The sequence below is a fragment of the Sturnus vulgaris genome, chromosome 1 (assembly GCF_052056855.1).
Source record: "Sturnus vulgaris isolate bStuVul1 chromosome 1, bStuVul1.hap1, whole genome shotgun sequence".
Taxonomy (NCBI): Eukaryota; Metazoa; Chordata; class Aves; order Passeriformes; family Sturnidae; genus Sturnus; species Sturnus vulgaris.
The window spans coordinates 146,863,830-146,935,918 of NC_142243.1; the positions used below are offsets into that span (position 1 = coordinate 146,863,830).

General features: G+C 39.1%; 1 long non-coding RNA gene across 1 annotated transcript; it reads left to right on the forward strand.

Moving 5' to 3' along the window:
* The first annotated feature begins 28,912 nt into the window (after window positions 1-28,912).
* Window positions 28,913-46,311, forward strand: LOC148225579 (uncharacterized). The gene is made up of 2 exons (XR_015808529.1): window positions 28,913-36,724; window positions 37,540-46,311. It is a non-coding gene; the product is annotated as an uncharacterized LOC148225579 (long non-coding RNA).
* Window positions 46,312-72,089: the final 25,778 nt, after the last annotated feature.

A 72,089-nucleotide genomic window follows, 5' to 3' on the forward strand; every position in this document is an offset into this window, starting at 1 on the left:
TGAACAATTAATAGTGCCACTGGATACATTGTGATGCACAAAATAATTTTTATTATATTCCTAGAATGGCTGTAACTCCTGCTTCCCTTAGTGCTGGAATCAGGAGTTCTCTATTCTGCTTATCTCTGTAAAGTAGAATAAAAACTTGGATCAAATCTGGATGTCAGCTTTTGAGGTCATTGTGAACTGAAAGAACCAAGGGCACACCCTGTGTTTAAAGAAACATATTGATTTGGTCTCTGAATATTTCTTTTGTCCAGCATGATGCACATGCTAAACAAATCAGGAATGACTAATGGGGTTAAATGTGATCATCACCATATCAAATATCGGCTCAGAGTTGCCCTTTCTGCATTAATCAGATTTCACAGTATTAGGAGTAGAATTTGTTTTAATTTTGTCTTTATCCCTTGAGATACATACCTGAGTTAGACATGGCAGTTGGAGCCATGAGGTTGAATCCTGTGTCTCACAATCAAAATTTGGTGCTATAGCTACACAATAATATGAGGTAGCTGTAAGTACCAGCCAGTTAATGTCTATGAATCTATCATTATATCCAGAGAAATGAGAAGTTAAATACTTTCTAATTTCTTGTTGACAAGATTGATCAGTTAGAAAGTAACTACATGCACCGAGCAACATACAGCCAAGAGAGAAATGGACCTGAGCTCCTTACCACTTCACAGCTCTGGATTCTGGGCTGACCCAAGAGTAGAGCAAAAAAATTTAAGCAGACAACTATGCCATAATACTTGTCATCTTCCAGGCATGTGCTATTAGCAGCTCACAGTCAGCAACAGCCCAATGTCTCCCTGCTGGTCTGTACTTAACAGAGGTGTCCCCCACTGCCATCTCAGCCAGCACATATGAGGGGGACAGGATAAGGAAATAGGGGTCACCTTAGGAGGCAAGGGTCTGTGCAAGTATATTCCAGATCTCTAGAGAGGCAGGCCATGATGTGTACTAGCACACATTTTTATCTCTGCCTCCTACTGATTCAAACTGTGGATGCAGTTGTTCCTCAATGCCAAAAACTAGGATGCAAAAGGACAGCTCAAATTCACTGCAGTTTGATCATGCAGTTTTGGGCACACCTCAGCCCTAACAACCCTCTCCTCTCTGACAAAGAGAGGAGAATACTGTGCTGCTGCAAATTTGGGAGGGCAATAGTTAATCCTATGGTCACAATTTCTCTGAAATCAGTTGAATTCTGCTGTCTGAAATGCTATTTTAGTGCTTTAAACTTCAGGCGAACTTCCAGCACAGACACTCCTATATCCCAGAAGGCTGATTTAAGTGCATATATGTTTAAAGCCTGGAGAAATGGCATTTAGTTCACTGTGCCCTGGATCTATTGCATAAAGGATTAGGGATTTTATCCTCAAAACAGCTACTGCTCTTCACCCATAAGCAAACTTTTTGACATCGATGAGTTTATCTTGGTCTAACAAATTTATTACTTTCTGGAGAAATGACCAAACGGCACAATACTTAGCACAGACTATAGATGAATGGAGTACTACTCAGTCCATTCTCAGGATCTCATCCAATTAAAAAAATACCTAGAGTATCTTCAAAAAAGCCTAGGTGACCCTGAGACCTAAATTAAATTAACTCCCAACAGCCATTTAGGTTCATTGCTGGCTCAGACTTCCACTGTGATGTAAATTTTTAAATATTTTAATTACAACTGAGAAGCAGGATCCTAAGTTACTTAGTTTCTTCTGAAAAATTTTTCTGGGAACTGATGAACAACATCAGAGTTTAATCTTTATTTTCAGTCTGCACATACATCTTTAAGTGGGCAGTGTTTCACACTTAAACTTTTTTTCCATAAAAACGAAAATAACTGACAGATTGATTCAACAAGGGAAAAAAAACCAGCTGCATATCTTCTGGATGGTGAATAAAAAACTTGCACCAAGAATCCCTAAGGATTCCCAAATCTGCAGGCATGATACAGAAGGCTGGAGTAGCTGGTGTCACAGTCTCTGGAATCCAGCTGCCTTCTGGCAAGATTGGTTTAAAATTGCTATTGGAAATTTTTTCTCTGTGATCAATATCTCTTTGTTGCTCACTGGCAACCCTGCACTTTGAGCTTAGCTTGATAATACTCAAGGAACTTCTTGTCGTGCATGGGGGAATTTAGTGTTGTACCTTTATGAGAATGACACAGCACTTGGATGAATGAAGTTTCTCCCCACTGTCAGAATCATCAATCTCTGGGGAAAAGCAGCATGGGGCTGTCAGCTCTCCTGAAAAATATTTTTTCCCTGGCCAAATTTGATAGTAGAAACAAAAGTGCTTAATTCTTTTTAATCTTGATTAGAGTGAAACATGCATTTTATCTCTCTCTCTCTGTAGGACTTCTTTAGCATAAATCAGCATAAGACTGCTGAAGATAAAGGGATGCAGCTTCCCACTACTACATATTAACCTCACAGAATAACAAACTAACACATTGGCATCCTATGATGTTTTTAGAGATGGAATTCCTATCTCCATGAGCTTGGAAATGAGGTACCTTCTGACAGCTGGGATATAGGAGAAACTTCTGAATTTCCTGTTGTCTGAGCATGTCTGTGCTCTAGTTCTGGGTTGTAATTAACCACAAGCACTTATGTCATATTTAGAAGGGTTTATGTATCTGTTTCTCTAATGAACAACAAATATATTCACATTATATCCTGGTTTTAAATGTAAATAAATAGTGGAGCCACAAAAGGACAATATACAATTTATATTTTTAAAGAATCAGTGGTGTTTGACATATGGGTAATAAGAGATATTTTCTTATCCTGAAGAGCTATAGGGCCTAACTGGAAAGGAAAACATAATTTTCTACATGGTGAAGTGACATACAGAAAATGTGACTCTTCCAGTGTCACCAACCAAAAATCTAGGACAGAGACTGGCACAGCATCGACCTCCTTGTGTCCTTCTCCTTCTGAATTTCTTTTCTGTGTCGTTTCTCTCCAACCAGTTTTCAGGAGATGCATTTTGACTCTTTCACCTTCTCTTTCATTGTCCATTTCTGGCAAAACTCCCTCTTGCTGCCTATTTCTTTAACAAGAGCATAAGGATGGCCACCCTGGGACAAGGCTGAGGCCCATCCACAGGGAATGCTGGTAGAGGGTTGGCTCTTTAATAATATCAGATGTATTATGCTCTTTTATGAAATGTGATGGATTTCAATGAGGAATAGCTGTTCTGTGCATAGAACACTAACCCCAATCTGCAGAATTTTTTGGGGACTAGATGGAAGAAAGGTACTGCCTGGATGTTCTAATCAGAAATAAATGTCAGAATGGCTAAAAAGGGGAGGGAAGTGAGGAAAGAAAAGAAAAAAGTTTGCATTTTTGAAAGCAGCTATTTTGGGAACTGTTTTGGCATATTTCCCAGTTTCTTGTCCTGGGTCCGTGGCAGTCAGTTTAATTAGTTTTTTCTCTGTACAACTTCTGAAACAATGCAACTGTGATTTGTGCCTGGAAGGTCATTAATTTTCTTCCTGCCCATTTTAATGCACAGCCTCCTCAGAGCTGGCAAAAACAAGCTCTGGCACATGATTCATATTGATTGATGGTCGTCTTTCATGTAACAGGTGAGAAAAAAAGGACATGGACACAAGAAATGCTATAGGAGTTTCCGAGTGAAAGACAATTACAATGACAGTGAAAAGATCATCCTACAGAACTGTATTAACCATCAGCAAAGCTTCATTTTGGCAGATGTTCTACACTACCATATTTTGTCTCAAAAAGAGCTTAACTTCCATCATCATCAGAATTTGGATGCCATTTTCCACTAAAATCAATTTTCAAAAATCACATCAGTAGGTGTGATGTGTACTGATGATTCAGAATTTGGGTCATACAGTCTAAAAGATCAAGGCAGGCAAAGGGCTGGGTGGGCAGCCCTGAGAAGTGGACTGGTTTGTTCCTCATAGAGGTAACTCATGGGCTAGAGCAAACAGCTTTTAAAGTCCTGCTACAGAATTACCTTTTTTTTAAATTTTTCCTTTGGAGAGAGGGAAATAGCCTTATCTTTACTGGGCTCTCAGGCCATCCCTGGGGTGAGTAAAATTACCTCTCTACTGCTCACAGGTGATCTGCCTGGGACTTTACACCAAGACTTAAGGCTCGTGCACTGCATGTGACACAACACCAGCGTTATCAGAGGGGACCTCACAAATTCATGAGACATATTTTTTTTCTAAATATCTCGGAAATGAGACATCAGTGGTGAAGTTTAAACTCCGAGTCAAGGTATTAGCTACCATTTCCTACTCAGATGAATCCATCTCTTTTCCCAGTTCATCTTTCCTTGGATTTGTGCAGCTGGGGGTTCTATTGCAGGCTATTATTGCCAATACAATGTGTGTTGATTCTCAGCTGGCCCTTATTTTCCCTTCTTTTAGTTCAGTCCTGTGAGATCTTGCTTATCTAGAGTCATTTACTGCAGGCAGCTATGAGCCATCCAAGTCCTGCTAATGGCAGGCAAGAAGTTGCATTCCTTGGTCATATAAAACCAATGAAAAATGTAAAATAATTAAATTTATCCCTAGACACCAACATATTTATCCTTCTAGCTGAGGCCTGCTTTATCAGAACAGCATGGAAACAAATTCTCATTATGCTGATGGAAGGCAGATTCTGTTTCCCATGTAAGCCATGTGGAGCAGCCCCTTGCTTTTGATGCCATATGTTTTCATGATCACAGTGATTTGCTTTGGTTTGCTTTCATTTACCTCCTAGAAATATGAGAGTCAGGGGAAATGGTAGGTACTGTATTTGCTTCTGCTTTGTTGATAGCCCTGTATATTATTCAAATCCATGTATTTATTCCCAGAGGAGAAATATCATTAAGGTATTGTTAATGTTGATAATATATCATTCTTTAGAGTTAGCTGATTTATTTATTTATTTATTTTTATATAAGAAGCCAGTCCTTTGGAATATTATATGCTTGGGAAACTCTCAGTTACATGTTTAAAATGAAAATTTTCAGTAGATTGATATAGTTGTGTACTTTTTATCTCTGAAACACTCACAGACTCCTTTAGCTTTTCCATACAGTTGTCTGCTGAGGGTATGGATTCCACAAGGATATTCAGTCTTATTGGAGTGGTGAAGAGGAGAAAATCTGACTGTTTTCAAGGACCCAAGAATAAAACTTAGCTGGATGGACCATAATTTCTTCCAGGTGTAAACTGATATATATCACTTCCACAAACAGAGTTCTTTGTGACTTATTTTAAAGAAAATTATAATTATATACCAATGGGACATATATACTTAATAACCTAAGTCTGGGCAACAAAAATGTCTCAAGTCCATCTCAGTTCATTACTTTAGTGTCTGAGCAAAGGGCATTTTGACACCATTACAACACCCTTGGAGAAAGGAAAGGGCTCATTGCTCTTATTATAGATGAAAAAACTGAGGCAGAAAAAGCTACTGGGATCATGTTCATAGTCACCAACAGCAAAAGGTTCAGCAGAACCCAGAGTGGAAGCCAAATCCTAGTGCCATAGCAAGGGTGCTGTTTTACCCATCTGAGCAGCCAACCTCTGAGTTACCCTTCAGATTAGGAGTTGCCCGTGCTCAGCTGCTCTTTCCATGCAGGTCGATGCTCTGGGTTTCAAACCAATCTGCAGAACTAAAATTTCTTTGTATCCAGGTTTTTATTTGAGTTTGCCCATTCCCTGTCCAAACCCTGTCAGTTTCAAGAGAAACCTCTCTGCCTAAACTATTCTCTCCTTGACTTTAAATGAACACTTTGCCTGCCAGACATTGATCTTTGATCAGTATTTCCTTGCCAGCCCTTCAAAACCGTTGCTGTCACTGTGGCATCTTATTTCCATATTGTGTCTGAGAGCGACAGCAATTATTTCCCACTGGAACTGACTTCAATGTCACTACACTGATTAATCAGCAAAGGTTACTATAAGGGAAAGTATTGGCCTTCCTTTTCCATTGGAGCAGGGAAATGCCAGATCTTAGCAGCACAGCGCCTTGGGGATGGCTGCATTAGTTTTCCAATGAAAGGCTCTGCGCAAGTCAAACCTCCCATCCCCCATGGCTCCATGGCTCTTTCCCACTCCTCTCTTCCTAAAACACACACTGAGGTTTAGTATAAAGTTAATTCTATAACCCAGGGTGCTTTTTTTTTTTTTTTTTCTGCTACTGACCTTCCATTTCCTTGTCAGTCGACACCAAGCAATTCCCCAGATGGAGAGAAAGATTTCCACTTTGAATATCCCTGAAACACATTTAGAGCCAAAGGCTTTATCATAGGAATAAAAGCACTGAGGTTCTCACAGCTGGGAAGATTTATACAGCTGAGCCTTACCAGCTTAAATGCCTACAGACAGAAACAGCTGAGCTATGTATTATTTCTTTTCCTCCAACTTGCAAGGGAGATGAAAAGCGCAGAGGCAGCCGGCAGATAGCTGTGACTGACAAGGGAGGGGCAGAGCTGTCTGCCCATAGCTGCTGCAGTGGCATTTTTATCAAATAATTTCAGCTCCAGAGGTGAGGGGGCTGGGGCTGACATGACTGCCCCAGCCAAGGGGAGCTGCCCTTTCAGTTAGAGCACTCCAGACCGTGCCAGGGAGTCTTAAGCATCAGGGAGGCAGGGAGCTGACACCTGCCAATGAGCCCCAGGGGAAAGGTGTTCAGAGGAAGATGCACTGAGCTGATGTTCTGCACAACAGAATTGCTGTTTGCAGTCTGTGTAAAAACAGAAGCCAAGCTGTCTCTGCTCTTCTTGCCATAACAGCAGCAGTATATTGTTCTTCAAAAAGTGAGGGCAGACCTTAAAGAGTTTAGTCTGACTCCTACGAAACTGTCATTCAATGGTCATGCTTCCCCTGGAGAAAAACAGGAAGGGAGATTCCCAGAGGCTCAGCTTGCTGTCCATCCACACATGGTTACCTGACTGAAGTGACCTGCAGGCTCCTCTGGCCAAAGGTGAGCAGAGCAGCCCTGAGCTCAGCAGCCATGACAACATGAGCAGGTCTGTGCCCTTGAGCATCCCTCCCCTGCCTCTAACATGATCCTGTTGCCCTGCATCTGCACTGCCTCTGCTGTCAGTTGTCCTTCATGTCACCTAAACCCTGGAGATGTGTGCTCCACTCTGTGGCGTGCATGGCTCCCTCACATCTCTCACAGCCCTCAGCCATGACTCTAATTCAACCACACTCAGGTGCCTTCCTGCCAGAGAGGGGGAAGAGGTGTAAGAACAGGTAGAGCTCAATCTGTATGAGATCCTGTGTATACTCCACAGGGAAGATAAAAGACCTTCCACGTCCATGTACCCATGCTGTGCTCCTTGTCCCTCCTGACTTCCCACCTGGACAGCCTGGGGTCCAGCAGTGCATGATGTCTCTCCGAGTTCCCAGGCAGGCTTGACATCCAGCTTCCCTTCAAGAAAATGTTAACTCTGAGCCTGGGGCCATTCCTTATTATAAAATGGAAACTAAGTTACTTAGATTTTAGGAATGCCAGCAAGCTGCTTTCAGAATGGTGAGAATGGTTCCTATATTCTACATCATTGGGAGAGCTGCATTTTCTAAATGCTGCCAGTAAATCAGCATGGGAGGGAGAAGAGAATTCAACAAACCTGGATATTGATTAGAAATGTCTTTTAGCAATAGGGAAGAAAACGGAATGTCCTAAAATTAAGGGGTCTGTAAAACAATTTAAAAGATTGTATTGCCAGTAATAATGTATCTAGAGAGTGAAGTGCTCAGAAATAATCTGTGTTTGTGCTTGTCCAGCCTGAGGGACCTGATAGGAGGTCTAATTTACAATACCAGTGAAAAATCTATCCTTTGAACACCAGGTTACTGTGAATACGCAAAAATCACTCATTCTGCAAAACTTATGTCATCATGCCTGCCTGTCAATATCCAATTGTTGTCTTATTCTTAAGTGTAATTTTTCTTGGGATATGGACTTCGAACAAATGTCTAACAGCTGTTAGTCATGTTACTTAACACAAGAGCCACCCCTCAGGGTCAAAACAAAAGTCCATTTACCTTAATAACCCATTGCTCACAATGACTGTAAATAAGAAAAGAATGGGGTCATCGAGACTAGACACTAGATTTAAAGGCTTTTCATCAAATCATATCTTGTGAATTTATATAGAGCATAGAGATGCTTTATGTTTGCCTGTACCCTTCTGCTAGCTCTCTGCTTAAATTTTGACTGCCCTTGAGCACTGGAGGGATGTTTTATTGGGCATTGCACTCAGCATTTCCCAGATCTTTACCATGTCTGAGTAAAGCTAAAGTACAATCCTTAGCCATGCAGATATGATTTCTATCTATAATGTTTGGCATATGTACTGGATCTGCCATTTTCCCCCTCTCATTCAGTCTTATGAGACTTTCTTATAACTTCCCAGTTGTTTCTAGATTTCATTACAGTATTTCATTTGCAGTCTTTGCCACACAGCTCTTCACCCTCATTTTCAACTGCTTTTTATATGCTTTAAGAGCATGGATCTCTGTGGATTTCCACTGTGAGATCCCTTCAGTTGTATAAATTTAACATTTATCCTTAAGTTTTCCTTTCCATCTTTTTAGTCGATTCAAGATTCAAGTTATGATGGTGATTTATTCCTTTGTCCTGTGAAAATGTACTTTCTTTCTAAGACTGAACTGAAGGGCCTCATGAAAAGCTCTTCTAAAATAAACTTCACTTTTAGCTGAAGCATCTTTTCCCCTATGAGCTTGGTGGCTCTGTCCTACCCACATCTACCAATTCAACTCTTCTTGTTGTTTCTACTGATTTGACCATGAATCATGACAAAATTTATCCCTGAATCCTTTTTAAAGGTGACTGTAACATTTCCCATCTTTCCTTACTTTGACAACAAAGCTTATTTATGCAAAATGAAACATACTGCAGCTCAGCAATTTCACAATTGAATTCCTGAAAACTCATGAATGAATGAATGAGTGAATGAATGCTGTCAAGACCCAGGGTCTCATCTCTTCTATTTTATTCAATTGTCCTAAAAATTCTTCCAGCAAAGCTTCAATATCAGACTGTCCCTCAGCTTTACATTCAGCAAAATGTCTCATATACGAGAGAACATTTTCTACACAGGACAGCAGCACAATGGACATAGCTTCAAGTGCTCACTCTGTGAGTTATGGGTAGCATACAGATGGTTTGGAGGACAACTTGGATTAATCCAGATTAATTTTTTGTTATATGTGTGTCATGGCTTAGAGAAGAGTCTAGTTCCTTTCTTTTTCCCTCAGTCATGACATCTGACTAAAGTTTTCATCCATAAACTCTTCCCAGGGTCCTCAGGTTCCAGGGACCTCCATCTTCACTGCAAGGACAAGCCCTGTCCTTGACCTTTCCTGTAGTCACCAGGAGGCAGATTTTACACCACGGAGGCACAGCCAGAGTGCAGATAACAGCTGATTATCCAGCAATCCCAATTTTGGAAATTGGCACATTCCAAATTGTGATAGCCATGAAAATGAGAGCAGCTGTCCTCTTCCTCTAATGATTTATATGTTCCAATAGATTCAAGGTATGTCTGAAGGTGACCATAAGAGAGACTGTTTAGGGATGGGGAAGAAGCACAGCCCTCTTTCAGTGCAGCAACCTGGGCAGGGCAAAGTGATGACTCACTTTAGGGCTTGGGAGTGGAAAAAGCCAACAGTGCAGTGAAAGGAGGGAGGGGAGGGAAGGGAAAAGGAAAGCTACAGACTTACAATCCCTTCTTTAGGCTAAAAATTGGAAAACTCAACTCTGCTGTATGTTATTCTGCATGTTTTTATGTCTTGTGAATGACTGAACCTCCCCGTGTAACACAGCCTCACTCCTGAAAGCATTTCCCTCTGTCTTCAGAAATTCCAGCCCCAGACAGACAAGATCTATTGCCCTGAAGAATACCATCATGTAGGTGCCAGGTGTATTTTCGTAGTTTCTTTGGAGAGTTTTGCTTCCTTGCAAACTCCAGCTGCATATCCTTGGTTAGTCAAGCTTTGCTGACTTGCATCAGCCCAGAGTCTAGCCTGAGACTCAAAATGCTCAAAATGCTCTGGTGCTAATCCTCTGTGACTTCCAGTGGTCTCTTTGGCTTTGTGGATACCTTTCCCTGCCTCTGCAGACATTAAATAAGGAGGCAAAAATTGGAAAGACTAAACTAAGAAGTATGACTGAAAAGCCTAAGCTTGTAAAAAAATAAAAATCAGAAACTTGCTGTCTCAGCTGTAGACTTCAAAGGGTACTCACAATTTTAGTGATCATAAAACATGTGATTTCTATTAAGTATTCGGAAAGTTGTAAAGACTATTGAATTAAGTTCTGAAAGCATTGAAAATTATAAGGCATCTTAGTTAATATTCACAGGATTTGGGAAATATAGTTTTGTTTATGAATCATGAAAAATATCTATCATTATATAGTGTTCCTAAACGATGCAGATGCAAGGAAAAACTTTGAGGTTCTGAGTCGTTGGCCCCTGAATAAAATTAACTTAACTTAAAAGATCATTAACTGCTTATAGTTGAGAATTTGCTCAGGAAAAATACTCAACTCTGGAACACTCTGGCACTCTGTGTCTATGGATGCAGCAGTAACTATATATATATATATATATATATATATATATATATATATATATATATATATATATATATAGACACTCTGTTGTTGTGTCTGTGTGATACCTCATCTATGGGTTTCCTTTAATTGTAGCTATAATAGAGATCCTCACTCAGGCTTTCTGCTTGCCTCCTATTTCTCAAAGAGGAAATCCTCTCCAGAATTAAATGACATTTTATCTTACACCTCTCTTTAGGGAGTTGGGGATGGGTGGGTGGAAGAAGGAATTACTTCAGGTTACCTGCAATTCCAAGAGGGTTACTCCTTCACTTTATAGTAAGGATTCAGCAATCAAAAAGTCTTAGGGCCTTTCAATACCTTCATAAACCTTCAGCAGGGTCAGAAGCCAAACTTTGGCTCCGCTAGCAGAGTCCACGGCTGGATGGAGGACCAGCAGGGCGAGAATGGAGGTCAGCACTAGCAACTGCTAATTTGGGAGGGCACTGCAGTGTGACCACTCAGCTCCCAAGCTGGGTGCCCTGGCTCTGCTCTGTAAGGGTACATGTAATGTAAAGGTACATTATGTACCATGTTCTGCCTGTTCTGACTATGGGCAGGCCTCATGGACATCCAGAGATCAGCTGAGATTTATCAGATGTATTGCCTGTGCTGGTGATGTTAATGTGAGACCCTCAAGCATCACTCTTTAACACCATGGAGCTAATGAGGATCACCCTGTGGTAGTCGGGAGCTGAAAATTTCAGCAGTAGTAAGATTTCAGATAGAAAAAGGAGTGGGAAAACAAGCAGAAATGTTTTTTCAGACTGGGAATATAGGAAATAAGTGCTTGTGAATTTTTTTTATATGGAATTGTTGGCAGCTGCACATTTTGATTTTACTTAGTGCTGCAAAGGGATTCTGTCTGAATCCCTTATAGGTCTGAAGCTTAATGTTAAAGTATCTTGACTCCAGGACGTAAGACAAAGAATGCCATTGTTTATTCTTTGATGTTCTAAAGCATCTTATTCTTCAGGGATCTCAACATACTGTACACACATTAATTAAAGTCCATAGTACTCCTAAATCAGTTGCTATTATTCCCAGTTGATTGATGGAGAAGCTGAGATGAAGAGAGATTATACAGTGCATTTTCTAATGTGGGAGTATGTGAAATTAGACCCATGAAATTCATGGTTCAGCAACTGAAAGGAAGCAATATGATATTTTTCACATATACTGAAAAACCTCTACGTTCCACTGAAACAGCACTAAAAATTTGGTTTTTTAGATCTTGGTGTCAAAACACTTAGAAAACTGCAAGGTCTTTTGGAGGTGCAGGAAAGCTAGTCTGTGTGGTCATCTTCAGCAGGTGCACCTATGGCATCAAGTTCAGCTCTAAATCCAAATATGCCTGTGATCCATAGTTATTTGGATTTATTTTTTTCAGTTGAAGATATTTAAAAAGAAAAGCAAAATCCAAAGCAATACAGGCAAAGCTGAACCCGTGAAGCCAGCAGGTACTATCATGCAAAGAATGAACCCAAATCAGCTACTACGAGAAGAATAAAAAATTGTACTGGTGAGCACGGTAAACTGAGTCACATACCTTCTTATTTTATAGTGGAAGAAATTTATGGAATAGGTTTTGGTCTCACTCTCTCTGTAATACCTAAGAAGTATTTTTAAAAGCTTCAGTGAAGATTGATGACTAGTTTTTGTCTGTTTATTTTAACATAGCGTAAATTTTCTTAAATGAGTAAGACACAACCTTCCCAAAGGCAGATTTAACCCTGTTCTCTGAAGAACATCTTCCTCTCCATCAGATGTATGCACAGATGCAACTTCTTCCTTTTTCTCTGGTTCCCTTCTCAAGTGAGAGAGTTACCTGGCTGATGGATCACAGTGTAACTCAGACCATCTGAGATCAAAGTAAAGTTTGAAATAAACTATATTTGATCTAATTGCTATTTTTTATTTTGCTTTCTCATTGGACTCCAGCATTCCTGCCTTGCAGCATCCCAGACTTTGCCCCTTCAGAATGCTCCTGGAGCCCTTGCTCAATCTGGGGCTTTGCAAGGGAGTTGGATCAACACAGAGTGGAGTTGCTCCAGCTCTCAGCCCAAAGTTTCACAGGTTTTGCTCAATTAGTTTGGGAAGAGATGCAATGGCCCCACCTCCCCAAACAAGCTGTATGCTACAGACCATGGAGCCAGTGGATCTTTACATGCAACCAGGGTATTTTGATGGCTCAGAGGCAGCAGAATGGGACTTCTTACTGCCTGCTTTCTGATTGTAAAAACATAGTTCCCAGTATAAATGGGAATATTTAGAATAAGCTGATAATTTAGAATAAACTGGCATAGAGAAACGTTCAGGATCTGAAAAGAAACCTGACTCATATTTACAATTACTTTAGCAGTCAGCTGAATAAATAAAAAAAAAATCTGTTTAAGCTTAATAAACAGGATATAACTTGTTAAGCCTTAAAAAAATACCTAAGCAAGCCAGTCTTTTGAATTCTATTTCTGTCTTAGCTACTGTCTTGCTCTGTGACCTTGACATGCAATTTCCCTCCCTTGTCTCTCTGTTCTGCCTCCCACCACTTTTCTGTCTTGCCTATTTATGTTTTCTTTTGCTCTCAGTATTCAAGTTTATTTGTTCTGTCAATTGAATCCATTCTATTATTCAGGGAAGAGTGTACTCTAAAGCATTTTGTCATCCAAAACATTCCCTAGAATATCAAAATTGAAAGTAATGGAAAGTAAATAAACATTCACAAGCCATTATTTCCACATGGAGCTAGAACCTTATTATACCTGGCTGCCTGACAAGTCTGTCAGTCACTAACACTTATTTCTCCTCACAGTTGGCTGTGCCACAATGCTCCTCTGAGTTCATTTTTCCAAACCCTAAACGGATGTATATCCTCTGTAGTGCCTCATATTCTCATTAAAGTTTCAGTTTTAAAGTGACCAGAAGGTCCTCAGATGGTCCCAGCCTGCTTCCTGCATGCAGCAGCCTCAGATATTTGTGTTTGTGAAGGCAGGAATCCCAGCACAGGGCAGGGGGGCACCTAAATGAAATATTCCTATAGGATGTGTTTGAGAAGAGAGTCTGAAATGTTACCTCTGCAGCTCAGACTTTCCACCTCTAATATTTTGTGATTCACAGTCCAGAGCTGTTTCCTAAACATGTAGTATTAAATGATCAGGCTGAGTACCAAGGAAATGAATCACTTTCCCCGTTTGAAAAGCAGCTGCCCTGTGGGGGGAAGAAGAGGTCATGGCTGTCTTCTGCATTGTTCAGTGCTCAGACACAGACAGATCTGCATTCAGCTCACTGCAGCCTGACATATTTAGGGTCAGGTCCTGAGCACCAGGATATTCCTACTCACCATCCTTGTGAAAGTAGCGGTGTGCAGGAAAAAAGGGCAAGATTCAAAGGACCAGAATATCCCTGTGACTTAGAGCTGAGTGCTTTTTGTTGGACAAAAATGGTGTATTCTGGTCTATGTTGCTAAAACATCTCAAGTGCTGTGTTGGAAGAGATATTAGACACAATTCAAAAACAGATCTGAATTATCTCCCCTACCTTAAGAGTCTTTTTATCTGCTAAAGCCTAAAATATACTCTTTAGTATTTTTTACTGTTATTTCTAGTTTTCTAGTTTTGTTTGGTTTTTGGGGGGGGCTGTTTGTTTTGGTGGGGTTTTTTTTTGTCGGTTTTTTTTTTTTTTTTTTTTTCCTTTTTTTTTTTTTTGTTTGTTTTGTTTTTTAACAGGTAGTTCTAAAATCAAAGCTCGTATTTGGGTATTTGGTCTCAATATCAGGTTCTCAATATGTCTGAGCAGCCCTGCCTCATCAGTGACCCCTTTAGCTCTCAGTTCCTGAATACAAGCCAAGCTTACACTTGCAATAGAGCACCCAGCCAGAGCAAGACAGAAGAATCCGAGGGTATCTTAAGTGTTCTACTGACAAAAACATATGTTTCCATGATGCCTCAGGCAAAGAAGTGATCAGCCAGGGTTTTATGGTGTCAGCACCATAATTCTATTTACAATGTATTTCAGGTTCCTTATTCTTTTTTCAATGTCTGATGATCTAGCACATTCAGCTACTGCTTCTGCAAGTGGCTGTGGCAGATCAGGATCTATCAAGACATGGAATACAGTCAGTCAGGCATATGAGATGAAAAGCTGTAGATAGGCCCAAAATTTCTCATTCCTGTGTGAGATCTTTAGAATTTAAGGATTTTAGATGCCTGATGGTGTATGGTCAATATGAGAGAACCCAGAGGTTTTCAAGTTTTTGTGGACTAGACCTCTAAGATAGGAAGAATATCCACAAGTATCTATCAATGAAAATTTTGTCCATCACAAACTAATATAATTATTTAGTTACTCTAGTTTTGTCCATAGCTCCATCAGAAGATTTGGTAATCAAGCTCACTACCCTTGTCTGGTACCATAGAGGGACAGTAGAAATCCATCCATCTAGTGTAAGCTGCTACTCTACTATCTTAGCTTATTTTTTCAAATATTTTCCCACCCCAAGGGGATGAAGTCTGAAATATTTTATACAATGGAGTAGTTCTTTACAAGAATGATTTGACAGATAGGACACCTTTAGCTCTCAGCTCAGTGACATGATCTGCATTAGTCCATTATGACACAGATGTAAATCTTCAGAGTTACAATGCTAACAGTGGGGACTAAATCCTCTGCAACAAAACTGGAGAGAAGTAGAGAATCAATATCAAGAACAGAGTCTGAAAAAAAGGTTCAGGGGAGACCTTATTGTTTTCTACAACCACCTGAAGGAGATAGCCAAGAGATAGCCAGGTAGGGGTTCGTTTTTTTCCCCCCAAGGAATGAGTGATAGGACAAAAGGAAATGGAAACTTCCAGGAAACTCCCCTGGAAGTTGCACCAGTGGAGGTTTATATCAGGGAAAATTTCGTCATAAAAAGGGTTTTCAAGAATTGGAACAGGCAGCCAGGGATTTGGTAGAGACACCATCAGATGTTTAAAAGATGTGAGATGTGGCACTTGGGGACATGGTTTAGTGCTGGTTTAATGGTTTGACTTAATGACATTAAAGGTCTTTCCCAGCCTAAATTCTGTGGTTCTGTGGTTCTGTGATTTTAGCCATATCAAATTACACTAGTTTTGGATGCATCTCTGTATTACTTTCTTGTACTTTGTAACCTGCATTCCTGAAAATGCTTTGCCCATGCACTGGTTAGGCTGGTGGGAAGGATGTGGCTGATAGCTGTTAGTTCCTGCCAAATGGATCACAACTGAAGGTTCTACAACTTGCTAATGACCTGTCTTAACAACAGTCTGCCTGAAAAAATTAAGAAATGGAATCTCCCTGTATTTGCTGTGCTAAGCTTCGTGTTGGCAAACACTTGCTAACATATGTCACCAGCTTTGAAAAGGCATGGTTTATATGTTAATTACTGCAGCACTTTGGGGAAAATATTTGTTGATACAAGAGCTGTGTATATAGTCAAGTGTTGAGAGGCATTGCCATTCAAAATCTAACAATTTGTAGCCAATAAGAATCAAGAAAAGTCTACAGAATTAAGGACCTCTTCTTGTTTATGGCTCAGTCCAGTCAACAGAGATCTCCACTGATTTCACAGAGGCATAGAATTAATTGATAGGGTTGGAAGGGACCTTGGGGGATGTCCTAGTGCAACCCCTCTGCCCAGGCAGGGTCACCTAGAGCAGATAACACAGGAATGCATCCAGATGGAATTTGAATATATCCAGAGAGGGAGAATTCATGACCTCTGTGAGCAGCCTGTTCCAGGGCTCTGCAACCCTATATGCAAAGAAGCTTTTTCTCATATTGGGATTGATTTCTCGTGTTTTAGTTTATGATTATTGCTCCTCATCCTGTCTTTAGTGGGCACCACTAAAAAAAGTGCCACCACATTCTTGGCACGTGTCTTTGAGATATTTATATGCATTAATGAGATCTCCTCTGTCTTCTTAGTAAACAGTCCTAGCTCCTGCATTCTCTTCTTGTAAGAGAAAAGCTCCAGTTCCTCATCTTTGTGGCCTCCACTGGACCCTCTCCAGTAGCTCCTTGTCTTTCTTGTACTGAGGGCCCCACAGCTGGATACAGCACTCCAGATGTGCCCTATTAGGGCCGAGTAGAGGGGCAGGATCATCTCCCTTGACCTGCTGGTCACACTGTCCCTGATGCACTCCAGGACACCTGGTTTGTCACCCACCAAGGCTCCCACGTCCTTCTTTGCAGAGCTGCTCTCTAGTGAGTCAGCCCCCAGCCTGCACTGATACTTGGGGTTATTCCTCCCTGGGTGCAGGACTCAGGATGGATCTCTGGGAAATGCCACTGGCCACCAAATGGATCCTACTCTTCTGATCATGACTCTCTGAGTCTGCCCTTCAGCCAGGGCTTCATCCACCTCACTGCCCATTCATCTAACCTACATTTCCTGAGCTTATCTACAGGGATGTTATGGGAGACAGTGTCAAAAGCCTGGCCAAAAAGAGGTAGACAACACTCTTGACAACATTTCAGGACAATTTCTGTGAGTTGTGAGTCAGCTTTTAACTGTTTCTCATGCAAACTTTCATAAAATCACACACTCAGTTCCCTGAATTGTTTCCCTGCTTCAAGACACTGCACTACATTTGAACTCAGCAGACAGAGGTCACTTCTGGGTGACAGCAGGGAGCAGAGGGTGTGCAAGTGTTGCTGGAAGCAATGTCAGTAGTAAAGCAAATCTCACCCTTTCTCAGATCCAGGCCTCATCTGGACATGGAGAGGGGCTGGTTTGAAGGTGTCACGCCTTCTGTGAAACAGGAGCCTGAGGCTTTCACAGCTATGATCATTAATAGTACCTAACACTGTTTGCAAGAAAAGTCTGCCTTTTCTGCTGTCTGAAATGGTGTCTGAGCAACTTGTGAAATTTGCTGTTCTGAAGTCTCTTTATCAGCTGTCGATAGAAACTTTTCCCTTCAGACCAGCCACATCCCACACTCCTTGTAGAAACTTGGGTAATGACATATCAGACTCTCCACAGCCAAATTTCTAGGTCATAAAGTACTTCACAGGGAAAATTGTTCTGTCAATGTATTGAATTTTCATAGCATTGCCATTAGCAACACTATTTACCTTGAGGGCAAACAACAAAAGAAACAATTCTCTGAGATCCACTTGGCTATAACAAACACTAGGTTGTTTGTAAAGTAGTTTACAAACTCCTGGTTTTGTGTGTGAATAGTATTACAGGGTTGTGATGATCAAAAATGACAAATGCATTTTTTCTGCATGGCCCAGAAGCTGCTGTGCACCACACCCCTTCTGTGGGCAGAAAGTTGCTTCTTATGCAATCAATGTTGTTATCCAGTTCTTCAAAACTACAAGATATTGAGATCTGAGAGTCTCAGAGATTCCCAGCTACCAAAAATACATATTTTTCTATGTGTCCTATTCACTCTAGGGATTAGAGTAAAACGTAGGCAAAATAAGAAATAACAATACAATCTTTAGTAGCTATGTCCTATATATATCTGTGCATGTGAAGAAATGGAAATGATTAGCCAACATGAATGGGAAAAATATCACATGATACCGTTTCATAAATGTTTCAGGTATCAGTTATGTTCATTCTATCTTCTAGAGAATATATGAAAGGAGGTGGGTGGCATGAAGGGCCAAAGGATGAATTTTTCACTGCCCTTTTAGCCACTTGTATCTCTGTTCTCAATAAAAAGAGTATAAAGGTTGTTATTAAGTATTCCTTTCAGGTCAGAGACACAATGGCTCAGATGTTCTAGAAGGGATGTCGTTGCTTTGCTGAGCTCGAATTGAGGGCAGAAAAATAGACAGCTCAAGGCTGATATGTTTGGCTTCATTCCCTGCTGTAGAGTATCAAAAGCTCAGGGGCTTATGTTTTTATGGCAGTGATTGCTGCACAACAATCAAATAATTTTGAACCAAAACCACTAGTAAACTAAAATAATAAACTTTGTCATTCGGAGGCTGCTCCTTCTTAGTAACAGAATATAAAGATCATCATGGATTTTAATTTACATTACTATTACAATCTTGTTAGAGATTTTGTGGTGCCTGAATTGTGGGGAGGAGGAGGAAGATTATGTTTAATACACAATCCACAGTGAAAAAATAGGAAACTAAAGTTTTGAAATCTTAACTGAGAAAGAAAAGGAGGCTGGATTTGGAAATATATCCAACCTTCAGATCAGCACAACTGTCAAGAAAAATAAGCTACTCTGTGCTGGAAACAGCAGTCAGAGGAAGGACTGTGCCTTGAAGTGGTTTACCCCCGATCATTATCTGTGCAGTTTAAACAGGGGACAACCCTATGTTCATAAACAAAACTATCCTATGACCTGTACACTCTTCTCAGAAGGCACAGAAAAGCACAGTCTTCAGGAAACCACACAGGTTTAATAGAAAAGATGCTTAGGTGTCAATATTCTTAGCTCCACCCAAAAAACAAGCCTTTTATGATGATGTTTGCAGCTTACCCTACATCCTGTTTTAAGACAGAACACCTGTGCAAAATAGGTGGTTTTATTTTTAACCAGCTAGCTCTGATTAACCTATTACTGCTATTATTTCTGCCACCTGTTGTGCCTTGGTTGTTCCCTAAAAAAGCATCTAGAACTGAGCAAAGCCTCAAGTGTCTGTGTGTCAGGTGCTTCAAATGTGTTGGGTTTCTGGGTTTGGTACTGCCCTTGGTGTTGCACGTACAGCTGTTGCATGACGTGCTCCTGTTTTCAGGAGCAGCCCTTTCTGTATCCCCTGTTCAGCAATGGACATCCAAAGGCAGCACATCTCAGCACAGTGACTGTTTTTCCTTCTAGGAAAGTAGAGGAAAATAAAAGTTTAGTATCTCTAGGTACAACTTCATAACATGCCATCTCCTTTATAGTGGCTGTTGACAGTTGAAAGCTGAGGAGACACTGTAGAAGATGAAAGCTACAACTGCTGGATACATTTTCCATACACATTCCATTGCCACAAGAAAACAATGACTAGTGACAAAGCTGTAAAGAGTTCCACAATCAAACAGTGCCCAGAAGTTTCCCTTGGACAATTTAATTCAAATTTTCAACAGATTAAATGGCTGGGCTCTACAGGGTCCCAAATTCATTTGTCAAGAGATGGCTCATTCCACATGAGTGATTTCTCATCTTTTATTTACATTAGCAAGCAAGTAATGTCTTCCTCCTGCTCTTGAGTTGTGACTGACAGAGCAAAGCTTCACAGCAGCACTACATTATGATATTATCTCTTTCTTTTACCTGCTGATATTGTTTCCAAAAATCCTTGAGAAGAAATAGCTGGGAAAAAAAGTGGTACTTCATCCTTCCTAATATTCCAGACAGACTCTGGTGAATCATCACCATCATAGGCTCCATCAAGATTTGTGTATTTGGAACTGATCTTCTTTTGACAGATTCAAAGCAAAAGGGTTGATGTCTACAAGTTGAGAAGTATTTGAAGAAAGGTCAGCATAGCATCTGTGGGAGTGCTGTTGCCTCCTGTGCAGTGGTGCTCTGGGAACAAGGACAGAGGACTCTGCAGCCTTTTATTTTCTTATGCACTGCAATAACACCTCTTCCTGGCTTGCTTTACAAGGCCCTTTTGTCCCTCAAAATTCCCAGAGAGCATGTACTTCATGTTTGTCCATGTTTGAGGAGTAATGGAAAGGCAACCTGTGCGGGCACAGTCGGCACTTGTGCAGAAACAGCTTTTTTGCAGCAGTTGCTTCACAAGGAAGGTGACCTTGGTCATCAAATGAGCCACTTTGAACAGCACTGAAGTGATACTGCTGGTCAATTATGAAAATGCAACAGAGAGTGAGAGAAGAGCAATGGGATGTGAAAAGCTGCACTTCCCTTATGGTAAAGTTGAGGTTTTTCAGCTGATTGGGATGTTAAACCAAGTTACTTCCTTAGTAAAAATGAAGACACACCCAGGCTTCGAACAAAACAAACTTGTTTTCATTGCTCTCTTCCTTTCACTTTTCAGATACTCCAGCCTGCCTCCATTGTCCCAGTTAGGGTTGTGTCCTTGCCTGGAGAGACAGGACTTTTTTTTGGCAGTTGTTTCTACTATCTGGCTGGCTTCATAAGGAGCAAAGATGCTATCAGGGAACTGCAATAAGTTCTCTGCATCAGTTGCCTCACATTATAAGGTGGCAGCGTACAGGGCTCTTCTCAGTTTTCATTTTTTAATTGGCAGAGTTATTACTTATATGAAACCAATTTTTTTTTTAAGCTTGCTCAATGAAAGGCACAGGAACAAACACGAGACGATGCCCTATGATAACCTTTCAAGTTGCTATTATATAACTACGTCCTGAAAATATTTATCTGGCAAATATTCTTTTCTTCAGATAATTTGGAAGCAGATTGTGCCCCGGCTTACACATAGTGTTGGAGAAAATATTTTTCAAGTAGCTTTTCCTCCTTTTTGCCCTTGGGCACAGTCTGGAATAATCTCACACCTGAAGACAGGTGATTTACTTAGAAAATCTGAATTCTCAACTCCAACTCATGTGTTAGATACTTTTGAAAACGTCACCAGAATCTGTACTGCATGAGCCATCGTGCACATGGTGCCCTGCAGACATTGCAGAGCATACCTGGGAGGAAATCATTGGACCATTTTAAAGTCCAATGACACCATAGAGCAGGGATGAATGAGTGAATGCCTCCCTCTGTGTCTGAGCCTTACAAATATTTCTGTGTATTATTCTGGAAGATTTTGGAACATTTGGGAGATTTATTATGTCTATATTCTATCTATATTAAAAATTCTACCTATATATAGAAATATATTAACAAGGGATAATACTTTAAAATATCCAACTCAACTTCTAGAATTGACTGGATCAGCATTCTGTATGAAGTCTGAAGGCCCTCCAGATAGATGCCATCCACTCTGACATTCAGAAGCTGGCAAAGCTTGGCAAAACTTCAACTATCATCTTCTAGAACATGGAAGATTGATTCTCTGCTTTACATTCAGATTATGTTTTGGCATTGAAGAAAAATTAAGAGGTAGCTTGGTTTATTTAAACAAAGTATATCAGTTATGCTGTGGGCCTAATTGGGTTTTTCCCTTGACTTGAATCATTCTCCCCACTGTGTGGACTATGTGGGAACATAAGATTTATGCAGAACCTGTGATTTGTGTACACATTCTTTTGCCTTGAGTTTTCTGTTACTGCTTCTCCTTAATCTCTTAACACAATAATTTTTAAAGAGTTTCATTGTAGGAGTAGAATTGAAACCAGTATAGAAGGATGAACTAAACCAAGCACAGTTCTCTGTGGCACATTGAAGAACTATTCCCTAATGGAAAGCAGATGTTTTTTTTTCCCCAACAATAAAAAAATTCCCACTTTTCTCCCTGTGGGACACAAGCTACTGGCTTTTAATATCATTACTCATCTGTCTACTGTAAGTGCTTGAAGAACAAGATGCTTATAGGATTACACTCCCATTCAATTCTTACAGCTCTCTTAAATTGTCTTTTCTCTTGTCAACTTTGCATGTACACAGGACATGAGGCTTTGCATTGGTGCAGGTTTACTTGACACCTGTGTGGTTTTTACCAGCACGTACAAATGGCAAAATCCCGAGGGACCTCTCATGCCTTGCTCTTGCATTCAGCACTTGTGAATTCTGAGCTTAATCCAAATTGAAAATTGTATAGGCTGGATTCCTGGCTCTATAATATTGATATGTCTTTATTGACTCCTGCAGAGAAATGCTGATTTCCATCAGTTGAGGATATGTGGGGGTTGGAGGGTGCCCAGCTGTTCAGCAGCCAGCACGGGCTGTTCTCATCAGCGATCCCTGCCTACAATGTTTGAATTCTGACCCATCCATCAGTGTCCCCAGGGTGATAAGTCTGATAGAGGATAGATTCAGTGGCTGCAGACTGTTTGTTTTAATATAGTTTTGTTTTCTTTGCTTGGCTCTTTTTGAGACAATTAGAGTTTAAATTACCTCTCATCTTCCAGGTCAGTCATGAGCAATAGAAGTATTCCAGTAAAGTAAAGAGGAGAAGATTACATGCTGGCTTCCTTCTCCAGGCATGTAGGGGGAAGAAATTTAAGGTTTTAATTTTCAGACCTGCTTGCAGGATGCTCATAATTTTTACAAACCACAAGTTTTGACTATCTTTCTAGTTTCCCCTTCTACTCAGAAAAAAAAAGATGAACATTAAAGCAAAGCTGAAGAATGTAATCAAAATGAGATTTATGTCCCGAGATATCTTTAAACGTCCTTATAGTATTTAAATAAAGTTGAAATTATCTTCATTATTTGTGCCAAGCTGTATAATTTCTTTGGCATATCCTGTCCCTTGAAATGGGAAGTGGTTTTGCAGACTTTCTTATACAGGGCCTCTGTTTAAAATAGTTTGGGGTATTTTTTTCTTTTTTAACTATGATAAGAGAATCTAGACTCTGTTTACATTCTTCAGCTCTCTGCCTTTTTATCTTCAAGTGAAGCTCTGTTTTTCTTTGAAAGGTAAAAAATGTCATCCTTAGATGAGAATAGCATTGTGCTAAGACATCTGATCAGACAATATTTTACTGCCAGTAAATCAAATGAAAGTATGAGCTCTGCACATGGCAAAAAGGATTCCTAGCTCATGAAGAAAAACTTACCGTGTCTCAGTTGCCAGTAGGATCAATTAAAACACAAACAAAGATTCTGGCAGAAAATCAGGATGCTGCAAAATAAGCAGTGGATCCGATATCTCAGGACTAAATATAAAGGAAGAATATCAAAGCAGGAGAGGTGTGAAGAAGTGGGGTAAAGACCTTCAGGGAAGGAGAAGTAGGACATGGTATTTCCTTGTGTGCAGTATAAAGCATTTTTATTAGCATAGCTTAATTTTTTCAGATTTGGGAAATGAACAGGGATAGAATAATTATAAGGGGAGATTCTCGCCTGGAGTTGCTTCTTTAGGAGGCAAAGCTTCCAATCGATTGAGACCCACATGGAGAATCTCCTCATTGGAGGAGAGCTCTGAAATTATGTAAAGCTAGCAGAGCTCTGACATCAACAGCAAATTCACTGCCTAGCTAACCTGCTTCCAGCCCCCAGCAGGAACAACTTCTTTACTGCAAGTAGATTATAGCAGCTGCCTGAGCCACATCTGGAGCTTTGGATTCTATAAGCAAAGCCCCAGTTGACTCTCCTGTATCTCAGGGATGAGCTTGGCCTGAAGTTCTCAGGAGGCAAAGTGAACAGTGGCTCATCCAGCTACAAGAATGGGACAACTCCTAATTATCTTACTAACAAATATGCAGGGTGAAATGAAAGCACCTCATTCCTATCACACAGTTACCTTCAGAGAATGTCTGAGATGAGGAGAAAGAAACAGAATAGTAACTATGAAGAAAAATTTGCAGAGACAAAGATTAGTGGAAATAATGCAGAGGACAGGCTATGGAGAAGTATGAAGAAGTGTTTGGGTATGGATGAGAGGCAGCACTGAGAGCAAGTATGTATGTGTATGTGGTAATTAACTGAAACGAGTATCAATTTTCTGCACGAGGATCCCCGCAGAAGGGATTGACAAGAGAAGAATATAAGGGAAATAAGAATGGCAGAGTATTCAGGGAGAAAAACCAAAAGGCCTAAGCCCACATAGCAACGGGAATTGGAAATGTAGAAAAAATGGAAGAAGTGACTCAGAGAAAGAAAAGATAATCACTAAATAAATAAGACAGAGGTGTGTGACCAACAGATTATGGCTCTGTTCATGCACACTATTTCTCACCACGTGCTTCCTTGCTGTCAGCTGTCCCATATTACAGAGAATTTTAGATCACCAGGATGGGGAAAATATATGGAAGATGATGACACAAAGGTAGATTTGAGTCAAACTGCCCAAGTCACTGTTGCCACGTCACAAAAGAACTAAAAAACCCTAAACATGTAGAGAAGGTAACCAAGTCAGTGACACTTGAAATACTTGTGAAATTCAGCATGGCATCATATTTTTCAAGTTTGCATGTCACAGACTCAACATAATTCTGATATTAGGATTAGTCAAGCCCCAAAGCAGTGAACAATAGAATGGAAAAGTGTGTAGGAAAAAGAGTGGAAGATATGTTATGTTACTTTCAGGATTAATATTTCTATGTTCTTTGGGCATGAAGGAGAAAAGAAAACTGCAACAGGCTCACAGTGAAGGAAAGGGAAGGTTTTACTCTTTTTCTATTCTTTCAGAAGAATAATGACTTAAAAAATCACAAGATGAGTTGTTCCCCTCAAGAATGAGAGGGAAGATAAAGGCAATTTCTCTTTTTCTTCCATTTCCCCATTCCTTTTGGACTCAGCTGAAGGAATTTCATATCTGGAAACATGGAGAGCCATGAAGTCTCTGGTGCTGAGACAGACTTTGCCTTATACTCAGCACTTTTGCTGCATAACAACATAATTTTACTCTGATTTCAAGACTGAGACATCAAAAAAAGAGCCTCATCAGTCATCCTGTGATCAAGGTGCAGGGAACAATTCAGGTACTATGATATAATTTGGACCCCCTGCATCTTGAACTAAAAGCATCAGTTTGGTTCCTCTGTGACTACCTTATCCCATTAAAAGGAGATAATATAAAAAAATCAAAATTTCAAAATATAGAAAATTTCCTCTGTATTTAATAGCAAATATAAGGTTGCAATTATTTATTTGCACTTCTATGATGCAGTAGATTTTTGAGAAAGAGTTCCAGCCTGCTTGATTTCCTTCCCAGTTCAACCCTGACGCAGCAGATTGTCACCTTTTTCATGCAGATGTGCAGATGTCCTGAGGAAGGTTATGAGTATATAAAAAGCAGGATATTTATTAGCTTCTGATTCATAAACAAACAAGGCTTACTCTGAAACTGTAAAAGTGTAAATATGGAAGTGGTAGTGGATTATTTTTTTAAAAAACAGATGAATGTGAAAAAAGAGGCAGGTTTTTTTCCCTTTAGAGAGGTCCTGCTCTCTACACAAAATAGTTTGTAGGAGTTGATGACTTCAGATGGATCCTGTGGGAAAAAGTCACAGTCATGAAGTGATGTGGATTGGTCTCCTACTGCAGGCATTTTCACTGTGGAAGTGAAATCCAACCTTTACCTGCTTTTAGGGCAGCAAAACACAAGGGTGGAACACTTTTATTATTCCCATGTAACATAGGAGATGTGTCTGCTGAAATGCTAACTAAAAATTGCAAGCTCAGGTATTTCCATGGTTTAATGACATATATTAAAATAAGGATTTTCTTTTCCTCCTTGATGGAATCAAGTTCAATTGTAGATAAATTAAACTCTAAGTTCAGCAATTTTTTTTCATTGGCCTCATATCTATGTCAAAACAATCTCTCTTCTGCTTTACTGTCAGGCATATGTTGAATACCAGCTTGCAGGCATTTTTGACCTGTATAACTGTGTAGTTCTATGTTATAACCAGTCCTCATCAGGCAACATACAAAAATCTCAACAGAAACAAAACCAGAAAATATTTCAGGAGCAGAGGAAGAGCCAGGCTCTGAACTGAAACACAGCATTTCAAAATCATCTTCACGAACTGCAAGAGAAACACCAGATAAGGCAGCAGCAAAACTGCTGAAGCACACTAGACTGGCTTTAACTAGCTCAGTGTCGTGACTCTTTTGTTGACCAGTGGAGAAAAATTTAGGAAAGGATGTAAGGAATTTGGTTACTAGGTGAGGTGACCCTTCCCTAACAATCAGCATCTTGGGATCTGTCTCCCAGTAATCATCTTTAATGACCCACACTGGGACTCCCTTTTATGTATCTGCCAAATCCCTTTTCAACCCATTCAGTGCATTGTCACATTTGCTGCCTGATCAATTTAAGAGGTGCCATCTAGGTATGAAGAGGTATTTTTCCCATTAAAAAAAAATCCAATGACAGTGCTCCATTTCAGCTATATAAAAAGCTCCAATGCAGGCTGGCATGGTTTCAGAGGTGTATATTACTTGGTAGTTCACTGATGTAAATACCAAAGGCCTAGATTCACTATAAAGTATTACCCATTTGCTTCTTACACTCATCAGTTGTTTCCTTTTCCTAGTTATAATCCCTGAAAGAAGCTGCCAGACCATAGACTCTAAAAATACAAACCATTTTGAGTTGTATGTGATGGACTTTTTTCTTACTTTGTTTTTCCTCCTAGAGTTAAAATATAGTAACTTTATCTATTCTTCTTCTAGATATATTTATTTTATCTCTAATAGAAGGTTAGGCAAAATTTGGTTTGTCAAGACTACGACTGCTTTGAAGACTCAGTGGCAGCAGAACAGAAAATCCTTATCTTGTTTGCCTTTGCCAGTAAAGAGTTTGTTTAGTCATGCTAGCTAGTGCTTTTATGCAAGTCTTGGGACCCTTTACAGAGCAGTCAGAAAACATTTCTTTCCAAACAGTTTCTCAATGTGGTGACGTATCCTAGCCATTATTTGTGTTCCTTTTAGGATTCTTTTAGGTTAGACCAGATACTACACTCGCTTTAAGTAATCCAGTGTTGATGATCACAGCAATAATCCCCGAACCTTTTCTAGCTTGTATCCTGTTTGTCTTCCTGTTGCCCTTTCTGTAAAGTCATCTTCAGGCATACTTGAGACTAATTGTACCTGCATTATCAGTGCCAGGCTTAATACATCCTGGCACCTGACTTCATCTATTTACAAATACATACCTCTTACTATCTGCCCATCAAAAGACCATCACCAAAAGATGGAGTTTCATGACTCAAACAAGGATGCACATATGTTATTTGGTTCATTAGAGTTGGTCTCTAAAATACAGCATACAGAATCGCAGAAAGGCTGGAGCTGGAAGGGATCTCTGGAGATCATCTGATCTACCTCCCCTTCTAAAATAGGTTCACCTGACAAAGTTCAGCAGGATCTCATTCATATGTTTTGAATATCCCTGGAGAAGGAAACTTTATAACCTCTCTGGGCAGTGTATTCCAGTGCTCTGTCACCTTCATAGTAAAGCTTTTCCTTATAGTCAGATGGAGTTTCCTGTGTTTCAGTTGAACCTGTCGCTCCTTTTTCTGCCAATGGGCATCACTGAGGAGAGTCTGGCCCCATCCTCCTGACACCCAGCCCTATATATTTGTATGGAGATATTTGTGTGCATGGATGAGGTTCTCTCTCAGTCGTCCCTCTACCAGCTAAACAGGCCCAGGCTAAAAGCTCTCTCAGCCTTTCTTTTTGGTAGGAGAGATGCTCCACTCCACTAATGGTGCTGCAGTCCTCTAATTGTCTTTATAGCCCTCCACTGGACCTTTTTCAGTAGTTTCTTGTCTTTCTTGAACTGTGGAGTCCAGAATTGGACACAGCAGTTGACGCCTCACTGGCAGAGCAGAGAGGCAGGATCACCTCTCTGTCCTGCTGGAAATGCTCCTCCAGGATCCCATCGAGTGCCACAGGGGCACTGCTGGCTCATGGACAGCTTCTTGTCCACCAGGACTCCCAGGTCCTTCAAAGGGCTGCTTCTGGTGCCTGAGGTTATTCCTCTCCAGGTGCAGGACCCTGCACGTGTCTTTGTTGACCTGCCTTATGTTGCTCTCTGCCCAGCTCTCCAGTCTGTCCAGACCTCACTCCAGACCACCCCTCCCATTCTTCCATGGTCAGCAAAGCAGATTTGCTGACAGTCCACTTGTCCCTTTGTCCAGCCACTGATGAATGGGATGAATGAGATTGGACCCAGTTCTGGCCCTGGAGACATTTCCAGCTAGAAGCCTCCAACTGGACTCTGCACCACTGCCCACAACCCTGAGCTCTGCCATTCTGCCAGCTCTCAGTCAAGCTCTCTGTCCACTTACCCAAGACACACTTCCCAAGCTTACCTAAGACATCTTCTTTGAAAGTAAGCAAAATAACTTACTACCCTTCATCACTATACAGTAGCCTGATGTATATAATTGCTTTCATCTGTAAGGAAAAACTGGACCTAAGAGTTTGTTTTAAAGTCTGTAAATCAGCGAAAACAATCCCATCAGTATAAGCAGGCTACAGACTTGGAAAGGAATTTAGACTATACAGAGAGGCAACTGCCATTTAAGCAGTTTCTATTCCTGCAAACACAAAACATAACAATCGTGTTAGCCATGAAATAAAACAAAGCCCACTATTAACCTGGCTGTGAGATGGTCTGATAGTCGGTGTTTTTCAAAGTGTGAAAGCAAAAAGCTTTCTTTGAACTAGAAATCAATGGAGATAACATTTATGTTTTCCCCTGCTACAGCCTGGACCTCTGATCCCAGAACTGGAGCCTGGGTCGTGGTAGTGGAAAGTCCTTGACTGGTGGCAGCAAAGAGAAAATCATCACCTGTTCAGCCACAAAGAACACACTGGAGCACTGTTTGTTAAACAAGATCAGTTAATAGTTGCACAGCGGAGCTTCAAAGCTTCACAGCACTGGTAATGAAGGGTTTGTAGATGCTGTGTACCCACCCAAGCTTTGGATTTTGGGTTTGGTATTTAATGCAAGAAACCCAGTACTGCTTGGACTTACCCAGTTTTCATAAAAAAAGAACAGAATTGCTAGGGAATGAGCACAAATTTAAACCTCCAGATCTGATTCCAACTTTGTTTACACCATTTAAAATTGCTTCAATCTAAAACAAAAGGTAGGTTTAGATTAGAGTTTAGGAAGAAATTCTTTATTGTGAGAGTGGTGAGACCCTGAACAGCCTGCCCAGAATTGTGGATGTCCTACCACTGGCAGTGTTCAAGGCCTGGTCTAGTGGAACGTGTCCCTGCCTATGGCAGGGGGGCTGGAACTTCAAGGCTGGATCTTCAAGGTCCCTTCCAACCCAAACCATTCTGTGATTCTATTACCCTACAGCTTCATTCATCAGTAGAGCAGATATCCTGGTTTCCAGGTACAAGAGCAAACTTGGGTTGGAGACAAGGCTGTGACTAAGTTTGATTTTTGAATGGAATTAGGTCTTTGTGTTGGAATTATATGAGTTCCTCAGCCCTAAATTTGTTGTTTCCTCCAGAACCAGGTTGATACCTAACCCATCCACATGCTAGGCTGTATTGAAGGGAAGGTTTGTTCTAAAAAACATTTCCAACAACTCTTCTCAGAGAATGCAGCACAGTAAGTTTAAAAAAACCCCTCTTTTTTTCAGTAACATTGCAAACCTTTTAGCTCACAGATTAAAATATGTAAGATTAGAGGGAAAATTTTGTGTATTTCAGTGAAGTGGTTCTAGATCAGAAGCTGTTTCCCAGAAGTAAAAAAAAATAAAACCACCAAAACCCCACAAATCCTTTTAAAGCTTAGTTCATACTATTAAACTTTTCTTTGGTAGCATTTTCTTAACAATATAGACTTAATTTTTCTGCACAGACATATGTATGTAGGTATGACTATATATGAGCATAGAAGATCTAATTTCCTTCTGTTTCTGTCTTTCATTTTTGTAACAGTGAGCTGAAATAGCTTTCTGTAATTCCAGTTTAATCAAATGGTGCTGACACTATGAGACTTATGAATGGCATTGGCTTATGAATGCCCCCCTCAACAATCTTCATCTAGCCCCTGTCTTCTTTTTGCTGGGCATGGGGTCCCACTGCCAGCAATGACTTATGCATTGTGTACCCAAAAAGGGTACGTCCATGACACATCAATGCAAGGCAGATACTTACATTTCCTCTGGACTGGGTATCAGAAGGCAGCTGTGATAGCCAGACAAGTGAGGATGTGAGCACTGCTGAACCTGCTTTTGAGAATTCATCACTCCCCTGTTCTGTGATGAAGGGGGTTTGTTCAGGGCCATCAGCTATGAATGACAGCAGCTGAGCTGTAGGCACCTTGCTGCCTTCCAGTTCTCCTCAGCCTTCAGCAGAGGGGTAATGAGCAGCTGAGCAGGGAGTAACACTTTAGGATGCTGCAGCCATTTCTTTGTTTGCAGGACTCAGGGATACCCAGGCTCTCTTGCCTTTTCAAAGCCAGCTTGAATCCTGACCAGCGTTGCATCTTGTGTCTTGAAGCAACATTGGTGACATTTAGTAGAGAATACTATTCACATGTGTTCTCATCAAGTCCATTTAATTTAAGCCTGTACCCTTTTACATCTGTTGAAACCCAGAACCATCATTTCTCTTCAGGATACTGGAATTTCTTGTACCAGAAGGTTATCTGATGATGTCCTTCAGAAAGGCTCTTCAAAATTGCAACCTTTATCCTGAGTCCTCCTGCAATGCCAGAATTTTTTCAGCATAGTAAAAATATTTCATTCATCAGGAGCTTAGTCATCTGATTCTTGGTGCTGATGCTGCCTTTTGGAACAATGGCTGGCTGCCACTCTGTCTGCTGCTGTAGCAGAGCTGCGCTCAGTAATCTTTGTATTTCTTTCTCTTTTTAATATCCTTGGCTTTATCATGGGAATTGATTTTTTTTTTAATGTCCACCTGGTATATTTTCTCTTCATTAGAAATGGATATGAGGTGTTAATTTGTGCCAATGTCACTGTGTTCAGATGATAATGAGTTCAGAAAGGATGGGAAATCAAAGTGTATTCCACCATGCCTAGAGGAGCAAACTGTGTGGGGAAAATATATATCTGGGCAAAGCAGCTGGAGGACACACTACCCCTTCCTAACTGTGCCTTTATGTATCTGCCTTTATCGTCTCTTGGAATGATTGTATGACCAAAGGACTCTGGGGAAAAAATGGAGAGAACGAGGAGAGTCCCACAAAGCTGCATCATGTATTAGCTGTGACTAAAACAAAGTCAAGGGGGACAGCTCTGATCGGCTTTACTCCATCCTCTCTGTCCCTTTGGGTAAGCCTCAGAGCACACGTGTCAGCTACCAGGGACACAGAGAGAGGTAAGGTGAGCTGCCTGTGCATGTGGACAGTGATGTAGACACAAATGTAGGGTACACTGATCAAATCCTTACATGATGGGAATATATGGTGTGAAGCATCCCTGGGTCTGAATTTTTCTCAGCTCCCTGCTCCAGTGATATCATACTCATTCCACTTTCATGTGCATAGGAAAAACATAGCCCAAAGAGCTTTTGCATGACTTTATTTCTCCCTGGATTTTCTTACGATTGGAAGGGAAAACAGAAATATCATGATCATGAGAATAATAGAAATGTTGAGTAGGAAAGGATTTCATGAAGTCTTCTTGATCAGGATATTAACAGCAGCATTGTTGCTGCACCACAGAATCACAGAATCATTTAGATTTGAAAAGATCATTGAGGTCAATCTTTGACCAATCACTGCCTTGTCAACTGGACCATGGCGCTAAATTGTTCCTCTAGGGATGGTGACTCCACCACCACCCTGGGCAGCCCATTCCATTGCCTGACAACTCCTTCCATGAAGAAATTCCTCCTGCTGCCCAGCCTCAAACTCCCCTGGTGTAGATCGAGTCTTTGTCCTCTTGTTTTCGGACCAGAGCAGCACAGATTGCATTTATTGCCCTCAGTCTTGCACAGATTGCATTTATTGGAAACGACAGGAAATTTGTAATTTCTTTTTTTTTCCTCCTAGAAGGTGAGCCTTAGAAACACTTGTGCACCTTGGGTACAAGGCAGCATGGCACACAGATAACATGGCAAACTTTCAGCAAATGATCATCAAAGCTATTAAATGCCAATCAACTAAGCTGGAATTATACTGGGTCAGCTTAGTGGCCTGTTGACAATGTCTCTCATTACTGAACTGATACTGCAATCGTTTCTGGGCAAAATGCACTGTTATTGGTTTTTCCCTTTTTTTTTTTTTTTTTCTCTGTTAAAATTAAGGAAGGCCAGAACTTGAAGAACTGAAACCCAAACATGGGCTCTCATGTCTGTAGTTTGGTTCCCCAGATTGGCCTGATTTTCAAAGATATTGAAACATCTTTGTTCAGCAAAGAGCAACAAATCCCACTGAAGCTGATTAATATTTTGAATATTTTGTCTAGATTTTCAGGGTTAAATGATTAACAGAGATATGCAAATCACTGGTGATCCAAGATAACTTCTTTATTTCTGCTGACACTTCTGACAAGAGATGTCACTGTGGAAAGGAAATGAGTCACATGTATCAAAAAGGCCAGGAGAAATGAATTTCTGAACAGTGTGAGTACATTCCTGGCAAGACCATTCCAGGAAAATTAAACAGAGCAGCAGATCAAACATGCAGGCAGATGAACTGCAGTAGCAAAACCTATCGCACAAAGAGGGTTTTTCCCTCTGATGTGATGACCTGTGTGGCTCTCACAAAAACCTTTACAACAGAGTGGATAGCTTCCTGAGGCTTGCTTAGAGCAAAGCAAGGGGAATAATACTGAGATTTCCTCCTCGTGTGGTGTTTGTATTCACTCACTCTTAATACAGAAACTGATTTGTGACACTTCCCTTGTGCGACAGAAAAAATCTACATGAAAGTGGTAAAACTATTACTCCTCCAAATTCCATCAGGTTGTTATTTACTTATGCAACCTTAAGGAAGAACTTTAGAAACTTTTAGATACTGTCATTACTAGGTTGGATGACATAATGAAAAATTAAGTTTGTGACAATCTGTGACCTTCAAGGATAGGACAGAAGGCTTGCATGCCCTGAACTCTGTGGGAAATCTGGCACTGAAATTGGAGACACTAATAATTCAACAGTGATTTTCCCTTCAGAAATGTTTTCTACAGGTTACCTTGCCCAATATTTCTCTGTGTATCTTCTGTACATATTTAAATCACTGTGGCCACTGTTTTCCGTGCAGGGATCATGTCCGAGTGATTCTTGCCTATTTACTCATTTAGATGTCCCGTACATTAAATCATCTTCCAGCTTTTGTTCCCAGAACTTTATGTTTTTCAATTTTTAAATATTTTATAGAAAAATGCTCTTTATATTGACTTTTGATTTAATACCTTCAGCAGCCCACACATTAGAGGGGAGTATGTGCCACTGGTATGAAGAAAAAATTCTCAAGAAAGGATTATTATTTGAAGAAATATCAGCAACCTGATCAAGTTTCTCCAGCTAGGATGCTTTTCAAATGATGACATGGCTATGCATCAAATTTGAATTCAGTGGTCCTAGAGTCCATCTGAAAAGAGGGAAGAGTGTTTGGTCTACGCCCTGAGTTACTGATACAAGTCCCCAAAGTCAGTGAAGTTCAAGGAACAGAGCTAAATATCCCCCTCTGGTTTAGTGACATTACCTTGGATTTCTGCCAGTAGACCTGTGAGCAGACACTCATTTAGGTGAATATTGCCAAGAGGAAAGATCATAGTCAGCTGCTAATATTCGTTGCAGGAAACAATCCAGGAATGATAAAGAAGCCATATTTTTACAAAGCTTTTTACATCCTCTAGGCACACTATGTGGATCAAGGTACTAGGAAATAATGAAAGTCAAATGGGTCCTAGGCCTTTCTAATCCTGTCTGATCCAATGGTCCTCCGGTTTTGGTCATTTCACTTGAGTTTTTTAATCAATTTCAGGACAGCAATGAAGGCAGGTATAAGAACACCTTAAAATCCAGCTAGGCTCCATCTTAAAAAAAAAAATAATTTTTTCTGCTTTTTACAAATGATTGTCAGAATTTCACACAGCAACTCAACTGTTAACAACTCAGTCTGGGAAGGTGCTGAATGCAGGAGGTGAAAGCCATTGGCTGCCAAAGTACAGTAACACGATGGCTCCATGTGTAAAACTGTCCCACGGTCTGTTCTGAGAGACACTTAGAGTTCTGTCATAAGCTGGTTTGACTAAGGAAACAGCTTGTGGGCTGAGAAATCAGCACAGAAAGGAAGTCAGGTTTCTTGCTCTCAGAACACATACAGGCTTATGCAATTTTATAACCAATGCACTTTTTTTGGCAGCTTGGAATTTAAGACTAATCCATCACCAAAACTGTTTCCTGGTTTCCTTTCACTCTCAGGGATAGATCTTCCCTCTAGTGCAGACAATCAGAAAATACTATGAACCTTCATAAGAACTTGGAAATAGCTGATGGTGCTCTCATATGATGGCTCACTCTCAGTCTAAACAAAATATCTTCTGGGTAAAGAAGGTATGTAAGAATGGGCGTATACATGTATTTATATATATATATATATATATATATGTGCTTATGAATGTGAATTTTCTTTCCTGTCCAGTGAAGGAGGAATATCTAACTAATTTTTTTGGCATATTAAGATTTGGTAAACTATAAGCAAATTCTGTTACTGTTTGGTTAACTTAATGTAGCAAGGTTCAGGGGAATTACCCAACTTTTTTCAGGTTATGGATCGATAGATATTTTTAATTTCATGGCTATTTATGTTTTTGCCAGTAATAGTGGGTGAGAATCATTTCAGACTGACCATGAGAGTGGTTTGAGGAATCCGTACAGCTGACTGTTTAGCAGTCACAAACCCACAGTTCATATTCCAAGGAAAACACTGCAGTAACACTGTTCATTCTGCATGCTCACCTCTTTGAGAAATCAGTGAAATTTAGATGCCTAATCTGATAAACAATACCAAAGTAAAGGCCTTAAATTCCTATTCCAGAAACTAGTTCAAGTTAATTACTAACAAATATTCCCCTTGTGGTCTGTGGTTATGAATTTGCCAGATGAAGCCTCAGACATTGACCCCTTTGTCAAGGTGAACCTAATCAACCCAGATAATTTTTTGTTTATCTGATAGAATGCAGGAATGGAGCTCTAATGACGATCTTCTCTAATTCCAACTGCTGTGTAAATATCATAAAAACATACATTAAAAATATGGCCTGGTTCCAGGCATGAAAATATTGCCCTTTGTGATTAATCAAATGAAGAGGAGGGAATTATTATAGTGCCAATGCCAAGAAAAAAAAGAAATCAACCAGCAACAGGAGGTTATAGTAATGTTTATTTTCAATAGTGCCTATGCTGCTTTAGCTGGGTTAACATACTCTGGAAGCCTTTAGGATCTTGCAGACTGGTCTCTATCTATGACTTGGATCACTGTGCTTTTCATCACATATCTTAGAAATATTCCCCTGACATAAGATTTACCTCTTAGAACACAGCCTTGTCAAGGAAGGAATGGTAAAATAGAAAACAATCCAAATAAGCAAATAAATTCACCAGCAGATAATAATTAAGATATTTGTTTCTTATCTTAATATTTCTTTTGCTTTGACTCATTTCTTCATCTTTTTTTACCATTTTTTTCCCAAGCAGATTCTGACAGTACACATGAAATCCCCTGGTGGAAATTACCTTATCTATCTTTTGATATGCACACTATAACTTTGTGTCTGAGATAGTTATCCTATTGTAGTCAAATCCAATAGAGACAATAAAGTTGAGAGTGTGATTGATCTGGTCAAAAGCTTCTGCCTTCTCTATGATAAGGGGTGCTATACCTAAAGTCTTCTTCGTTTACAGGCTATTCCTCTTTTGATTATGAAGAAAGCTCATGGCCAGAAGTTTAGATATAGAAGTCCACACTCCAGTGAGATGTATCTCCTCCTTCCTGACTTTAATGAATGTCAATCAGTCCCTTAATATTCCCATATACTGGGGTTCCTCGTCTTCCATTCCTGTTTTTAAGACAATGAACAAGAATTTAGGATGCTCTGGTAACATAATTGTTGTTCTGTATCCACAGATGGACCACAGTGAGTCACTAACCTTGCATCATCATTCCAACAACAAACAACACTGGACATGACTTAGCATTTTCATGTGTATCTGTCGTGAATGTGAAAAAAATCACTCATATGAGCTTTTTGAGTCTCTCTTTTTTAGTTTATCTGTCTGAGGAGACAAATTGATCAGTTCACCTTTAGCATGATACAGATGCCTCACCTAAGAAAACAAGAATCTTATGTTCACTTATCTTCTCTTGATAATGTCTGCAGCTAGCTTAAAGCTTTCCCTGGTTGCTTTTAATCTCTTTTTTGGACTGATTTTAAAGATATTCCAATATCTTGCTGGACAGCTCCTTTCCCAAAGAGTAGCAGTAGCAGAGGCAACAGGAAACCAAAGAACATCCTGCTTGGTCTGATGAATCTTTTGTTGAAAGGGCAGCTGGGTTTTAGTGGAGTCTATCATGATTTGAAGAAGACCAGAGAAGTACACTGTGTCAACCATCTACTGGTTAGTGCTACCTTTTCCCTCCACTTTCTGTGCTCTTTTGTCTTCATGGGTTTAACCTAGTTACTTTGGGAGAAGATTGTCAGCACTTTTACCAGACTGAGATTAATATCTGTTTCTTGAGACTGAATTCAGTTATTATTTATATGAAGTCCTACTCATTTGTGAATGCCTATGAGATAACTTTAACCTCAGCACTGAGGTTTGACTTTATATATATACATAACAATATTTTACTAGTTGGAACGGGACAAGCTGTGTAGATAATGATGCCTCTGTTATGGGGAAAATATTGTCAGACTAGATGTGAGATAATATTTGAACTTTGAGGAATGGGACATAATGTAGACAAGTATTCTCAGCTGTGGTATAGCTTTGTTACATGTTTTCAATATGAAACATGACCACAGGTTGTAAATGCAAATGAGGCTGGGGAAAGCCAAAATCGCCTCCTTCTGAGAACTACAGAATGACATTTTGGGAAAAGATGGTTCTGTTCCACTGTGAAGTGGGTTCTGGATATTTGATATCCAGATATTGGATATTCGATATCCAATGTAAAAAAAGAAAATCCAAAATCAATAGCTTTATACTGTAAATGCTCTTAACTGAACTAGTTATATGTATTTTTAATAATACATAAAGCAGGTACAAAACTGCCTCTGACTTGAGTACACCACCCACAGTAGGCCAATTATGGTGGAAAGACCTGGAGGCCAAATCAGAATGTGTCTCTAGTTGTTATTTTTTATGCACCCACTCTGTGAGTGTTGCTGCTATTTACTTTCTCAGTTCAGCTATTCCCCCTCATCTCACAGAAACATCGTGTCTGTATGCTCTGATGGACCAAGGCAATGGCTCGAGCAGCAGGTGGCTTGTGGCCACTCAAACAGGCTCTGAGAAATCATGGAGATAAAATAGAAGAACTGCATTCAACAATATATGTGGGAGATATTAAGTATCTAAGGTGTGGAAAAAAAGATTACTTGGGTAGATCTGCTGATGTAAGTGTGGCGTGACTGAAGAGGAATGTTCCTTCTGTGTCTCTAGGATAGCCTATCAGTGCAATACAAGAGCCATATTGACTAATAAGTTATGATCCTGGTTAAAGATTATTGAAATGGTTAATCTTTTTGTTACCTCCCTTATCTACAACATTTTTCCAAAGTGATTTGATAATATCCTTGTTGCCTATTTAGGGAAGCCTTGCACAAATAATTCCTTGAGGAAGTTGATAGACTGTTAGTAAGAATGCTAAACAAATTAATTTAAAAAATTTGTGAATATATTTTTTCTGTGAGAAGATGTTGAATATATATACATTTTATGTCACTACTTAAAATGCTGCCTAGAAAACAAAAAGTAATTTCAAAAAATGACCAGCTGATCATTATGATTCGATTTCTTATTTTTAGCAATGTTTCAGCTCATTGCATCTATTTTCTAACCAGTCACTAAGAGAGCTTCACTGTGATAACAAAACCATTTTAAAACTTTAGTTAAATTAAGTTTTACAGACAATTAAATAGTAGAAAGATAGGGAAAAATAATACAAAATATGATTCTGAAATGAAATCCACAAAAACTTTAAGAACGCAGTACTTGATGATTTTTTGATGTGAAATATCTCTCAACCTTATTTTTATGTGCTGCTCAGGTGACTGAGTTAGTAAAAAGTTAATCAGACTCATACACTGTTTCTATCTATATTATTGTGGTTTTGAAAGACAAAGAGACACCTCTTACTAAGATATGACGACCATAAAAATCTAAATCTGTCCTCCTTTCCTAAGTTTTTCTTTACAGCAACATTTCAGCTGTTAGCAATGCCTGCTGATGGATACATTTAATCCAGAAAATTCGATTGCCTACTCCTGTTGCTGCTGTTATGGTTACAGATAGTGACATAACTTCTTGTTCAGGTAGAGACAATGATAAGGGTTGTTGTTATGGGTCAAAGCAAAAACTTGCAAAGTTAGAAAGACTTCTGAATGCCAGGCTCTGCAGTGGTTGAGTAGCAATTGAAGCAAAATCCTGTATCTTTTCTCTAGGAGTTGAAAGAGTAAGGTTTTCTTTTTCCCACTCTCAGACAGTTTTAAAATTGCATGCATGTGTCATGTTAAAATCTGGTGATATATATGTTTTTCTAATTATTATTCCAGAATCAAGAACACAACAATTTTAGGAGGCACGGGTGAAATCAGGTTTAGAGGATGGTTAGATCCAGTCCCACCCAAAGGCTTCCAGCAGACTAAAACCCAAAGATTTCCGTTTTTCTCAAAGCTGTGTTTGTTAAATCCATCTCCTTTGCCTGTGTTCATTGCAGCTCATTGACTCCCTGGGAATTCCTCTGTCACCCCACAAAAGCCCATACTTTCAATGCGGTCAGATGATTTTACCTATATGCAAGTTTGGCATGGTCCTGTCACTTATATTTTAGTAGTTCGTTTGGGGTTTTTCAGGAAGCTCTCTTGCAAATCTCCACCACAGTAATGTTCCTGTCTAACCCTTTCTGTTGATAGATGATGCAGGGGAAAAGTTCAGGGAAAATGTTTTTTGTAGGTCTACTTCTTTTGTGGTATAACCTGTAATTCTCAGAGTGTTTCTGTCCCTTGCAGAGCCTGAAGGATACAGCCTGGGCATAGTGTTCCTCAAGCCTTCATTTCCAACAGCTATCTTGTAATTTTGCCAAGCCACATGGAGCAAAAAGCCCTGGGCCAGAATCTTCTCTTATTTACACTGGCATGCATTTGGAGATCAAGCCAGCAGAGTCAATACAGTTTCACAACAGTGAAAGTGATATGAGATCAGAGTTTGATGAGGGGCTTTTGGTTGTCTTTCAAGGAATTCAGAAGTATTCAAATACATTTCAGCCTAGGCATTTGCTTAGTATTTCTGCATATTCATGTTAATCATGTGGATTTTCTCATCCTGCTCTTTGACCACTGAGACCTGGCCACCTCTGCTCAGCTGCTTCATTGCATAGGCTGCATTAGTGCCAAAACATGAGCTTTTAATGAGATAAGGGAAAGCTGTGGAATTAGTAGTTAAATTCAACACTGCTAAGTGCATCTGCTATTATTGTTGTAATATTCTCACAATATTTTGTGATGCTTTTCCATTCAAATTGTGAGGAATGTTTTAACTGGTTCCTGGAGTCAAGTAAAGTTCTCTTTTCATGGCATACTGCTGAGGGCATGTATTTTATGCCCTGGGGTGCTTCATAAGAGCAGGAATGAACATGCAGAGTTTTCTGGGACAACTTGGAGGACAGCACACTTGTTCAATGCCATTCCAGCAGAGTCCCTCCCACAAACTGTCTGGACCCACAGGCACACCCAGGCTTTGTTCTGAAGGGAACTAATTTCTTCACAGCAAAAGAAATCCCAAGAATAAATAACAGTTATGAAATTTATGAAAAAATCAGGGATAGTGTGAGAACCAAGGCACACAACTGATACTCGGGTTATCTCAGACCATGAGCATATCTGGATTAGGTTTCACCAATTCTATTAGCTAGTGCATTGTACTGAAAGAGGATCTGGACAACTTGCAGAGGGTTAGAGTCAACAATAGGAGCCTGCATGGGGTCGCATAGCTGGCTTTGCTCCCCATTTGGTTCCATGGACCAGCATTTGGTTAAAACTAAGGCTTCTTTTTTCCATTGTCCTGCATGGTGCTGACAATGAATAGGCTCCTGGGGTTGTGGCTTAAAGGGATTATTAGGCAAAAGAAAAACATGCCTCATACAAAAATCCAGCACTAAAATTTATGAAAGTTTCAAAGAATGACGCAGAAGGTGTTGAGCTTTAATTATGGGCTTTCTCAATGTACAAGGCCAAGCAGACCAAATTCAGGTGGAAGTTTCAGCTCTCAACGTAAACAAACATAGCAGGGTCAGACCAATGCTGGTTTTAATTGCTTGAACCAGAAGGAAAAGAAGACAACAAGGAAGAGCCCCTATATTGGAGCACATTATGTCCTGTTCCTGGTTTTTCTCAAATCTACATGTTGCCGTGGCTATGGTAAAAATGGTGTTTGAGTGGCTGGTATGATTTAATTGCATACACAACTTTACCAAAGTTGCCAAATATGCTCATTTTTACATAGACTCTTCCTGCCCAATATAGAGTCCATTATTTGCACGATCTTGTGGCATCAGAAACAGAAAGATCTGGGTTTTCATGACATTATTCACTTCTCCATGGGAGCATATGACTGTAAAGTCTGCAAATAATCTTGCCTGGGGACAAAGGTTTTTCTATTAAGATTTTCTATGATGCTCCACAACTTTCTGCATTGCTGAGATTTCTGTTGTGTGTTGATTCATACAGAGAAGTCAGGATGAGATTATTTGATTTCTCCAATGTTAATTATTCCTCTCTTTTTCAGACCACTGCTCTGCTAGGTCATGGATGACAGTATGTGTTTCAACATCTTTTGGGAGAATGAAGGGGAAGAGTTCTAAATGTAGCTTGCTGCATATGCAATCTTATATGTGCAACTCGTGACCCTACCAAATAAAAATTGAAATGTAGACAATCACTGATAGATTACTCTTTATTTCTCCCTCTCTTTTCCAGTAAAAAACATTCTGTCTATGATGTTGACTGAACATCTAAAATGGCCTGCTTTCTTCCTGTCTTTATAATTAGTTTCCTATTTAATGTGTATGTACTTTAATATTTCTTTTGATGTTTGTATATATTTGTTATTGCAAGAGTGATAAAAATTTGCAATAGATGTTAAGATCCTATTAGCACTTTGCTTGAGTGACAAATAATTGAGACACTTAAACATAATTTCTAGAAATATTTACTCAGTTATCCACTTTTGGGGTGCAGCTGTTTATTTCATAACAGTAGCCTGAAAAGGGACCACAGATAAACTGTTAACTTTGACTGTGTTTCAATTGGAAACTTCAGCTTTTCAAGTGGAACTCACTGAGTGTGAACTGCTGCATCTGCAAATAAAGATAATATTCATATTAATTTCTTGGAAAGTAAACTGTTTGATATTGTGTTGTATATTTTCTAGCTTCTGTGTTGGAGAACAAGATTTTACCCTTTCTGCATTTGTGTGTTTAGTCCAGGCCATTTACTAAAAGGTTTGTTTCTAACTCATAATATCAATACCTTCACTCTTCTTCAGCTTTTGGAAACATTGCTGCTGTGGTGGGTAGACCCAGGCTGGACACCAAGAGCCCACCAAAGCTGGACAGGGAAGAAAAAAATATTAAAGAAAGCTCAAGGGTTGAACAGGAAAAGCACATTTATCAGTTTCTACCATGGGCAAAAGAGACACAAATTTATTACCAATCGAGTCAGAGTAGGATAATAAGTAATTAAAGCTTAAAACACCTTCCCTCCATCCCTCCCATCTTCCAGGGCTCAACTTGACCCCTCATTTTCTCTCATTCCTCATTCCTCTAGTGATGCAGAGGGATGGGTTATGGGGACTGTGGCCAGTTCATCACACGTGTTCTCTGCCACTCCTCGGGGTAGGGCTCCTCACACCAGCTCCAGCAGGGCATCCTCCCTGTATGAGACAGTCCATCTCAGACTTCTCCAGTGTGGGTCTCCTTCCCATGGGCTACAGTTATGCATGAACTGCTCCAGCCAGGGTCTCCCACAGGCTAACAGGTCCTGCCAGCAAACCTGCTCCAGCGTGGGCTCCTCCTTCCATGGGGCCACAGGTCCTGCAAGGAGCCTGCTCCAGCATGGGCTTCCCCTGGGGTCACACGAGTCTCCTTTGGGCCCCCACCTGCTCAGCACTGGCTCTGTGAAATGTAGGAGAAGCTTCTGCCAGGTCCTCAAAGAAGCCACCTCTGCAGCCACTCTCTACCACAACCATACCAGACAAAATCCATGGCAAAGCTGCTAATCTAGCAGAAGAGATTTATTCAGGAACCATACAAATTTCTTAATATTATCCCAACTTTCCCGAGCAACTATCCAGGAAACTGGTGGGGAACAGAGATGACATACTCTATTAGTAGATTTTGTACATTTATAGGGAAAAAAATATCCAAGGAAGTTTTTGAAAATTAATTAATTTCTGCATGCCATATGTGTATGCTTATGAGTGCTTCAAAGTAATAGCACAGGAACTGTGATTTGTTTTGTGCTCAATGTGACCAATTTTGTGCCAACAAATGATTGCACTTGTAACTGCCCATTTGGTGTGTGCAATAATGTGTTTGCACTTCTGCATGTGTATATGGGAGAATACAAACCAGGACCTCACAGTTCACAACAGAACAAATGAAGCATGGCAGCAAGTCACAAAGAAGACTGGCTTTGCATATAAATTCCTTGAATCAGTAGAAGTGCTGGTTTCTAGGACAAAAACATCTTGTTTCTCCAATTAATTCTTTATAAATTATTTTAAATCTTGTTTATTAGCTGTAATTTGTTTTTTGTAAGCTGGGTAAACAGGTATTTTTAGCCCTTAAGACCCTTAAGACCTACAGAGTAGCAAGTTTTCTTTTTATTTACATTTTTAAGTGCTCAGTTGTCACAGCCAGTCATTATGCAGAACAGATTCCAGTGACTAATTTGACTTGACATTTTGATGCCTGTTTCTTTCAGAGTTCCATGTTATTTGGTTGATCTTGACCTATGCCATGTCATTCAGCAACACATACCTCCATTTTTTAACTACTACTCTGCTAAGAATTATATTCAACCTGTCTGTCTATTTTTTCTGTATGTATCTACCCATAGCTCTCCTGGCTTTTTCCTTATGTCAGCAAGGTCAAACTCATTCCTCTTCTAATTATGCACAGTACCTATTCAAATTTTTGCTATTTGAGCATGTCACCTGTTGAAGTAATTACATTAGTGCGAATGTCAAAGAAAACGATAAGAAAAGGAGGAAATACAAATAATTTAAAGCTTTAAGAAGAAAATAAATTTATTCTTACCATCACTCAATGTACTAAATCCACTCAGACAATAAAGTTTCAGGTGCTAAACAGCCTGGGCACTCAGCTTGAGTTTAGGTGTGAAATGCTCATATTCTTCACTATTCTTTCTTATGAACGTTTAGATGGAAGTCATAAGCTTTCAACGAAATTCGTTACTTTCAGGGGAAGATCTCGATGTCTGAAGAAGAAGAAGAAGAAATATTTGGCCTTGCTAACTGAAGTTATTGTCTTTAAGATTGCTTAGAACTGCCCAGAAAAGAAATAGTGTACTAACTTCTATGAAGTGAATTGTTGCCAGACCCTGCTGATGAAAACATAGTGGAATGCAATAAATTTTCCATTTGTATTGTATCTCTTCTTTCTGGAAAAAAATATTGAGAATTTTATTATGATTCCCAGTTCAGATTAAAATCTCTACATGCTCTTTGCTTTTTGAGTAAAGACCCTATGTTCTATACTTTATGGTACAGGTCTTTACTGGTAGAAATCCTCTCATCTAGCAGTGGAAAAAGCTTAGACATCCTGATTCTCTTAGGTGTACATGGTTTAGAATTCTTTTCTTCTGGTGTGTGTAGTTCCATCCTCTTCCTTAGCAAGGCTCACGGAGGGAAGGCTTGTGCACACAGGGAGCATTTTATTTTAGTAGTGTTTCGACTGATATCTTTTCACATATCTTCTGACTTGGACTGACTTTGGGTACAGACAGTCAATGTAGTATTTGGCACTTAAAAGATTGCACAATTAATCTTGCAGATGTTAGTCTGCAAAGAGCCCTGAGCCAACTTTCCCAGTGAAGACCACTTTCTGCTTCTATCCTACACAAGAGCCCCAGTGGCTGTTTAATTTCTACAGGGAGACCTGGAGACCAACTGAGCTTTCTCACCTGATTTTGATCACCTCAGGAGTAGACGAAAAGACCTGTATTTTTCTGGTTGATTTCACCCGAAGCAGAGATAAAATGTTCAGTGTGTATTTAATCAATTTTGGCAGTGGTGTATTGTGCAGTTGTCGTGATATGTGCGGGCCACAGCGAGAGACCACCACTGTTAAACATCATGTTTTAGTGCTTTGATTTTTGCAGTCAGTTACACTTCACAGAAATTGAGTAACAGTGGAGCATCATCTTTGCTACAGGTCAGTGAAACAAAAAATCTATGTTTCAACAGTCCTATGATGAGAAGTTTCTTTCTCCAGTTGAAATAGAATGGATTGGATTACTGGGTTCTACTAATTCTGTAATATTACATCTGAATCTCTTCTGCATCATGAAGTGAAGGTAAGATATATGATCATATCGATAATTATGTTACACTTAAGTTTTTTTAAACTGGTTAATTTACTCCTGTTCAGTTTCAAAGCCATCGAGTACCAGGTTGAAAATTTTCAGTTATATATTTATTTGGGGAGGAATACCAACAGGTACAAGACTTGCAAATTGCTTCTGAACTCATCACTTTCAATAGAAAAAAAAAAAAAAAAAGCAAAAAGCTAAATAAAACTTTCTCACTTTTAAGACTAAACTGAATTTTATTGTAAAACTCTTCATTATATAATTGACCTGTTTTAACAACAAAACCCTCATAGGCTGTATATTTCATGTTTAAAAATATGTTTCTCTTTTTAAACTTAAAATTATTTAGGAATGAGATTATTTTGTCTGGGCAAAAACACCCCAAAACAGTATTTCTTCTGTTCATTCCAAACTTTTTCTTCAAAGCAGTTTTTTTTCAGTGCTTTTTTTTCCCCCCAAGTTTCTGCAGCTTCTCATGAAAAAAACTTACATTTCATTTTTAGGTTAATCAGTCTGAGTTGAAAATTGTATTAACTTCTGTGAAAATTTTCCCTTCATTATGAAACCAGATGAAACAAAGTGATGCAGCCTGAGGTTTTATTCGCATGGACTGGAATGAGAAGGGAAAAAACAGAGGTGAACTGAACTGGAAGAAAAGTCACAGTGGACATATGCATAAAACTCGTGTTGAATTAAAAGAAACAAGGCCCTGAAAAAGATTTAAGACAAATCTTGTCGAATTTGACTGATCTTTATAATAAACACACTCAGCCTAGTGATCTAATAACTTATTTCATGTTTGGGGAAGTTTGGAATTGATATTTTGCAACAGGTTCCAATGTCATGTTTGGGTAATTTTTTGATTTGTTGCAATTTGGAGAACTGTGAACTAGACAGGGCTGCTGAGCCCAGCATAAACAGCTTCAGAGCTATCAAATGTGGAAATTCCCTTTCAACAGAAACCATCCAAACTTCAGGAACATCACCATTGCATTCAAATTGGGTCAGTTCATCATGAGAGAGCTCTGAGAGTGATTATATAATTTCCTGACATTAAAAACACACGTTTGAGTTCTTTCGTGATAGCAGAGTTGATCGGTTTCACAGTGTTTCAGCATTTTGGCATGCCTATAACGTGAGGATATATCATCAACACTGTCATAAAAGAACCAGGCTTGATGAAATTTGACCTAGAAACTCCAACTGAGAAGCAAAGCAGTCACATCTTAGTACTTGCCTTTTTATCTAGCAAGAGGATTTTAGAGTCTGGATTGGTTGTTCATACCAGGAAAATAATTCCTCTTCTTCCTCTTCTTCTTCTTCTTCTTCTTCTTCTTCTTCTTCTTCTTCTTCTTCTTCTTCTTCTTCTTCTTCTTCTTCTTCTTCTTCATGTGAAAAAAAAAAAATCAGGTTTGCAAGTGAAGGCTTGACTTTTGTGTTGTAATGTTCTGTCTGCAGAGAGGATACATTGCAATCCTTGAAATTTAAAAACAAAAATTCCAAACACAGGGTTACAGATGTAAGACTTAAAAAAAGTCCATAACATCTGAAGGTTGAATCTTTCTGATTTGTTTTGGATACATGTCTGCAATTTTTATTGGTGCCTATAGGTACAAGTCTTTTAATACTCAAAATAAAGCAAAATAATAGCTACTATATTAGAATGCAGCAATTTTTACCTGTAATTTTAAGCGAAGATGTTTGGGTGCATGATATACAGCCTGCCTTCAATTTTCAATTGGTTTATTAATCTAAAGTGTTCTAATTCTCAAACGTATTAATTTCACAATAATTCACAACATGAATTCAAATCAATTAGATAAACTAGTCTAAACAGATTCAATTGCATAAATGAAAAGATATGTCCATACTTTTGCTTGGTTTTTTTTATATGATGTGTCTTAATCAAAGCTTCACATCTGCAGGCACATAGTTATAAAATTCCGTATTCTAGATATCTATGTCTATTAATGTTTATGCAAAACATGTACCCTTTCTCATACAAATGATCTCTAATTGTACCATGAATTTTTAGTATGCAAATTTTTTTTCCCAAACAATTGATCCCAATGGGATAAAAAAATCTTAACCTTAATTTATTTCCTTATGTCTGACATATTTCACTATATAATCAGATTGTTTTTCTTTAAATTAATGTTGTCTCCATACTGGTTTTCCCCGTTTGAAGGTATTAATGAATAAATTTAAACTCTGAATCACAGGTGTTTGAATTGGCTGAGGGAATAAATGTATAACTACATTCATAAATACATATCAAAGCAGTCAAAGGCTTAGCTATATATTATGCCCTGATGTGTGTGCAAAATTTCCATTACTGTTATTGGGAGATAATATGGATGTTGTGAAGGCAGAATATATTCCAGGCAGTATCCTGTGACATGTTTTTTTTTCCTACTCATCCCATTTTCCCTTTGTATGCTGTTTGGTACAGTAACATAGCATTTGAATCAGAATTTTAGGAACTTTGATGAAAGTGTTAGCAGAATTTATATGTTTATCACAACAAAAAGATTTTGCAAGTTTCAGGTTTATACTGAAAAGCCAAAGACGCAGACTAAAGTATGCTTAGCCAGATGTTGATACCTAAATTTCCAATAGCCATGTCTAAGCAGATGATGCCCTCCTGAATTTCTGTTTTATGATCAGGACCATATATAATGATTACAGTAAAAAAAAAAAAAAAAGGACATGGTTACTAATAGTGGTAGTGGTAGCACAGCAACATTGGCACCATGAAGGTGGAGCAGGAAGATTTTCATGTGGCAGAGAAATGCAGTTGTCCTGTAGGCAGGCTGCAAACCTGAGAGTTGAAAGCAAAAAGTAGAGCATGTTGGAAATGTTTTCTCAGGACTTTTAACACTCTAGTATGAAAAGTTAAGTAAAAGTTCCTCTATGTTGCTGAGCTATTCACAATTTTTGTTACCACTGTAAAAGTCCCCATTTTTTCTGCCTACATTCCAAATGACACTTCTCTGGGTTTTTGTCCCAGCTAGTGCCAGGAGTCATTGAAGCATTTGCAGGTTCAGAACCTTTATCTGCATAAGAACCAGAGCCAAGGCAAATCCTTTATTTTGTTAGTATTAAATGCTTTCCATACTTGTAGTGTCATTTGGTTGTGCCTTCAGTTCTCTTGAGAGTAAAAGAGTGAGAAAGCATAAAACTGAGAAAAATGTTCCCCTCTCAGTGAAAAAGTCAATGCAGAACATCCCACAGCCCAGTTTCCAGAGGCGAGTTGTGTTCCTATTCCTGCTGGGATGTGTGTATAGCAGGGTGACTACTGAAGTGCTAAGTAGCTTTGCTTAGCCAAGGAAAAGGGCATTAATATTCTTTCCTGTGAAATGGGTTAGAGGAAAATTATTTAGAAGAAACATGCTAATAAAACAAAGCAAAGCAAAGCAAAACAAAACACACACACACAAAACAAAAAAGCAAAAACAAAATCAAACAAAATAACAAAACAAAAACCAAACAAAAACAGAACAACAGCAAAACAAACAAAAAAGAGAAAGGAAAATAAAATCTAACTACCTCACAAGCCAGCAAGAACTTCTCTAATATTAGGTGTGTATCACTGGTGGGTATACTCACTGTTCACTTAATGTGTGTCCCAGTTATTAGTAGCAGACAAGAGGATATACACTTGGAGAGGGTGGATCTAGGTGCCAGGCAGCCATCATCTGCAGACTGTAAAATTTTGGGTAACTTAAATGCATATTTTATCCCTTGATTTTTAATCAGCTTCAGAAGATGCACACATCTATTTAAGTATTTTTCAAGGTGAAAAATTTTCCTATCAACTGATGATTAATAGTCTCTAATTGGAAAAGGAAGAAAATGTAAGTGGAGTTAAACACACCCTTTAACACCAGAAAGGATGTCTGGTTTTGAAATACTGAGGCACTTGATCTGCATACTGCATAAAGCAAAATGCAAATACACGAACTAAAATCACATTGGTTCTAATGAAGCTTAAGGCTGTGGTTAAAAACATGCTGTTATGAGATAATATCAGTAGTTGCCTTTGTTAAAAGCACAATACAAGTATTACTGGCCGTATTTAGGACTGATCTTTACAGATCTATTAGATGCAATAAACAAAGAGTTAGAAGTACAGAGGGAAAAAAAACGGTAATGGTAGAAATATTTCAGCATTGTTTTGCATGCTGTAACAAACTGCAATGTGTGCAGGCAATAGTGTGGTAGGTCCTGGTACCACAGGATTCCAAATAATTTATTTGTAAAATCTGCCAAAGGAAGGTGGTGTTCTCATAGAAAAGTGTAGATTTGGAGGAACCAATTAGAGTTTTAAACCATAAGAAAAAAACCCAAACATACAATTTCTTGTATCTATGTCTTGCTTTGGTCATTTTGTTGTGCTCCTGGGGAATTAGAGTGTATTTTGCTTATAATAGATAGACCTTCTGGGGGTTTTTTAGCTATGTTTTCTTATGAGATCTTGATCTACTAACTGTGGCATCATTCTCTAGGGCAACATATGCAAATAAATTACAGTAGTCTCTTGTCTACAGTACTGTAATATTTCATTTTGAAAACCACATGAAAATATTTCTTATAGAAAAACAGTCTTTGCATTTCCTTATTTGTGAATTGCAAGCCAGCATGTTCCCATTAGACATCAAGTGAAGAACATGTCCAAGAGATAATGTATTTATTTATACCCAATATCTCAACATTGTTCAGCTTGAAGTACCACAAATTCTTAGTAAGTTCTCAGCTGGAGACAGATGTAATGCACAGTTCATTGTGTAGACTTGGACCAGATCACCTTCAACATGCTGAAAGGATTATTCAAGGATTTTATTTATGCAAATAACAATTTTTTGCTGTGTCCACTCTCCAAAGCATAGGGGAATAGATAACTTGAGTAGAGGATGTGATGCCTTTGATTGGATTATGGTGTGTAGTGTCTGGAAAAATATTGTTTTTATGAAAATAAATTATTTCAAAGTCTTCAAGTCTGCATCAACCAACACTGATTCCATTGAGGCAACATTTTCTTCCCCTCCTTTAGAAAGGCTATTTCTTGTATGGGCCCCAGCAAGACCCCTAGGACAATTTTCTCAGCAAGAGCTAATTTCCAAGGATTTATTTGCAATGTAGGAGATGATCCAACCCCCACACCTACTTCTTTGAGTTGGTTCATCTCAATGACTTGTGTCATAGTTTAAATAGTGTTTATTTGTCAGAGTCAAAACCCCTGATAATCCATCCCATGGTCCTAAAGAAGAGAAATAGTTACTGAAGCACTGTTATTCATTCAGCAGAGGTTCCAGTAAAGTATGATACAATAGTTAGAAGAAAATTTATTAAGACTATGATAATGACTAAAATACATTTCATATTGACTGGTGTGGATTTTCTTGGCTGAGCTATGGGGAAAAAGACCATCAAAATAAATAAAGTCAACAGTGTTGTTGCTGGGTGAAATTGGTACTGTACAACAACAAAAAATCTCCACTGCTATGTGCTATGTGTGATTCTGTCAGATGCTTTTAGCCAAACAATGGCAAAATATGCTTATCTTCCCTTTCAAATTTGGCCAAAGTTTGGACTCACTTTACAAGAAAGTAGGATTTTCAATGTAAGCATGTCTACAAGATTGAAGAAAATAGTTTTGCCAAACTTTAGTGTTGAGCGGGACATGGAAAAGGACAAGCCTGAAACCATTCAAAATAAACTTAAGAGGGACTTAGTTAAGAGTCTAACTTGTCCATGTGTATGTGCAACATATTTATTTTGAAGCAAGGTAGTTGAATTTTTGCATTAAAACCCGTGTTTTATGATATGCACTTAACTGCATTGCATTTCTCACTTGCTATTTTCTAAGTTTTGAGTACATGACTTTGAAATGTCAGAGTTCTTTCAAAAGGGTGTCTGTGCATGAAAGAGAAAGAGGCTAATTTCCTAAAGTTCTAATAAAGGAAAAAGAAGAAAAAAAACCATAAATTCCATCATGGAGCAACTGAGTGGTATGCACAATTACCCCTTCAGGCACAGCTACCTTTGCATCCACTGCACAAACCTCTTGTCTCTTGTGTTACTTTTGTGACTCCTGGGTGATGTTCTCATACTTTCTGCTGAGCATCACTAACAGATACTAAAATGCACATTTTCTCAGTGGAGTTGCACAAAATGTTTGCTGGGGGCGTTAAGAACTGTGATGCTTCAGATACATCTGTTCCATTTTCTCTAAGTTCTACCTGTCCTACAATACGATGACACACAACTTCCAAACTCTTGTAGAGCTGAATTTTCTCCATTATACATTGGGCTGTATCCTCCTTCAGAGAACCTGGGCTTAGCAATCAGCAGGGGAAACACTGAGTTCTCACAAAGAGTGAGAAAGAAAGAGACACTTCCTGGCCTTGAGAGCTGGCAGCAGGCAGGAAAACACAACCAGCGTGGAAGGAATTTCTAAGCATGCAGCTGCCAACTGCCTCAGCTCGTCTGAGCATGGACAAACTCAGGGGCCTTTTAAAAGCCTACAACTAAGAGACAGAAATGGCATCCAATGTATCCTTAATCCAGATTCCACTTTCCACTTATTACATTTTGAGTCTCTAACACCCAAAATAACATATTCAGTGTTACTCCAAAAAAACAGTTGTTTTATTTTTATTTGTCTGAAATGGATGATCACTGAGTGTTACTTGAGTGTCTTTCTGAGAAATAGGCAAAGTGTTTCGATCAACAGTGTCTTTAAAGACACTCTTGGTCAAAAGTCTAAGTCTAAGACAGATAAAAAAATCTGAAAAATTTTAGCCTGTGGTTACAGTTTGACAGAATGTTAAGCCACTGAAAATAAAAGTTTATTAGGAGTATTGGGAAACTTCAAAATTAGGCGGCGTTGCCACCTCTATTAGCAATATATGTGAAAATTCAACAGCTAGCTACAGAAAATGAGACTCATGTATTAGAGTGTTGGTCTATTAATATGCATATGGAGAAAGAGAGAAAATAAAATGCTTCTTTCCCTATTTTTTTAATGAGACAGAATCATATGTTAGAAAGAAAAACAGGCATACTTAAGAAATTAAATTGAACAGAAATAGGAACAACTCTGAGTTTATACATTCCCTTGACAAATCTCTCAAGTTTTTATGACTGTATAATCCAGCTCCTGTCACAGTTTTCTGCCATGGCATCTTTCAGATGATTAGTTTTGTGCATAGTTATTAGTCTGATGCTGCTAATCTCTCATTTCTGAAGGAATAAACTCAAGTGCTTCTCGCTGAATACTTATACTTTCTTTTAAAAAGAATGTAATTCAGGTGGTTTAATGGGAAAGTGGACGATCCGGATTCAAAGACAATGTTTGATCTTTTGAACATGCCAGGTGCTCTAGAAACTGGGCCATATATGGGCAGTATTTTACAGTTGTTTCTGGAAGATGTAGTTAATTAAGAAAAACAATGGGTGGGATTTCCTTCACCTGCAGGGTTAAAAGTAATGCACGTACACCAACCCAGTTTTCCCATCTGTAGAGGGGGTGTCTCGTCCCCACAGGGGACAGGTTTGTATCACAGAAGGATTAACCCCCCCTGTGGAGCTGCTTATTTTTTCCTCTTAATGTATCGAGAGACTGATCTAAATGATTTGTCCACACCAGGCACACAAGATGGCTACACCTAATGGAGATGAGACTCACTTGGGTTTTAACAATTGTCCCCCTTCCTGCAGTGATGAAGCTTACATAGGCATGAAAATTTTGATGTCTTCTCAGTGATCTCATCAACTATTAACAGCTCAGGTTTATTTTATCCTGACTTAAGACCAAATTCTGAACAGATGCAAAAATAGTAAACTTGGTCTCCAGCTATGCAGGATACAGGTGAACTCTGGTTCTGAGCCTTCTATTTAGCATTTTGTGCTTTTTATCACAAGGCATTCCTCTCTTACCTACTAACATTAGTATAGCTCTACAAAATTTTCAAATCTTGCTTGTAGACTTAATCTGAGGCTTCAGCCAGAAAAAGAAAGTTATGTGAAGAAGACACTTGAGTAAAAAGTGTGCCTTTTAGAGTAAAATGCTATTTTTGAGTGTGTTCTTAACATTTATCTGGAGCAACCAAAATATAATAACTATGTGAGTATTCCTACTCATTCTCATCTATGACCTTTATTTTTGCTTGTTTCCAGACTTTAGAAACTAATTCTACACATTAATTCCTGTCAACACTAAAGAATCTTAAGTATTTTTCCTTTCACCACACAAGAAACTCTACAGCCTGTCTTCTTTTCAAACTCCTTCTGTAACCCATTCTGGTTTTGGATATTAAAAGACTAAACATCTGTTTCTCTGTTGATAGCAACCCTATACCCCAGGAGTCACTTTTCTCTTCTTCCATTGTCACTTTTAGATTTTCTCCCAATATTGAATAGGAGAAGACCTTCTACCACAAGAAAGCCATGACCCCTATCTGGGACCTCTGGGTTTAGCTCTAGTTTGAAGGATTCTGGTACTTTTAGACAGAAAGTGGCACTAGCTCTAGAGAGAGTCTTGGTGATTCAACCTCCAAATTTCCTGCAGCCTATGTCCTGTCTCTCATTCTCCAGAGCATGAGAGGCTTGTGACTGCCTTCCTTAAATCTCAATTAAGCAAACTCTAAGTCCAGAGGCTGATGAACAGATGTTGTCTCTTCTCACCTCTTACCATGTGACCTCTGAAACCCACCCTGAGAAACATCTCTTCGTTCCTCAGGAGAAAGGCATTCTCCCTGCTTGTCCTGCACTGTTCAAAATATGCCAGCAAAGAGGGAAGGGTTTCTTCTTCCTTTTTTCCTTGGAGTTATGCAAAGACCAGAAACATTTATGGCCATAGTTTCCCAATGACCCTTCCCACCTTACTTTCCCCAGAGATCTCTTTGTCCACTACTTGTCTTGTCACATGTAAAATGAGAAAGAAGGGCTGTCTGAGCCTGATTCATTCTTTGAAGTATCTGCCACAGCAGTGTAATAAATAACCATAAACTCTGTGTCCTTAAGATGAGAAATCAATCCGCAGAAGCAACTTTTAGATATTTCTAGAATAAGAATCCAAGAAGGGGGAAGATTAAGTAGAGAAGTGAAGAACTTGGCTGTCACCTTGCCTCACGTTTGTTAATTGAACACAACTGTAAGAAGAGACAGCATTCAGCTTCAGGGTTCTTTCTGTGTGGAAAGCCAAGGTGAATTCCCTGATTCACTACAAAAGCTCTCTTCTTGCAGTTGGATTATTGATTTCTTTGACATATTTTAAGCATCTCTTTCTAGCTTCTGCTTTTTTCCTTTTCAGACTCTGCCTGCCCTCCTCTGGTCTTTCCATACCTCCACAGGCAAAGAATTGAAACACTGAAATATCTGAAAACCAGAAAATATTATAAGAAGAAAGAAAGAAGGTGTGAATAAAATGAAACTGGTTATGATAGTTACACTGAATATGATGCCTTCCTTTATCTTAGTATAAATAATGTGAGAAGTTTCTACCATATTCAGTGTCGCTGGCCTATAGTCCAGGCAGACTTTTTTCTCACACCTTGTTCAGGCACCTCAAAGATCTCACGACGAATTATTGTGTCTATGTGGGCAAAACGTTTCAGGAAAGAATAGTGAACTGACCCACACTTCTTGGGTCACAGTAAAGTACCTCTAAAGTATGTATCATCCTGTCTTTTTAGATTACCTTTTTCAGTTTTAAGATGGATGTGAAAATTTAAGATTCAGAAGTTTGTAGAAAAATAAACAAGATTGTTAGCATGAAATCATGAGAGAGACTTGTTCTTTAGTTGTGATGTTTTCTCCTTCTTCCCCAAGTTACAGATAATTTCAAAAGTTCTGCTAGCAGTACACAGGGATAATATCTTCTCAAGTTTGTCGACACATTTCTTAATTTTTTGTTCCTGCTCTTTCTGACCATGTAATGTAGCTGGGCAAGGATAGAGCAAGAGGGAAAGAATGAAGATATCCACAACAATGGGGCAGTGCTGGAAAGTTCCTATCTGACTTGTGATTTGTCATCTGACAAATGATGTTTCAAAGTAATCAGTGCCTGGAATGGACTGTTGCATACAAGAAAAAGATAATATATCTTAGTGATTTCTGTTTCTCTTAAATTTTAAAAACATTTTCTTAACTTATTCTTTGTATGCTATTCTAAAATATTCACAAAGATCAGTGATGTTCAGGGAGTTCATACTGAACAGCTGGAAATCTTTTGTGGCTGATCTGATCTGATCTGACTCGCCGTGTCCTCCTCATAAGTGCAATGTTTGTCATTCCCCTGATACCCCCTTTTACAGGGAAAAATGTAAAAGCAGCACTTTGGAAACATTATGCAGGAAGACTTAGCAATGCAGTTAAGTACAGTGCAATGTGGCTGAAAACACAGCCCCTTTGATGCAGAAACCTGTCACAGAGCTGTAGAGTGATTTGTGTTGGAAGGGACCGTAAAGATCAGCTAGTTCCAACCATGAGTGGGAGCACCTTCCACTAAACCAAAGCCCCACCCAACCTGGCCATAAACTCTTCCAGGGATGGTGCATCCACCACTTCTCTGGGCAACCTATTCTATTGCCTTGCCACTCTCACAGTAAAGAATTTCTTTAACTTTCTCATCTAACTTTACTCTCCATGCTAATTCAATTTAAAACTCTTACCCCTAATTCTACTACCATACTCCCTGATAAAAATTCCCTTCCCACCTTTCCTGTAGGCCTCTTTCTAGTACTGGATGGCCACTATATGGTCTCTGGAACCTTCACTTCTCTAGTCTGAATGACCCCATCTCTCTCAGCCTGTGCTCAAGCAGAGGTGCTCCAGCCCTCTCATCACCTTTGGGGTCCTCCTCTGGACTCACTCAAGCAGGTTCATGATCTCCTTGAGACATCACAGCATCCCAAAGTGGCACCTGGAAGTCTGACTTGATACTTGACTAGGAAACTGTGAAGAAATTAAATAAAATCCTAAGTCTTCAGTAGCTGTAATGCATTTTATTCCTAGCTGGCATGCAGACACCTCAATGTGAGGTATTTTCTCTGTCTGAGTCCTTTTCTGAAGGGCAAGTTTAATAAAATTAAATCATGTTGCAGTAAAAGTTCCAGCTTTTCCAGTATTTGAAGTTAATGATTTCTTAAAATGTACTTTAGAAAATTTCCAGACCAAAATAATTTGTCTTAGATCCTTCAACATATTACTCAAAGAGTTTCTCTCATTTAAAGTACTGTGAACTTCCTAACAAAGGCAATTTCTTTGCTTTTTGCTTTCACATTTATAATTTCATAGTGATGTGGTCATAAATTAAACATCTACAAGTATTTCTAATATTTTCTGATTAAACTTTGTTATTTTTAGCTGCATATAAAGGTCTGCAACCAACTTAAGCCCTCTTTTAGATGCCGTAAAAACTACAATGAATGCCAGTCTCTAACTAGATAGTTTTTAATTTGAGGCATATTCTGTTGGTGATGAGCATGAGTAAATTTCCCATTAGTTTGTATGAATCACTAATCTATACTGTAACATCTTAATTTCGCATCAATTAATTGTGATTATTGGTTTAAGATATTCATGTGGCAAAAGGTTTTGAGAAAGATGAGTAATCAAACTGTTTTGAAAAGCAGCTGTTTTTTCACAGTTGACAGGAAGTTCTGCTTTTTGTGTGAAAGGGATTACAAAAATTTCTGTAGTCATATAGGAAGAAAAAAATCCCCAGTATTTTTAAATTATGTCTATTGAACTGAGTGCTATCTCAGTGAGATTTTGCAGACTGTCTTCTCAGTTCATTCACTAAAAATAATTAAAAAAAAAAGAAAATAAATAGGAATTGAGGGGGAGGGGAAACTACAGAGGAAATTAAAAATAGTGGGTTTTCCTGTGGCAGTTAGTTATCAAAGGCCTCCATTGTGAAATAAATGGCTACTTTTCAATTGTATCTTTTCTCTGTCAGCAAATAAGTGAGAAGGAGCTGATCAAACAGGGAACGATTATATAGATGAAAACATACCTAAAACTTATTTCTAAGGTAATTGAGACTTACTCCCTGTGTGCTCGTGCCAGGTACTGAAGACACTGAGAATCACTATTGCATGAGACCATGAGAACTAGGCTATAGAATCATGGAATGGTTTGGGTTGGAACAGACTTTAAATATTGTCTTGTTCCAAACCCCTGTCATGGGCAGGGACGTTTCCACTAGAAAATCATGAAATGTTTCTTACTGCAATGGACATGGACATCCACATCAGTTTAGAGTGAGTTTTCAAACTGCATTCATTAGCTCATGTTTAACAGTCATTTTGTACTTACCTCTCTAAGTATTCCCCTCTATGAGACTAGAAACTGCTCTAAGAATGAAACTGGCCCCTTTTTTATGTCTCAAGTGCCCAGCTAGAGCAGACAGGGAACATCTGGATCATCTGCTTTACTAGTTGTGTGTACTCCACTTTCACCGTATTTTCCTTCTACCTAAAATTCACCCTGTCTTTTCATTTGATCTTCCTACTTATTTCCTCCCTGAAGGCTCAGATTTGCATCCAGTGAAGCCAGTATGAATGTTATATGAGAAAGTTTAAGCCTTTAGACTGTGATTTAACAAGGTACTTAAGCACATGCCTGGCTTAGCACACAAGAACCTTCTCATTGAAAGCAGCAGAAAGATTGCTACTGCCCTAATTGGGAACAAGAGAGATCTATGAACCATTAAGCAGCTGCTGAATTCCACTGCAGCAGTGGCTATATTTCAATGATAGGCTGGGTGTGAGCTTTGTGAACAGTTTATGATGTGCTTGGGATCCTTAAGAATGAAAGCACCTCTATGCCAACTGCACCCAGCCATGGAATTTACTGGTCTAGACAATGTATCTGTGGTCCACAGCCACCAAGAAGCTTGTAAAAACTAAAGAGGTATTTTTGCAGAGCAAATTGAAAACTATATCTGCCCAAACTTGAGGGTAATCAGTGAAAAATATTTCTCAAGACTCTCCAGAACAAATGGAAATTATTTTATATGTCTCTCTATCATATGCCAGAATAGGATTTTAAAGCACTTCCTGGTACACATATATCCAGGCATGCACACACGTTTACATACAGGATATTATATATACATCTCTTTAGCAGGGAAAGACTAGGAATAATATTTCTGAGTTTGGTCCGATCTCTGTTTTCTGATGTTCCAGAAAGGAAACAGTCACCAGCAGTTAACTATAAATCCTCGGAAAAATGCAAATTATTTGTTTTATAAATGCCAGAATATTGGCAAAGACTGATGAATTTGTCCCCAGATACTAACCTATCTTGTTACTCCAATGTAATATTTGATACTCCTGTAGGAGGTGTTTGATATGTAGGTGGGTGTAATATAGTCATAGACACATTCTGCAGTCTGTAGGGAAATGGCTATGACTTATGTGAGAGACAATAAGTGTGATGATAAATAGGAAAAGATAATGCTTGTTTTTGTAGGTTGGTGTGATCTTCTCACTGCCCTTTTTACTTAGGTCATAATTGACTTAGGTCAAAGCTGTGAGATCCACACCCCTCCATTTCCTTGATCTCCTAACTCATGAGGTGCCAGGGAGCCTGTCTTGGTTTGAAAGACAGGTGTTCGTTAAGAAAGGCAGGAGCCTTTATTGAAATGGATAATATAAACCCCCTCCCTCCAAGTTATTATAATTTTTAAATTAAGAGGCTCTCAGGCAAAGATATGGGAATAGGAATAACAGTCCTTTACTAGGGAAAATTAAACTAGAAATATAGTATTACAGAAAACACCAAACCCAAAACACTGACAGAGTCAGAATACAACCTGACACCCCATCAGGCAGAGTGTTGATAGCAGTCCCATTAATGGTGGCTGCATCCTCCTGGAGTGACAGATGTGGTTCTGTTGAAGCAGTGGTAGAAGGGTGCAGTTTTCCTCTGAAGGTTCAGTGATGATGTAGAAGGGTCCAGTTTTCCATCTGGAATGCAGTGGAGAAAGGCTGCCTTGGTGTTCCAAATCTCAGATTTTATCTAGGTAGGAAATGCTTGGCTCCTCCCCCTGGCTGGAGCATCTCCCAGTGGGATGATGTAATTTGATCAGTCATGCAATGGGACTCAGTGGTCCATTAACAGAAGATATCTTCCTGGAGGAAGGATGGGCTGTGGAAAAGATAAAGAACACTGCCCCATCTGTTTCAACAGATGGTGATAGAAGACATACTTTTGGTTAGATTGTGCTTTGCAAGACAAGACAGAGCCCTAGCTCATAACTCTGTTGTGATTGCATTGCATTGTACCTACAGGAAACAGTGAATCTGTTGCAGTGCCAGTGGAGCATCCTGGTCGTCTTCCAGCTCAGGCTGTTCCAAGAGACAGTATGAGACTCATGTCTTATTTCCCAAGCCAATGTCAGTCTTATACTAGCTGTACATATCCCATGCTCAGAGTACTCAATAGGAGGATATTTTTTGAGATCCATTTAAAATGGCTTTGGTGTAAATGCAGTATGGACTAGCAGCCATTTAAATTCCACTGTGCCTTCCCCTGCACTAGGCTCTGGGTTAAGAGATTCAGAAATGCTGTTGTAGTGTTATTGCTGCTGCTTACCCATAAACCCCTAAAAAGTTATAACCTAAACCAGTCATTCAACAGCCTTTGCCTTACTCATTGAAGACTGTTCATGCAATCAAAAAAATGGTGTTAAAACTCTGAGAAAGATAGGCTGCCATGGGATTAGGGGATCACACAGGACAGTGTGTCCATAAATAGGCAATTTTTCTTAGAAATTTAGTGCTGTGGTTTTTTATCTAAGATCTGTGCACCATGTCTGAAAAGCAAAGCTGCTTCTTTAAGTTGTATTTGAGGTCTGCATGTCATATATTTTAAATCAACACAGGAAAACATCTAAAAGAATTTCTAATTTAGGCTTTTCACTCTAAGCTTTTAAAATAATACTTTCAGCCCTGCTTGACTACATAATTTGGCACATGTGAACACCTCTTCCCACAATCTCTTTAAGATACCTTCCTGTTTGTGCCTATGGTTACAATAATTCCCACAACTGTGTAAATAGCCTGAAGAGTTACTTTTCTTGAAGGGTTTCATATGACATGAGACTTCCAACAGTGCTAAAAGGTGTGCAAAACCAGCAATTCACAAGCATCACACAAGAACTCAGGCAGACTCATTAAAAAGATCTGAGTTATCTTGAAATGTAATTAAACTCTCCTTTTAAGGGTTACACTTTGACACCAATAGACACAAACTACTCATTTTCCCAGAGTTTTTAGGTGGAAATTACTAAAATGCTGCTTCCAGTTTGCAAGTGAGAGCTGGAGAAGAGCAGAAAGATCACTGCCCCTAAAGGAGAGTATCACTTCTGCAGAATGGTTAGACCAAGGAAAGCCATCTACAACCGAGTGTTTTGCTGTCGGGAACTTCAGCATCATGTGAGGGAGGCTGTGGCCTCAGCTCTAAAGCAGAACACTGTCTGATATGGTCGTTGACTTAAAACTGCACATAAAATATCACGTGCTTTGGAGTTTAGGAAGTGTTCAAGGATGTTTGCCAAAAATATGGACAGAAAGACATTGTCTTACTGCTTGTTTACTTTAAAGGGCACACCTGATATTTGCCTACTGGGTAAAGAAAAGGCTAACATTTAAAGGTTTATTGACTTTATAACTTTATAATTTAGAAGGGATAGGTGTTAAAGAAACTATATTTGCATGTGGGGATAGGAAGGCAAGGGACTGTAAACTCAGAACAATTCCAGGTATCTGGGCAGAGCACAAGCAAAATCTTAGAGCGATGCTGATGAAAATAGCTAAGCAGTTGAGTTCCTCTGCTGCTTCAGGAACACCAGGAGAAATAATAGATTATCCTCCTGCATCCTCCCAGTCACCTAAACAGCTTTGAAAATGCATTTGCTTATTTCCCCATTTTCCCAATGTACCACCTAGTTAATTCACCCTATGGACTCTTCAGCCAGCCTTGTGCATTTCCAAAGGGTCCCAGCTGAGAGTAGTTGATTAAATGGAATTGTCACTCCTGAAAATGTGTTGTTTCTTTGGCTTGCCCTAAAATTCTCAAGCTGCCCCTGATTACTGTTGTTCAAGATTTTAGGCAGAATATTTTACTTCTGCAGCATGTCATGTGCTCTTATTTTTAGCTTGTTTGGGCAACTCTTAAAGTGTTTGTTTCTAGTTTAACTAATTTCTTAATAGTTGCATCTGTTGGGTTGGGGCGCAGTTCAGGAAAAACAATGACTGTATTTTATTGTTCATGAATTCCCTAAGAGCATGGCTCTGCAGAGATAACTAGACAGAAAGTCACAATTTCAAAATACTATTGCTAGATGACTTAGGCTCTATTCCAAAAATAATTAGGCATTTAAAAAGCTGATTTTCTATGAAAATCAAGAATATGCAGGAGACCTTTGACTGGAGATCTCAGGCTTGGAAAATGAACGTATGAATATTTGGAATTTTACTCCTGACTGTGATTCAGTAAAGGGCATCTTGTAACCTACTCATTACAAGTAGTCCCATTAAACTCTGTTTACCTCACCACGAGTGAACTGGGTTATGACCTCAGTGAGGACACCAGCAGTGAGTAATTGAAACAGATGGACAGGATGTTAAAAGAGGCAATATTATAATTGTACATGACTATTATCTCAGGGTCTGCTTTTGTTCCTGTACCATCAGCCTGGTAAATATTACTGTTTCAAGTAACTAGTATAAGATAAGTTGGCTTGCTGTGCTTAGCTACATTTCTCACTTGCTTATCACTTTGCTAAAGTGTAGTTTCTTGGATTAAAATTGTTTAGTCTGTTTCAGTTTCTTTGGGATAATTTTGTTTCTTCTTTCCTTTTGGATTCTTTGAAAACGTGATGTGGAGAAGGTTTGTGGGGTATGAGGATGGGGACAATGTTTTTTCTTCACCCTAGAAGGTTTTTGTTGGGAAGCCATTTTGAAGAGAGGATTTAGCCCTTATGGCTTTAAAGCAGGGAATAGAAATTTAGCAAAGGATGGGCTTGCTATCAGAGTCTTTTGCTGTCTGTGCAAAAATATGGCCAAATCATGTGTGTCTGAAAAGAATCGCTTTCCACAAGCTGAGATCTTGTTTAAGATTAGAGGAATCAGTTCCCTGTCTTTACAGACCAGGCGCCATCCCAACAGTGAACAAGGACAGCAATTACCAGAGCTGCAAGGAGGGGCAAGACTTCTTTAGAACTTGTCTTCCTTGTGTCTTCTTCCTTGGGACCATGGTGGCAGTAGTCACTGAAAATTATAAAAGATTTACTGTGTGCTGTCAGAGTTCCTCTGCTGATGCCACCACTGGGACTGCGTCCAGCTGAGCCAAGGGTATGAGCAGAGGTGAGAACAAACTGTCCAGCACCTCTGTCAGGGGGAATAGATGAATCTCACTAGGAAGTCTTAAATGTGAAAATATTGCACCTGCATTGGAGATTCATCCAGAAATCAATCTACTTGCCAAAATCAGTGTTCACTTTGGAGCAAAATCCCCAAATTAATTTTTGTCATCATATTTAATTTTCTATGCTACTCTCTTAAGAGTGAAAGAAGAAAATGGATATTTCACTCTTCAGAACTTCAGGGAAAACCTGGTCTGCAGCATTTTCTCCTCTTAGCTGGAGTTTTGCCAGCTCATCAAAGCTAATAGCCCTCCTTCTGCAAATAAATGCCAAGGGATCTTTAATTAGCTAAAATGACCAGCAGTCAGGACCTTGATTTCTCACTTAATCTGAAAATAGCACAGTGTCCCTTAGCACACTGCTAGAACATTGGCACTGTACCAACAGAGAGAATATAGTGCCATTTACTTAATCATACACTTCCTGCAGTTTCTCCTACATTTCTAGTTGAGTTCATCTCAACAGCTGGAGAAGGGCATTGTAGTTTCTACCACTTGTGGTAAGGGAATTCTTTCTTTGGTAATTTTTTAGGGCTGTTTCAGATCTTTTGGATTTGTTCACTAGAATGTTAATACAGCAAACTCTAGTGGTCAGTATGGTGCAGTGGAAAGGAGTGAAAAAGGCAGCCTCAACCTATCTTCTGCTATGATTTATCCACAGGTGAAACTTGGACTCCACCCCTTGTACTTGTTCTACACCACAGACTGCTGTTCTTAGCACAACTCTTTAACACCTGCACCAACAGAGAATAAAGGCTGAGCAAGATGTTTGCAGGAGTCTCAGTGAGGTGTTCCAAAATCTCTGCAAGTAGTCATAGGACCACTGCAATAGCAACCTGTATGAGTGTGCCTGCAGCAATTCTCCATTCCCACAGCTCTCAAGAATAGATGGGAAAACTCTAATATTGTGGATTGGCTCATCCTTGCTTTACGTGCTAAGTCAAAATTAACAGAATTTAACAACTTCAAAGTATGCTTTGATATATCTCTCATCTTCAGGTACTCATCAGTGGATCACAATAACGTAGCAAATGCTGGGGTGAGCACTTCTTAAAACAGCTAATTGCTGTGTCCTGCAGGAAAGACATCCCAGTGCCAGTGAAGGCAGTAGAGTGGGTACAGCAGGGAAGAGAATGTTGTGGTGGAATTGGACACAATGGGAACATGCTGCCAAGGGCCAACTTCCTGGTTTTGCACAAAAACTTGTGACCCATTTTAGCAGAGATCTGTTTGGTTTTGATTTTAACTAGCAGTGCTAAAGTGAAAAAAAAAAAAAAAAAAAAAAAGAAAGAAAAAGGAAAAATGAAACAAAAAAAAACCAACCAAAAACAGAAAAGATGGCTATAATGAAACCCAAATATTCTGGTATAAATAAGTATAATCCTGTCTAAATCAACAGAGGCCAGCCTAATTCAGATTTAGACATCTCCACAGATATCAAGCTGTTCTCTCCTTACCTATAACTCATTTCTTGGAAGAAACAACAATAGGCTATCATGTCACTGTTAACCAGAGTCTGAATGTGATGACTCGACAGCTGCCTTTTAGTTCCTTATATTTCTGGGCTGGACAGTGCAAGACAAGTTCACTCCTTGCAGGGCAGGGTATGGGGAGGGGTTGTAGAGTTTCCTCCTATTTTGCTGCTTCAGAGCTTGTCCCTGCAATGCAGGGCCTGTTTTCCATGGCTTCTGACTTGCAGCACAGGTGTGACCAACCACACATTTAAATTTCTTAATGCTTTTGCTTCACACTTGAAAAATTTCTTCCCATGGAATCCTACTAGTAACAGTGAAGTTTTTCTAAGGATAGAAACCTCAAAGCACCACTGTGAGTGGAAAAGGAAAATATTTTTATACCCAGTTTACAGACAGGGAAGTAGAAGTTCTTAAATTACTTCCTCAGCATCATTGTAAAACTAGGCTTACATGAAGAATGAGTAGGAATGAGAGCACAGAGGTTTGCTCTTACAGCCCTGTATTTATTTCCATGTTTCTCTTTCTTTCAAGAGACTCTACATTATAATTAAATTAACAAGATATATGATTAAAGTAAGTTGTTCAGGGCTTTCTGGAACATTTTATATAGAGATTGCTTTCAGGCAAGAGTGGACTTTTTCTTTCTCTCTCTCTCTTTTTTTTTTTTTTTCTGCAGTAAGCCTCCGTTTCCTGCTTTCTTTGAAAAATTGTACTACGAATTATCAAGAGGTTACATATTCTAGCATTCAGCAGGAGCTGCCGAACCTGCAGTAAATATTCTCTTTAAAGTAACATCTTGCGTGTTTCACTTCACACATGGCCCCTGGAGCTTATAGGTCATGCACAAATACAATGGTGGTCTTTCATGACCACAAGAGTTTCTAAATTGCTGTGTTTTGCATCCTCTCCATCTGTGTGACTTATTCTGGTCTCATAACTTTGCAAAGAATAACCCTGGCATATTCAGAATTTTGCAATTCACACCCCTCTCCCCTCAAATGTGAAATTAATTGGTCTTCACAGCTCTTTGCAGGATTGTATGCAATTCAGTTTAGGGTGTTACTAGTGCTCTTAGAGATCTTTTACAAGCTAAATTATTCTATGATTCTGCATCTACTCTAGGTCATACCAAATGCCCATCTAGCTCATTGATCCCCTGCTAGCAACGTCCATGCAAGGAACTATTGAGAAAAGTAAGAAAAGGGCAAATACACCAAGTCTCTTCAACCTCCCAGCTTCTAGGGAGAATGAGTAATTGTATAATTTTCTTATGTGAGCTGCACTGCACCCAGAACCATAGGTGTGGCAAAATAAGGTTATTAAGAAAGGATTGGAGGCAATTTTGATGAGTATAAACAGCAGGTTTTCAGTTCCTACTGGACATGGAAATGATTGGTTGGACAAGAGTAAAAAATTGAATTAATGAAAGCTCAGGCCCTTCCTTTCCATGAGGTTTTGTGGCTACAGGAATTGGAAGACCAGAATTAAAAGAATAAAGATCTGTGCAGATGAAGAACTACAGATTTTCTACCCAATATTGATATATGCTTAACTCTTAATGTATTTGTTCCCTCAGAAAGACTAAATGAAGAATTATACTTTTTTTTAACTTCAAGTCATTAATGTCAACAATGCACTTAAATGATCATTAAGTAACTGTGAACTCCTTGTTGTCCAGAGATTTCTAGCACCCATTATTCAGAGTGCTTATAAATACATCTACATGCCACCTGAGCATTGAAAGGTGCCATTGAAAGGCCAGTGTTGATCCTGTAGCTGTTTGCAGGATTTTTAAAGAAATGACTGGTGACATTTACAAATGAGAAAGCACATGGATGCCTCAGATTAGAACCCTGCTCTCTTGTTTTGAGGTTTGGTATCAAAAGAACTGAAAACTTTTTAAAAATGCAAGTGAAACCAAGTCTTACTTGGAACCTCAAAGCATCAAAGTTAGATCTATTTTTATGCCTTTCTTCAATATTTAGTGCTTCATACACAGGAAAAATTTGCCTGGTGTTACCAAAAATTCATTCCCAGTTATCAGATCAAACTGTACATCTACTATGCAAGTGTGATAATGACAAGATCATGAAAATGCCATTTAGGGCTTTTCAAACCATGTTTTTGGTTTCCCATGTAGTACTCTATATATCCACAGTGAGCTTTTCTTGCATTCACTCTAGCAAAGAAATTGTCCATAGCACAAGATTATTACAAGGCCTCAAGTGAGATCAAGTAGTATACTTTCTGGAGAAAAAGTTTATAAAAGCTATATATTAAAGAAATTCATGGCTGGTGAAACTCTAGGTATCTAGTTTTAAACCAAATAACGCAAAAAATATGTTCCCCATGCAATGTTATCAAACTGGCCACTGGCTTCTTACAAGTCTATCAGGAGATAAGACTATTAATCTAGTAATCTGATTTCTTTGTATTATTCGGTTTCCTTTACATCTCTCTACATAAAAGCAAGTATTTCAGAAGGGAAGTCCTTTATTTGAAAACTTTAAGTTGAAAAGAAATCATTGTTTTGTGGTTAAGGTATACGTTTATTCAGCACCAGTACTGTTCAAATGAGTCACTATTTTTCTTCTGAATTTGTTCAATATCAGTTTCTTTTAAAGTGACTCTACAAAGTCTTCTTTGGACCCAAGTTTTCTCTCTTCAAGAAATTCCTGGTTGGAATTTCGTTCTTTGTGTAAATAGTTTCTCTATGTTCTTACTCCAACCAGTCTGTCACCACTCTTTCATCACAACACAAATTGCTTCTGTAGCATCATATCTACATCTGTTTCTGTAGGAAGCCAAAAGATAATGACAAAAGCTAATCAACATCCCTTAAAGACAAGAGGAATTCTCCTTGTATCTTCCCTATCTTTCTAACACAAGTGGTCTTCTGAGTTGCTAGAGCTCCCCATAATTGCTAAGCAGGTCATATTTACCATAACCCATAACTGAAAAATTATACTTAGTGGCTTGAGTTTTCAGATCCAATCTTCTTTCCATGGACAATTGGAATAAGTAGCATGGACTGCAATTTTCTTCTCTTTATTTTGGAGGGAACGTGCTCACCTTTAAATCTTCAGTTCATGCTTATTCAAAATGGGTGTGTAGCAACCCTTAAATACAGAATACCAAAATAAACAGGTTGCTGGAGTCATCACAGTGGCCAACATTGCAGCTGTATACCCAAAGACCTACTAATGGTTTAATTCCTACTAAATAAGGAAAAGAGAATTTTGGAAGCCTAAACTTACAACTCACTTTCAAAGCAACAGGATAATAGTCTCTTTGAGAGCCAAAATTGTAGGAAACTTTTAAAGTTTAGATTTATTTTGTATGGTAGTTTAGTAGCTAGATCAGATATTTCAATCCTTTTTAAAAAATATTCCACCTTTCTCCTCTCATGTACAGGCCAAACAAAGCCTTATGAAACAATTCTGAGTCCACAAACTGATCAAAGAAGCTGATATTGATTTTTTTTGTAAAAATAGTTTGCCTGTACGATGCCAAACTGGCTATAATTTCAGTGTAGCTTGAATAGTTTTTCTTGTTTAGGGAATAGAAGTTGAGTTTTATGTTTGACCTTCAATGAATTCCAGGTGAATATTTTACAGTTTTGATGAATATTGAACATTTTTGCTAGCAGTAGTGCCTGAAAGGTATTCATTTATAACTCCATACCATGCTGGCTCTGTACAGCATATCAGTTCTATGAATGCCAGAATAGACTCAGTGTGATCTTTAACATCTCTGAGGTATGATGTGGAATAATGGCATGATGCTGAGTGATCTGATTGACAACCTGAGACAGTCAATCAGGTACCTATATCTGTCTGTATTTCTTTTTTTAACATCATCTTGGATTCAATCTGCCTCAATTTGTTGTGAGGGAGTTCTACATTGCAGCTTAAATAAAGCTTGATTAAAATCAAATTTTGTCTTTAGAAATGGAGGACTAGATTGTTAACAGAGGGAAAATGTGCATGGATTTTAGGGAACTCTTTTGCTTCAAACTCCGCAATAAAACCTGTGTATTGAAAATATATTATTTGATTTTCAGAATTATGGTGTTTTAAACAAAATTTTGATAATAATAAACTTCGTAGCATCAAGCAGTTTCAAACTGCAGTGAAAACAAAATCTTCTGCATTGAGTTCATTTAACATGAACTGAATTTGTTTCACAAAGTTAATATTTGTAATTTTTTTTCACGGTGATTCAAACCAAAATTGTCAGAAATTTTCAACAAATTAAATAAACCCTGAAGTATTCCCTCAGTTGTAACATTGAAAAAAATTACCATGAACCAAACAGCACAGAGGTTTACGTCAGTTTTCTGCAAGAGAAATAGATTTCATGTACAATGCATAGTCGTGTGTGGATATCTGTGAGCAATAAAACAATTAAGTCACCAAGTGCCACTGCTTAATGAGGCTTTTTTAAAAGCCCATTGTCACAATATTTATGACATGAGCTGATTTTGTTTACAGATTATCTAAGAATACTTTTCAGTATGTTTACAATTATTCACTGATGTATTTTTGCTTTGAAGAATAATAAGATTCCTTGTGCTACAGATTCCAAAAGACAGGGATTAGATCTATGAAATGGACTAGTGTGGAGTATTTTAATATTGAATATGGACCTTCTCTTTTATTAAACATCTTTTGTATACAGGATTCTATGTTGCAACACTCGTAACAATGTTTCTTCTTCCTCTCGTTTTGAAGTCAAGAACAGCAGCACCTAAAACAGATGATTAATCCCAGCACAGTCATCCAGAGCTCCTCAGCCAGTTGCTTATGCTCATTAGACAATTAATGGAGAGAAAGGATTGTCTCTACAAGGCAGGGCTGAATGTCTGGAGGTGTAGACAGAGCTGCTCAGTCACCCCCAGCAAATGGCCAGGGCTGTGTCCCCTCTGCGTTTCCCTGTGACTCACAACTCACCCCTCAGCCCCTGCAGCCCTTCAGCCCCTGCACCTTCTTCTGAGGCCCAATAACCTTCACAGCAACATCCCACTGTGTAAAAGGGGATGTGACACCAGTGTCCACTTCTTTTCTGGTAGCTGAACAACTACTAAAAGTAGGAGACTTTTAGTGTGCAGGCATGTTGATGTGTAACTCCAGCACCCTGGGCTGGCCTTCACCACCAGGCTGTTGAATATTTGGGAGAATCAGAAGAAGCAGAATTACCTTCCACATCTGTTGATATGGATTACTCAAATATTCATGGACAAGATTTGAAGCAAATGAGAATTTGGCAGGGGCAGGGGAGGGAATAGTAGTTAGGGAACAGCTGAGCAAAGGCAAACGTGGCATCCTGGTACCTGGAAGATTATACATCCAACACCTATTTGATAAAAGACATACTGTGGGAGGGAAAGGATATTCTTGTGTCTGGGACTGTTGACTGAAAATCTTGGTCCTATGGAGTAAGGTTAACTCCTTGCAGTGGTAAGAGAGATATAAGATGGAAGGATTCAAAACTAAAATGAGGCTAGAGAATGGAAATTAAAGAATAGACTAGGCTAGAATAATTCAAGCTGGAAGGAAAATACAATGACCATCTAGTCCAACTACCTGGCCACTTCAAGTATGACTAGGAGTTCAAGCATATTATTAACTACATTATCCAAGTGCCTCTTCAACACGGGTGGGCTCAGAGCATAAATCACGTCTCTAGGAACCCTGTTTCAGTGTTCGATCACCCTCTCAGTGAAGATGTCTTGACCACAGGGAGAAGAACTCAGCACTTCCCTCTCCCCTTGCCCTCCTCAGGAAGCTCTTAGAGAGCACAGGGTCACCCCTCAGCCTCCTCTTCTCCAAACCAGGCAAGCCCAGAGCCCACAGCTGCTCCTCACAGGACATGACTTCCAGCCCTCTCCCTGGCTTTGTTTCCCCCTCCTTGGGATGCATTCAAGGACCTGCACATCCTTCAGTGGTGAGTCCCAGCCTTGCACCCAAGGATGAGAAAAATGGGATAATCTCTTTCTCCTGGCTGGTCATGCTGTGTTTGGTGCACCCTAGGATGGGGTTAAGAGTCACTGCTGGCTCTTGGAGAGCTGTTGCCCCACCAGCACCCCCAGATCCCTGTCTGCAGGGCTCATCTCCAGCCACTGCTCTCCCAATTCATACTTGTGCCCACTGTTGCTGCATTCCAGATGCAGAATATGGCGTTTGATCTTGTTAAATTTGATCCCATTAATCATTGCTCAATGCTCAAACCTCCCTATCACCCTCTGTAAGGGGGACCACCTTCAAGTTTAGTGTCATCAGCCAACTTGCTAGCGGTGCATTCAATTGCCCCTTTGGGTTTTCTATGCCCTCTTCTTGCACTGAAGAATGCATCACTTTATTATGCCTTAGCCTGTTGTGATCAGTGGAGTAATACTGATTTATATGCAGGAGAGGAATTGTTAACATTAACCATGTAATTGTTCATGTAATATCTGGGACAATTTATGAATCATTTACCAAAAGAGAGTACAGCTAGATTAGACTGGAACATGTCTGTACCCTCCTACTTCAGGTAAATAAGTTTTGGGTTCTAGTTTCCTGGACCTGTTACATCTTGGAGAAACACCAGTGTGTCAATTTTAGCTCAACAGTGCCTTCCATTTGAAAGAATTCTAAAGTTCCTTTGCCCTGAATACAAATAATTTCTCTTTCTTCTTTCTGTACATTTGGTGAGCATTTAAGACAGGAATTTTTTCCCTTCATTGAAGTTTTTTCCATAGCTACTTTGCACATAATAGTGTTTTGATCTGAGAAAACAAAGATTTAAGAGACATGAGAGGAACATGACAGTGCGTGTTTTGCACTAGGAAAGAGTTTCTTGTTCTCAAGATTTTCAAAACAAACAGAAAGTCAATCCATTGAGAAAGGTGACATAGTAACATCTAGATCTCTCCCTTGCTTTCCCCAATATAAATGATATTATTTTCTACAGAAAAACAATACAGATCTTAATATGGGCAAAAAGGGCCCCCCAAACAGGAAATGCATGTTTCACTTGCTCTGTTCAAGCACTTTAAGAGACAAAGATGCTCAGAGTCTGAACTGATGAGTTTCTTTGGCAGTGATTATCCCACAACAGTATTTCATTAAGCAGTATGGGGGATTTCCTCTTTACTTCCGCTCCAGGCTTACTCACAGATACCACAGATGCAGATCTCTCAAATGACAGCCTTTTTTTTCCCTTCCTAAACCTCCAAGAATTTAAAGATTCCTTTTAGAATAATAAATTTCCCTTTTATTGTGACTCAGACTTATTCAGTTGAATCCAGCCTGTGCAAACACACATGCAGCTTTAAATTAGCATTTGTGAACAAGCTGGGTTTCTTTGGCTGTTTGCTGAGACTTGGCAGTTCAGTTCTTTGAGGAAAAAAGAAAAAGAGATTCACGTCTATTTATGGCTTGATTTTCAGACATGCTGAGTACCTCCTGTGGACTTTGAGAGCTGTTCCTCTGGAAATCAGGTCACTGATGTGATGCTGGAAGGAGAAGGCACAAGGAAAAAGAAGGGCTCTGATTTTCAAACACAAATGTTTATATGGTTTAGGGAAGAGAATAAAATGAATAAATAAACCTGTTTTAAAATGTCTTGTTTGGAACTATGAGTGAGCTCCATATTTCAGACTGAGTTCACAACTAAAAAATGCCTCTGTGCACAAAAGCACTGACAGGCATCTATTTTGTAGCATAAGCAGAATATGTCTCACTTCTCTCCCCAGCCAACTTGCTGGTAAATCACTAAAAGCTTTCCCAGTGCAAGTCCGGCACTGGCTGGAGAGGTTCTCGTTCTCCTACCTATCTCAGGTGACTGTCACTGCCTCCAGCCAGAGGTTCCTGTCCTCTCAGCACAGTATGGATCAGTTGCTTAATGGAAGCAATCACTGTTATTCAGTCTGAGCAGACCACCTAATACATTTTCAAAAGTAGGTCCTTCACTAAAATGCAGTAGGCAGTGCATATGTGACCTGCTCAGCTGTGGCATCTGACCAGGGTGGTGTTCTTCACCAGAGGTAATAGTTCTCTGTTTTTTTAAAAGCCTCTTTTTAATCCAGATAATTTTTTCTCTGTGGCACCCAACATTAAATCACAGTAGCACAGAGAGTAGTTGTTATAAATTCAAACTACTAGAGAATTTTAAAAAATAATGTTTTCCGAAACTTATGATAGTCAGTTTATAAAGCAACCTAAAATTTAGGTCCCATGTATATGACATATA